Source organism: Lycium barbarum, chromosome 5 (genome assembly GCF_019175385.1).
Source record: "Lycium barbarum isolate Lr01 chromosome 5, ASM1917538v2, whole genome shotgun sequence".
Classification (NCBI taxonomy): domain Eukaryota; kingdom Viridiplantae; phylum Streptophyta; class Magnoliopsida; order Solanales; family Solanaceae; genus Lycium; species Lycium barbarum.
The window spans coordinates 5,203,344-5,260,787 of record NC_083341.1 but is presented as its reverse complement, the minus strand read 5'-3'; the positions used below and the strand labels follow the sequence as shown (position 1 = coordinate 5,260,787).

General features: G+C 34.7%; 4 protein-coding genes and 1 long non-coding RNA gene across 5 annotated transcripts; 4 read left to right on the top strand and 1 right to left on the bottom strand.

Moving 5' to 3' along the window:
* Positions 1 to 12,905: 12,905 nt before the first annotated feature.
* LOC132640237 (rho GDP-dissociation inhibitor 1-like) lies at positions 12,906 to 18,388 on the top strand. Its single transcript, XM_060356747.1, has 5 exons — positions 12,906 to 13,540; positions 15,076 to 15,142; positions 16,625 to 16,843; positions 16,944 to 17,068; positions 18,077 to 18,388. Exons 1-5 carry the CDS (start codon positions 13,325 to 13,327, stop codon positions 18,152 to 18,154), a joined length of 705 nt encoding a protein of 234 aa, XP_060212730.1. The 5' UTR covers positions 12,906 to 13,324; the 3' UTR covers positions 18,155 to 18,388.
* Positions 18,389 to 21,702: 3,314 nt separating this feature from the next.
* LOC132642138 (uncharacterized) lies at positions 21,703 to 26,468 on the top strand. The gene is made up of 10 exons (XM_060359404.1): positions 21,703 to 21,734; positions 21,934 to 22,063; positions 22,597 to 22,841; positions 23,138 to 23,222; positions 23,357 to 23,545; positions 23,623 to 23,790; positions 23,877 to 24,053; positions 25,170 to 25,341; positions 25,684 to 25,855; positions 25,972 to 26,468. Exons 1-10 carry the CDS (start codon positions 21,703 to 21,705, stop codon positions 26,063 to 26,065), a joined length of 1,464 nt encoding a protein of 487 aa, XP_060215387.1. The 3' UTR covers positions 26,066 to 26,468.
* Positions 26,469 to 28,438: 1,970 nt separating this feature from the next.
* LOC132640235 (cysteine proteinase inhibitor 1-like) lies at positions 28,439 to 29,110 on the top strand. Its single transcript, XM_060356746.1, has one exon. The coding sequence runs from the start codon at positions 28,557 to 28,559 to the stop codon at positions 28,917 to 28,919; it is 363 nt and encodes a 120-aa protein (XP_060212729.1). The 5' UTR covers positions 28,439 to 28,556; the 3' UTR covers positions 28,920 to 29,110.
* Positions 29,111 to 32,758: 3,648 nt separating this feature from the next.
* Positions 32,759 to 36,240, top strand: LOC132640234 (uncharacterized). The gene is made up of 3 exons (XR_009582182.1): positions 32,759 to 33,397; positions 34,944 to 35,040; positions 35,942 to 36,240. It is a non-coding gene; the product is annotated as an uncharacterized LOC132640234 (long non-coding RNA).
* A 16,523-nt stretch (positions 36,241 to 52,763) lies between these two features.
* LOC132642219 (uncharacterized) lies at positions 52,764 to 53,355 on the bottom strand. Its single transcript, XM_060359477.1, has 2 exons — positions 53,209 to 53,355; positions 52,764 to 53,111 (listed from the first exon to the last, which is right to left on the bottom strand). The coding sequence occupies exons 1-2, from the start codon at positions 53,332 to 53,334 to the stop codon at positions 52,857 to 52,859; spliced, it is 381 nt and encodes a 126-aa protein (XP_060215460.1). The 5' UTR covers positions 53,335 to 53,355; the 3' UTR covers positions 52,764 to 52,856.
* Between the last annotated feature and the right edge of the window lie 4,089 nt (positions 53,356 to 57,444).

Below are 57,444 nucleotides of genomic sequence, written 5' to 3'. Positions count from 1 at the left end.
TTCTCTTTACCCTATTTGTCCTTTAGCTAAACAACCAAAGTTGTCTTTTCCTATCAGTACTCATATCTCACAATCTGTGTTTGAACTAGTGCATTGTGACATTTGGGGACCTTATAGAGTTCCTACCCATAATAATAAAAGGTACTTTGTAACAATTGTGGATGATTTCTCTAGATATACTTGGATCTTTCTGATAACCTCTAAAGCTGACACTATTGTAGTTCTCGGACAATTCTTAACTCAAGTTAAAAATATGTTTTCCACTTCTGTGAAAACACTCAGAACGGATAATGGGGGAGAATTCTTCAGTTCTGAGTGCCAAACTATGCTTAATGACTATGGGATAATTCATCAGTCATCATGTGTGTACACACCTCAGCAAAATGGTATTGCTGAGAGGAAACACAGAACCATTCTTGACATGGCTAGAGCTATCAGATTTCAGGCCTCTATTCCTTTGAGATTTTGGGGAGAGTGTGTTTCAACTGTTGTCTATATTATTAATAGACTCCCTCTAAATTACTGAAGTTCAAATCACCTTTTGAGCTGTTGTACTCACACCCTCCATCACTCAGCCACCTCAGAGTTTTTGGATGTTTATGTTATGCCTCTTGTCCCAAAATTTCTGACAAGTTCTCTCCAAAAGCTATACCAGCAGCTCTTCTTGGCTACTTATCCACTCAGAAGGGATATATCCTATATGACCTGCACAATAAATCCTTGTTTGTTAATAGACATGTAATATTCCATGAAGAACTATTTCCCTTTAAACACATGCAAACCTCATCCAACCCAGTTTTTCCTGTCTTAAACCTCCTATCTCCCACTCTGTCTGAGTCTGTTAATTCTTTATCACATCATAATGAGCCCCCTCCTTCTACTGTTGAGTCCCTTGAACAAGGTCCCCTCCCACACCTACACCACTATCACCTCCACAAGATGAACATACTCCTGTCTCCCCACTTGTACCAATAGCCACCAGGAATCCATCCAAAGCTGTCAAACCACCACTATGGATGCAAGACTATATCACCACATCCACAAGCAATTCCTGTCTATACTCCTTATCCAATCATGTGTCATATAATCATCTCTCACCCTTTTATAAACATATCTTGACTGCCTATTCAGCTTATGTTGAACCTTCCTCCTTTAAGGAAGCCTCTGCTGATCCTCAATGGGTGCAAGCAATGCAGTTAGAGATTGATGCCTTAGAGGCCAACAAAACTTGGAGTTTGGTTGACTTACCTTTTGGCAAAAAGCCTATTGGATGCAGATGGGTTTATAAAATCAAATACAAGTCTAATGGTGAAGTGGAGAGGTTCAAATCTAGACTTGTTGCCAAAGGATACAGCCAACAAGAGGGTCTGGATTATGGAGAAACATTTAGTCCTGTTGCCAAAATGGTTACAGTTAGATCAGTTGTTGCTTTAGCTGCTACCAAGCACTGGTTCATTTACCAAATGGATGTTCATAATGCTTTCTTGAATGGTGATCTCCTAGAAGAGGTGTACATGAAGATTCCTGAAGGGTTTGCCAGACAGGGGGAGTCTCATAAGGTCTGCAAACTACATAAGTCACTGTATGGGCTTAAGCAGGCCCCTAGACAGTGGAACTTGAAGTTAACTGAATCTTTGTTGCATATGGGGTTCCAACAGAGTCACTATGATTACTCTTTGTTTACAAGGAAGTCTGGTAGTGACACTGTGATCATTCTAGTCTATGTAGATGATCTCTTGATAACTAGTGTTATACCCTATTTTTACCGGAGTCAAAATAGTTTACAACATCCCGATAATTCCGGGGTTATTTAAAGTTAGGGAGTCGCCACCTAATTATTTATGGTGAATTAGAACACCTAAAGTTCATTAATGTTATTTTCTAAAGTTAACTCCGTTTAAGGTCTATGAAATTTAAGATCCTAGGTAAGGGTTCAACTAATCTAGAGGGAAGGTATTAGGCATCCTCTAAAATCCATTAATAATGGTTAACCGACGGACTTGTGTTAATTAATTAAGGCTAAAGAATGCAAATACAACGATTAAATTTTAAGAAGATGGTTTGTAAATGTTGCTAAGGAAAATGTAATAATGCTATTGAAAATAAGATTTATGGAAAATATAATAATTTGTATATAAGTAATAACTTTTAAGAGAAGACTTAGCAAATTGGAACTTTGGATAAAATTATGTAAGCATGGCAATGTAGAAAAATCTAGATTTACTCCATAATACGATGCAAAGGGGGGCGTGAGTTTCTTTCTCTTTTTATTACTCTTTATTAACTATATTCGACTAAAAATATGCATAGTTGGATAAATCTTAAAAACAATGTTTATAAAATATACTTGAGTTCATATTTGCGTATTAGTGACGTTTTTAATTTTCTAAGATAGTAATAATAAATCATGACTCCTTTAGCTCAAAATATGTAGTCATGCTCTTTTGAAAATCAATTATTTTAATGAAAATAAATATTGTAGATACTATGAATAATTTAACAAAAAAAAAAAAAAAAAAAAAAGAGAGAATGAAATCTTATGGAATTAACTGTTGGTTTTCTTTAAATTAACTACCCATTATTAAAACTAAACCCCACTAATTTCGCTAAGGTTCATCTAAATTAACAAACAAAGTGTTAGTCATACAATACAAATTAAATACACAAAAATAAAATAGAGGAGCAAATAAGTTGTGCCCATTTTTAAGACTGCTATGATCATGCTGTTGTTGGGCTTCGGCCCAGTAATTTTCATTGTATTGCTGCGGACTGTTGCTGCTGTTATGGGCCTCGGCCCAGAATCATTTTACACAACTGATGGGGGGCTGACTCGATAGAGAAATCATGTTGGGCTTTAGCCCAACACCGAATGCGGAAGAAGACGAGTCCCTCGGATTCTTACGCGAAGGTCATGCATAAAAATGAAAGAAAAGGATTAGTAAAGTGAAGATATGCAAGACACGTTCTTCAAATATATATATAAAAAAAAAAGCGAGCAGCCGAAACAAATATGAAATATTACGTAAATAATGCCAACTTAATAGAGTAATCTCAACAAACAAGTGATTTATATATATACATTATGTATATTTAAGTATGCTTCGTGTACACATACATATATCTCATAAACAAAACAGCACATGGTGCGCACGTATACATTATTGGGCCTTGATAGTATCTATTCAAATCAGCAAAATAACTGAAGTATGGGATTTATTATACCATGATGTAGGATCTGCCAAACCAAAGTGCAGAGTTGCAAACTTAAAATTGCAACAGCGATTTTCGTCAACTGTATCAAAACATCAATATACAACAGCATTGCAGCAAGTAGACGCAGCTGCTCACTAAACTTGCAGTAGTGGATCAAGTGTAGCAATGTTCTTTCCCTTTTTACTCAATAAATCTTCCTCGTTGTTTAAATCACTTTAGTCAATATAATGGAGAGTTTTCCAATTCAAAATAGACTTTCAGGCAGTTACGACTTGATTGAATAAGTCCATTGAGCTTTCCACAGAATTAAATTATAACAGCAATGAAAACTTTAAGTAAGACCACTGGCTGCTATCATATGAGGATACACAGAGGTTGACATCAGAAATTATAAACATGCAAGGCACCACTGGCTGCTATCATAGATGAAATATACTTATTTCCAAATGTGTTATGGACTACCTTAATAGACTAAAAGTGAGTTGATCAACACATAAGAACAGCCTAAACATTTTAGACCATCACTAATGCACCACAGATCCCAAAAACTTCAGATTAGCGAGAGAAAACAGAGTAGAGAATATTCATTAAAGGATAAGACTCTCTTCACTCAGTGTTAGGTAAACTCCCAGCAGTTTTTATGTTAAACTAGATGAAGACAAGTTTAAAAGGTTATGTTGCAGTCTTAAAATAGTATTTCGAGTTAGGTGTCATGTTCAAACTGAATCATTTGTCAAGGGATTGGGGTCGACACAGGGCAACACATAACATTCGTTAAAGTCGACTATCCTACGGACAAATCACATATTCACATTAATAACTAAACTAACAAACAGAACGTGAAAACCAAGCTAAACAGGACATAAATGCCACACTAAACACAGATGACTCAATTAAACTATACTAAATATGATAACTGAACTAAGCAGAGGATAAACATTACCCTAAAAGATGAAAATTAAACTAGACAGGCAACAGACATAGTAAGACCAAATTAAACACACATAAAACGCTAAAACATACAGAGGAATGTACACTGCAATAAGAAAAAAAAAGAATAAAGGATTGCCAACCTGTTTTGGGTACAGTGAACTGGGTGTCGATGGCCTCGAATCTACTCGAAACGCCGAACTCAAAAAAAGTCTTTCGAATCGAAAATTTCGATATCAGCTGAAACAGTACACTCTTGTTAAAATAAGAAACTCCGTTTATCTCCAACAATTTTCAACTGTCAGTGATCGTTTTCTTTTTTTTAGAGTGAGCTATGGCTGTTCTTTGTTTTTTTTTTTTTAGAGTGAGGCTATATTTCGATGATAATTCCTAGTGAATAATGACGGCTGAAGACTATTATCGTATTTATAGTAGACGAAACTAGGGTTTGTCACTCGTTTTTGGGCGGGATTCGAATTTTGGTTTTTGAAAACGAATCAAAAGCGAACCGTTGAAATCTGAGCAATGTTCACATGATTTGATTCGGTGTTACCAAAAATGTTTCGACTATTCTCTGATTTTGAGGATCAACGGGTCTTGAAGCAAAAAGGGGAAAAAATTTCTCTGTTAACGACAGAAGACTCAGGCGTAGCGACAATTTCGGTATGGAAATGGCATAGGCAAAACTGTCATGGCTAAAGGGAAGTAGGGTTTTGCTAAATGGGGGCGGAGAGAGATGAAGATGAGGAGAAAGGAGAGAGAGAGAGAGCAGGGTGCGACGCGTGTTGTTTCTCTTTTGATTAGGGTTGAGAGGATGATCGTGTATTTGTTTCATTGGGCCGGGTCGGGTAATGGAGTAATGGGCTGATCGTTTCGGGTAGTTTAGAGGTAATGGGCTGATCATTTGGGCCATTTATTTGGCTGAAAATATAGATCCTTCCTCCTTTATTTAATCATTTTTGAGCTTCTAATTTAATAACTAGTACAATATATACTATGATAATTAGTGATTAATATGTAGAAAATAAAGGACTTGATAAAGTATAATTAGTTTAACGAGCACAAAATCCAAAAATAAAATGATGACGAACCATTTTGAAATGCTAGTAATGTTGATAGTAAAATAGTGAAAATGACAGTAACAATATTAATAGTAGTAGCAATAAAAATAATAGTGAAAATAAAGCGTTTAGCTCGTCAATAAATTTAGAAGCCTAAAGAAATAAATAAGAATAAATGAGGGACGAAATTGGGTGTCAACAACTGGTTACAGTCAACAACTATTGTGTGACACTAGAAGAGATTCAAGATGAAAGACTTGGGTGAGCTCAAGTTCTTTCTTGGCATTGAATGTGCAAGATCAAATAAAGGGATCATACTATCTCAAAGAAAGTATGCTCTAGAGCTAATAGCAGAATCTGGTTTAGGAGGAGCCAAAACAACTGGTACTCCTCTTGAACTTAATCAGAAATTGACCTCATTCCAGTATGATCAATGCACCTCAAGCAACAATACTGAGAATGATCAAACAACAGATAACACAAGAGCCTGAGGATAGTAGTCAGGCCTCTCCAAGTAAAAACAATAAGAAGAGTCAGACTGTAAATGATGAGTTGCTTCAGGACCCTAGCAAGTACCAAAGGCTGGTAGGAAGACTACTATATCTTACCATGACCACACCAGACTTGGCTTTCTCAGTTCAGGTACTAAGTCAATATAAGCATTGTCCAAAAACTTCACATATGGAAGCAACACTTAGAGTAATCAGATATGTAAAAGAGGAACCTGGATTAGGCTTGTTCATGCCTGCTGAAGATGCTACTAAGTTGATAGCCTATTGTGACTCAGACTGGGGTGCATGTTTGGAGACTAGGAGGTCAGTTACAGGCTATCTAGTCAAGTTTGGAGGAGCTTTAGTGTCATGGAAGTCAAAGAAACAGGAAACTGTGTCTAGAAGCTCAGCTGAGGCCGAGTTTAGAAGCATGGCTACATGTGCAGCTGAGGTAACTTGGTTAATTGGACTATTCAGAGGATTTGGAGTAGAAGTTGAAGTACCAGTGAAGATGATATGTGACAGCAAGGCTGCTATCCAAATTGCTGCCAATCCTATATTCCATGAGAGAACCAAGCATATAGACATTGATTGCCATTTTGTGAGAAAGAATCTGTCAAGGGCTACTTAAAACTGAGTATGTGCACACTGATGATCAACTAGCAGACTTGCTAACAAAGGGACTAGGCAAGGCACAACACCAGTACCTACTCAAACAACTTGGAGTAATGAACCTGTTTAAACCATGAGCTTGAGGAGGAGTGTTAACATGAGCATACATCATGTAAAAATTATGCAAGCTGTCATGGTTAGGTAGTTATAACTAACTACTCTAGATGGTTAGGTAGTTAGAGTTAGTTTAGGTAGTTAGAGTTGACTAACTCAAGGTAGTTCAACTAAGTGTGAGGTGTATATATACAAGCAAGTAGAGTATATTTCACATGATGGAATCATTTCTATATCATTGAAGATTCTAGAAATCATCTCTCTATAACTGAATTCTCTCCTCTCTTCTTCTCATTCATGCTCCATACGTTAGCTTCTTATTCAAGTTTCCTTATTCCTTAAGCTTTCTCTTTATTCTATCTTAGTAATTCAAGCTCCTATCAATGGAGTTATCAACAACCAATACTGCCGGTGGAAGATGAAGGTTGGAAGTCATCAGCATCCTTGCCGGAGAGAAGGCAAGCTTTCTTGACAGCTTCATGTCTTCTTAGAGACTTCATCAGAGTTGCTATCGGAGAAATCTTCATTGTCGTCGAAGACCATTAAGAATCCTGGATTTAGTTAATCTACGGTTTTTGAGGAGAATGAGAGGCGGAAGAAATTTTTGGGTTTAAAGGGATTAGAATTTTCCGCACATAATATAGGAAAAAGGATGAGCTTTTAATTTTTTCAGATCTGATATATTTTGTAATTAAGTTGGTATTTTTGTAAATAAGGAAAAATATTCTTATGTTTTGTAATATAGTGTCTTAAGTAGTATTATTAAGTCATTTTCACAAACCTTAATGGGCCATACTTGCATATATAGTGGGCCATACTTGCATATATGGGGCTGATTTATGTAAATGTCACTTTTCTATGCCACCATTTAGATTTTGTTCATATTTTTAAAGAATGTGTAGATATAGCCCTCGAAATATTATCCTTCTGAACAATATTAGATTCCGATTTAGTTTTTTCTCATATATTTCTCAAACATATAAATAAAATATTAGATTTTGGTCTAACATTTGTTATTCTTACAAAATGTTAGACCATCGTCGAACGCTTTCTCAAAAGATTTTCAATTTGCTGAAAGAGATCTTTAAACTACTATTGAAAAGATACATAAATTATAACAGAAATAAAAAAAGGGAATCATATACTAAACAATTGTCCCTTTGAAACCACCACTGAAAATTACACAATATATAGCATCTGAAGCCCGGTAAGCACGTAGAAATAGGCCAATGGCACAAAGCATCTGATTTTAGACATACTGTTTAAACTAGAGCCAATTTTATAATATTCTTAAAAGTTTAGCGATGTCGAGGAAACATTAGACCCTTCTTATTGGCGTTGCTTATTCTTCTTTGAAGAATGTATTGAGTCTGAAATTTTGAACTTTCATAGTCTAACTTCTGCCCTCGGTTATGTTACTTCAGACGTGAAGGTTTAAAGTTTGAACTTCAAATATGAGGGGTTTAAAACTTCAAACTTGAGATCTAAAGTTTGATTATGAGACGATTAAACTTTAATATTATTTAAATTCGGCTATATTAAATATCGATCAGAAAGTAGCTACTTATGGACTTCCCCTTCTAAACGTAGCATGACTTTGAAGTTCACAAAGAATATAGATTGTTAACATATTACTTTTTGGGTTCTAAATGTATCTTTTGAGTTGTTTTGTGTAAGAGCAGTCTTTTTAGATTTTTCAAACTGGATGCTTTAAATCTTAAAGCTTAAGAAGTCGTGATAACACCAAAATAGGAGATTCAATCAAATTGAAGATAAAATTATAACTACAACTAATAATATCAATCTGGATTTGAGAAGAAAGAAAGGATCAAATCCACTAAGAATCAGTTAGCTAACCACAATTAGCAAATTAATTTAAGTTTTTTTGGTTACTAGGAGTTAAGGTTCACTGGTAGTTAGGTTGAGTAGGTCTCTGATGTCATCTTTGAGAGGGGTGCAGTTGGTTTCGTGCCCTTGGGTTTGTATTTCTCATTTGATGATCAGTGAAAATGATTTTAATTGCCAAAAAAAAAAAGTAGCAAATTCAATTAACATTCAAGAAATAGATATAATATAACGGATAAATGAGTTGAACTTATACAAAAATATCTAACTAGAAGCAACCCAAGAAAGGTTCAATTGGGATATTACCTAACTCACAAAGAGCACTCTTCATAATTCATAATAAAAAAGAATCTAACTGAACTAAATTCTTAAATCATATGAGTGCCACTTTGGAAGTTATCAAGTTGTGCCGAGTACCACTATGCTTTATTATCATGCCTTACAAAGGGGAAAGATAAAGTAGGCGTTTGGACAATATCTAAGATGCAGAAAAGAGTGCTTTTGTATATCAACTCATTCAATATTGAGCTATTAGTAATATCAACTCATTCACAGAAGGAATTATGTTATACCCCGTATATTTATACATCGAATCATTTGCAAAGCAAACTGACTCAAGTTAAAGGCGGAATTATTTTCGGACACGAAATAGGAACCTTTTAATTTTCAATTTTAATTATTACATAAATTGTTTATAAATATTATTCAGTGTAGAAATATTATTAGAGATTAGGATTAAAATAATTGTTATTAGATTATTAAGTGAGGATTAATGAATTATGAAAATTAATTAATTTAATTATTCAAAGTGGGCCCCACCCGAAAATTAAAAAAAAAAACAAGTTAAGAAAATAGTTTGGTGAGTCATAAAGGAGGGGGGGAGGGGGGGGGGGGACGTGTCCATGGTAGGGAAACCATATATATATGGTTTAAGGATGAACAAACAAATCATTTTTTTCATTTCACAAGATTAACTTAAAAAAAAAAAAAAAAAAAACAAGAACATTTCCATGGCTGCTCTCGGCCAGCCATGGATGGAGGAGAAAAAATAATTTTTGGTGCTTGTTTGATCAATTTCCAAGTGAATTACAAGTTCAAGGAGGTGATAGCAACATTGGATATTAAGTTGGAGAAGAAGAAATTGCAAAAATTGGAGCAATTGAGCGTACAAATTTCTCCGAGGAAATTGTGGTAAGATTTTCCTATTTTATGGTGTAGTTGTGTTAATAATGTTGTAATGAAATTGTTAAAATTGAATTGGACGAAGTAGGAAGTAAGAAAATACATGAAATTGTTATTATGTGAAATCGTGGGTTGAAATGGATTTAGAATTGTTATGGGCTGAGTTGTGAGAATTTTATGTGTATATCGTTGTTTTTGGTATTTCTGTGTTGACAGAAGGATAGTTGGAAATTCGGGTTAGGCGAATATATAGGGGGAATGCTGCTCGATTTCCGTTAAGTCCTTGAATAATGAACAACCCTAAATGAGAAATATAAGTTAGAGAATGAGTTCTATAAGTGACGGCCTACGGATTTACGAACTAGAAAGTATAGTTACAAACGATAACGTTACTCTTATATTAAATAGGCTAAAAGAGCGACGAGGCGAACGGGTTTACGAATAGTCGTTAACAGGTATGTAAAGTTGTCCCTTCTTTCTTTTGGCATGTCTTAGATTTAAGTGATGAATGATATGCGCTTTGGGGTAATTCTATTCATAAGTTTTGAGTGTGATTCATGATTCTTATTCACTTCTTGATATTAGAACTCTTAAAATGATTGAGCTTCCCTCTTCAGTTCCCTATACGTTGGATAATGATCTATATATATATATATATATAAGCTCTTATTCTTAGAAACTCTACGATAACTGATGTCCTTGACTTCTATAAGCTGTTTCATTTTATATTGACATATGTCTATGGTTCTTAAGGCTCTTTTGATATTATTTATGATGACGTTCGAGGGATATTTGGTATGATTGTCGCTATTGATACTCAGGTGTAAATCCCTTCTTCTTATTCTATTTGAGTCTTGATAATGATTTAAATTGCATATGGTTGCTCACTACTTTGCTCGTGCATGCCTCAATATGTCTTTCACCGAGTCCCGGGCCGGGTATGTTATCGTGCACAGTTTCACTGCATTGTTCACCGAGTCCCTCACTAGAGGGCCGGGTACGGTATATATATATATATATATATGATGATATGATGATATAATGATATGTTATGGCGGCCAGGAGGGCATATGATGACTTTATTCACCGAGTCCCTCACTAGAGGGCCGGGTACGGTATATATGTATATGATGATGATATGATTATGTCACCGAGTCCCATAATGAGCCGGGTATGATATATGAAATTGACATGCATGATTTATGTTTCAAAGGCAAGTGTTTTGGTATTCTGGACACTGTACTTGTTTTCTGTACTCCTTATTTCAGTTATGATCCTTTTTACTGTATTTCATGCTTTATATACTCAGTACATATTCCGTACTAACCCCCTTTCTTCGGGGGGCTGCGTTTCATGCCCGTAGGTACAGATAGTCGGTTTGGTGACCCTTCAGCATAGGACTTCTACTCAGCTATCTTGGAGAGCTCCGTTGTTCCGGGGTTTAGACTTTTAGTACAGATCTTCTGATATATATATGTATATGTTATCCAGGGGTACGACGGGGCCCTGTCCCGTCATATTTCGCTATTCGTACTCTTAGAGGTCTGTAGACATACGTGTGGGTTGTGTATAAGTTCTGTTCAGCTGTGTCTATCCGATGTGCTATGATATGATGTCCGTCTGTAGTGGCAGCCTTGTCGGCTTGCATATGACATGATGTCGATGTGTAGTGGCAGCCTTGTCTGCTTGCGTATCATTTTATGATTTGATCAGTTGTGACTCCTCAGGAGGCAGTTTATTTGAATATACATATATGATGACGTTATGAACCGTTGGAGTTCTTTTGCAAGTTTCCATATTGTTCATAGATTCAGTTTGATTATATTTTAACAGGTTCGTATACGAGTGTCCAGTTCGGGCACTAGTCATGGCCCACGGGGTTGGGTCATGACAAATTATAATTAAAAATCTATTTTTTTCTAAATGTGATGTAGTACTGCATATATGAATCTAAAAGAAATCCGTTTTGAACTTCAATTAATTCGAATTCGTACGTCAAAATCTCACTTTGACAGACATTTCACATGTAAGATTGAATAGAGATTGTGACAACTTTGACGTTCTAGTGCTTTCTAATCCAGACTAATATCCATTTTTTATCATATGCAAACTTGTTAACTTAGGAGTCGATTGGTATAGGAGATAAGGCGGGACAAGATAAAATTTATATCTTGTTTGGTTGACTGTGATAAATTTATATCGTCAATCAAATAAGGTATAAATTTTATCTCAAGTTTAATCCTGGATATTCCACCTTATTCCGTTAAACTTGATACGGAAAAGGTCCAAAAATACCCCTGAACTATTGAAAAAGGCTCATAAATACCCTCCTTCCACCTTTTGGTCTAAAAATACCCTTCCATCCACCTTTTAGGTCTAAAAATACCCTTAAGGTTTGTTTTTGACTCAAATATACCCCTCAAACTAACAAGTTAAAATTAACTCTTTTAAAAAGCCAAATGACAATTTGTAATTGGTCAATAATAAAATTCCGTAATTTAAAAAAAAAAATCCAATTTTTTAAAAAAAATTGCCAATAATAAATTTTCAGTAATTTAAAATTCCAAATTTAAAAAAAAATTGCCAATAATAAAATTCCATAATTTACATATTTGTTTTAAAAAAAATTGTGTGGAAACTTAAAAATTAAAAACTAAAAATTTTAAAAATATGAACGAAACTGTTTTTATTTTATTTTTGCATTTCGTGAATTAATCAACGAAATATGTTTTTTTTTGCATTTCGTGAATAAAAAAACGAAATAGGAAATTATAATTTTTTTTGCATTTCGTGTATTAAAAAACGAAATAGGATAATTTTTTTTTTTCGTTCATATAAAAACAAAATAGGATAATTTTTTTTTCGTTCATATAAAAACGAAATTGGAAAATTGGACAAAATATATTTTCCAATTTTGTTTTTATATGAACAAAATTAATTTTTTTTATCCTATTTCATTTTTCAATACACGAAATGCAAAAAAAAATTATAATTTCCTATTTCATTTTTTTATTCACGAAATGCAAAAAAAAAAAAATTCGTTGATTAATTCACGAAATGCAAAAAAAAAAAACCAGTTTTGTTCATATTTTTTAATTTTTAAATTAAATAATATATGTGTCCAATCACAAAATGTCATTTGGCTTTTTAAAAGAGTTAACTTTAACTTTGTTAGTTTGAGGGGTATATTTGAGCCAAAAACAAACCTTAAGGGTATTTTTAGACCAAAAGATGGAAGAAGGGTATTTATGAGCCTTTTTCAATAGTTCAAGGGTATTTTTGGACCTTTTTATTTTATCGCATTTTCCTAATGAGATAAATTAGTCCAGAATTATATCTCGGAAAGTTTTAGTCCGCGTACTAAACACCACTTATTATATTACATATTATTTTAATTCTTCAATATGAAGAAGTCAAAGTGGGGCCACCAAATCCTAAACTGTCTCATCTAACAATTTTCCTTCATGGAATCAACCCTTCACATGAACTCACCACCATTCCCTTTTCCTTCTTTTTCTCTCCCTTAATTTTTTTCATTATCTCATTTTAATCCTCACAATTATCGGATCACCACATTATAACCCAATTATTTCTCCATATTTCTCTCTTTCATCCATTCTTTTTTTCTTCTTCCTACCATCATTATCATTTCTTGGTATTTGTTTTCTTGGTATTCTTTAATTCATTTTCACTCATCCTAAAACACATTTTTACATGACCCCATTTTCTTGTTTTTTTTCAATAAAGATAGATTCTTGTTTTTTTTTTTTGGGGTGTGGCTTTTCTTGTTATTCTTGATTGAGCAAGACTAGTTAGCCCTTTTGTTTTTTTGGCTGTTTGGGGTAATTTGTTTTGAAATTACAAAAAGTAGCAGATATGGAGTCTGATAAGGAGGGTAATAAAGGGGGAAGTGCAACACCAATTGTTGAATCTGATTCTGAGGTTGAACATGAACCAGGTGAGAAAAATGTTAGTAGACAAATGAGTGAGAGTTCTCTTTATACTACTGAGGATGAGGAAGAAGATGAAACTAATAACAAGATTGAGTTGGGTCCACAATGCACTCTCAAAGAACAATTTGAGAAAGATAAGGTGCTTTTTTTTTTTTTTTTTTTTTTATGAATTTCCCATTTAAAGATTTGCATATTTGCTTATTTAGTATGATGATGATATGAAATGAGCTTAAATAATTACATTCGCTAGCCAAATATACAATATTCTGTATCGAAAATGTAATTTGTTATAAAAAGGGCAAGCATTTGCAGGTGCCGCACCCCAAGAAGTGTGATGTAGATATTGCAGTAGTGATTGCTTCTACGCATCTGCTGGCTATTATTTATGTGGACGGCTAATTATGTCAATTTCTCTTTAAAGATTTGCATATTTACTTATTTAGTATGATGATGACATGAAATGAGCTTAAATAATTACATTCGCTAGCTAAATATACACTATTTTGATATATAAAAAATATATACATTTGCTGGCTATTATATTTTGGTGGGCGGCTATTTATATCAATTGTTATTTAGCATGACAATGCACTCTCAAAGAACAGTTTGAGAAAGATAAGGTGCTATTCAGTTTGAGAAAGATAAGGTGCTATTTTTATGAATTTCCCTTTTTTTGTCCATCTAAAGATTGCATATTTAGTATGATGGTGATATGAAATGACCTCACAACTCCACTTGTATGATTACACTGGGTATGTTGTTGTTGTTATGATAGGAAATGAGCTTAAATAATTACATTATGAGCTTAAATAATTACATTTTCTAGCCAAATATACTCTATTTTGTATCAAAGATGTATATTTTGTGTATATTATACATTAATATACGAAAAATATACATTTGCTGGCTATTATTTTGGTGGGCGCCTATTTGTGTCTTCTCTTTAAAGATTGCATATTTACTATGGTGATGATATGAAATGAGCTTAAATAACTGCATTCACTAGCGAAATATACACTATTTTGTATAAAAATGTATATTTTATGTATATTATACATCAATAGACACAAAATATATATTTGTTAGCTATTATTTTGGTGGGTGGCTATTTATATCAATCTCTCTTTAAAGATTGCAAATCTAGTATGATGATGACATGAAATGAACTTAAATAATTGCATTTGCTAGCCAAATATATGCACTATTTTGTATCAAGAATGTATATTATACATTTAATATACAAAAAGTATACATTTGCTGCCTATTATTTTGGTGGGTGGCTATTTATGTCAATTTCAAAGATTGCATATTTAGTATGATGATGATATGAAATGAGCTTAAATGAAGATGGGGATTCATATAGGCGACCCCAACTTGTTGAGACTGAGGCATAGTTGTTGGTGTTGTAAAGATTGCATCTTTCTGTCTTTCCCTTTTTCTCATTTAAAGATGGGAAATTACCTTGAATAGCCGCACATCAAAAAAGTAGCAGACAAATGTATAATTAGTGTATAATATATGTATATCGGCTAGCCTTTGTAAATAATTTTTTGGCCGCGCAGCTGAATTTGTAACTTCCCCTTTAAGATTGCATCTTTCTGTCTAACCAAATGTTGTTTTTCTTTTTGTGCTAAATGTGTGGTTATGTTATTCGATTTCTTTTTGGCATTTTAGGATGATGAGAGTTTGAGAAGGTGGAAGGAGCAGCTTCTTGGAAGTGTGGATATCAATTCTGTTGGAGGTAGCCATTTTTTCTGTTTTAAGATTTGCTGCATGAACTTTGTAGCATTTCCTATAACAAAAAAGAGTAATCCACATGTAGAATTTAAGTGTTTTTTTTTCCCTTCTTTATTTATCATTAACATTCTTAATAATATATCCTGAACTAGCCTGTGAAATCTGAGACTCTTTTGCTTTTCCTTGTTATGATGTGGATGAATATCCCTCATAATAATTTATAGCTTGAAAGAACAAATTGTATGATACAAGGTTTGCTTAAGTCCAGAAAGTAGATGGAAGTTTAAGTTTGATAACATGATCCACGGGACAATAGCTTCTATTAGTGGTCCTCTTTTATCCCCTGCATTCGTGGTTTATCGCATATATGCATACAAAAACAACAACAACAACAACAATATGCCCTGTATAATCCCACAAGTGGAGTCTGGGGAGAGTAGTGTGTACACAGACCTTAACCCCCTACTTTGGGAGGTGGAGAGGCACGCGTATAATGCATGATAATATATAATCGTTCGATTTCTCTTGACTGATTTTTTTTGGAATATGTGTAGTATTAGAATGAAATGACTCTAAATAGAGCGAAATGGTTATAGATTATCTGTATCCGACCCCAACACATGTATTGGGGCATAGCTGATTAATTGATTGATTTGATTGCCTTTTCGAATATCATAATAAATAGCAATTGTATGAACTTCCAATCTGTCACATTCCTAACCAGTTCTTCCGGGACAAAAGCTCAAAATTAAGATCCTTCTGGTGGAATGTGTCCTAGTCTTTAACTAGTTTTAATGTGAGGTATTGCCTTCACCTATTCCTATGAGGTACATGCACATGTAAAGAAAATAAAAGGATTTCTTGGATTCAGTTCTTGGAATATTTTCAGCTGGACTAATCAGCTGGTAAATGCTATGGTTAGGACCTTACTAATAGATTTATTTGCATCAAGGATTTCCATCTTGGTAATATTTAGTGTCAGATAATAAGATGGGACTACTTGATAGGTTCCAAACCATGTTGTCTGAGTCTTCGAGTTGGAGAAATAATTTAGTAAACAATTCCCGTGTGATATTCAAGTGAGAAAAGCATTTTCTCTTTTCATTTTGGACTTCATCTTCATGAATTTCAGTAGCGAAAAATAGAAGCTACTGGACCACTTGTTTTGAAGCATAGGTATGTGGCTTAGATGACTGAATATTTATACAAGTGTCGATACTGTTCCTATCAACTCGCAGCACCAATTTTGGAAGTGATTCGAGCTACTTCTTCTGAGTGCCTCTCAATTGCAATATGTGGTGCAGAAAAGGTCTAAAATTCATTATATCTATCAACAAATTATCTCTTGTTAGTACACAAATTTCTTCAGTGAAACCTGAGAGCTTTTTAGTGGCATTTTTATATTACTAAAATCTTGATCAGCCTTCATGTAAGAAGCATTTCAACAGAAAATTTTGACATCTTTTGCACTGCTTTAAAATTATAGAATCCCTGGATCCAGACGTGAAGATCTTGAGCCTTGAAATCAAGTCCCCTGGTAGACCTGATATTGTTCTCCCAATCCCCGAGGATGGGAATCCAAAGAGCCCATGGTTTACTCTGAAAGAAGGGAGCAAATACAGCCTAAAATTCTCGTTTCAGGTCAGCAACAATATAGTGACAGGGCTCAAATACACGAATACAGTTTGGAAAACTGGTATCAGAGGTACTAACTATACTTTGCTGTCTCTATCTCACGTGAAAGACACATATTTATGATGTTTTTGATCAAATGTTTTTTCCCTTTTTCTCGTATCTTATTTCAGTGGACAGCACGAAACAAATGATTGGGGCCTTCAGTCCTCAGTCGGAGCCTTATACACATGAAATGCCGGAGGAGACTACCCCTTCTGGTATGTTTGCAAGAGGATCTTACTCAGCAAGAACAAAGGTATAATTTTCTTTCTTACATGCTCTCGACATATTCTGTATCTGCTATTTTCACTTGGTCCTCATACCATGTAGGTGTTTGGACATAAAAAATGTGATATTTGACAAAAAGTAGTATTTGAAATAAAGTTGGAAAAAGGTGTTTGGAAATTGATATTGTGTTAACTTGAGAAAAAGATTAATTTTTGTGAGTGAAAAAGATTTTTCACTTGAAAAACTGGTTCATCTTCAGAAAATTAATTGAATGTGTAATTAACCAAACATTGTTTTTGAGAAAAGGAAAAAGTTTCTGTGGACAAACAGTTCCTATATATGCCAGATTGAAACTCTTCTGTTATTGTCCATGACCTTAGTTACTGGACAATCAGAACGAATATCACTATTTGAATTTGGTGAATATCATGTGCTTCAATACCATGGACTGACTGAAACTGCAGTTGTTTGCATATGGTTCTCTAATTTTAGAGTTTAACTTCTTTGCACTCACAATGTACATGAAATCTAAATGATAACTACGGATAACCATCTATAAGAAGTGGAATTAGTAATTTTCATAAGGCAAGTTACCTGCTGCAATACGTTAAAATTTTAGTGTGTATAGGTTAAATTCTTAATTTATCCCATATCGGGGAATCAGTTGTTGTTTCCTTTCATCTTTGTGGTTACGACAAAAGTTTATTGTTCTAGAAGGTTCAATCATCGAGTCGAGCCACTAGATGATAATGATCTATTAGGTTGGTCATAAGCAACATTTGGATCCAAGCACCTAAAGCTAGTGTTGCTCGGACTCTCCAAAAATGTTGCTGCACCTGTATCGGATCCTCAAAAAATGCACTACGTGAGGATCCGACAAGTATTCTAGTGACATTTTTTTAAGAGTCTGAACAGCATAGCCTAAAACTGAAGGCATTTTAGATATTTTCATGTTAAGCTTGTGCATCTGATAGGCGTCATTCTAGAGGTTTTTCTATGCCTATCGATTAAAGAATTTCCTCTTTTCTTGTTTCAGTTCCTTGATGATGATAACAAATGCTATTTGGAGATCAACTACACATTTGATATCAAGAAAGAGTGGCTGGCAACATAAATAAAAATGTTGCTTGAATCGCAACCTCAGACTATTCTTGTTTTCATTCTTCATAATTTTTGTCCGTCTTGTCCGATAGTTTTTTGAGAAGAGGAAAAATGAGAGTAAGAAAAAAAAAATCTGCTGCAATTGATTATTCAATGATGTGGAGGAGTTAACTTAGAGGTTAGGTTCTTACTTATTGAGTATCATTGAATAAAGTTGAGCTTTGCCTATGACTGATTGGTTTTCTAATTGAATGTCCAGAAAACTGAGATCTCTTGAGAATCCAAAAATTTTGTTCATCAAATTTACACTTTTCTTATAATGGTTTTGCATCCTTTTACTTACCTTCCAACTAAAAGATTTTCAAAGTTGCTTTTACTTTTCTCAATAGACTTTACTTCTTTGTATCTTTATGCTCTCAAGCACCCCTATTCTACCTTTAACATTTTATTTTAATAAGGGACAGTGGCGCACAGTTTAGAACTTGATGGATACTGGGCCCACCCTCTATCATTCTTCACTCTTTAAATGTGACGTGCGCCTAACTCACACATCACATATTGCGCTCTTATCACTGGACCAAAGGCTTGACGGCCTTTTTCTTTTGCATTATTGAAACTTGACATTTATCCAATGGCACAATTGTTTATGATTTCAACCAAACGCCATTAGAGAAGTTTTTCAGTTTTTACCATTTTCTTTAAGAGAAATTCACCTGCTTTTTGCACAAACTACCCTCTTCTCTTTTCCACCATGCTTTCTCACACTGAAAGCATTTCATTAACATGGAATAAATGCAATGCTCAATATCCATTTTTATTTTTATTTTGGCCTAAAATGAATCTAAATGGTAATATGATTAGTGAAGATTCATATAGTCGATCATAACTTGTTTGGAACAGATGCATAGTTATTGTTATTGTTGTTATACCATACTAAGTACCATTAGTATGTTGCATGCCATAACCTCAACCCTATAAAAAAAAGATGTACAATATAATCTCCTACTTTATATTTTGTTTCAGCTCATGTTAAAGCACATGGGTGAATATTTGCATTTACGCATAAGCAAATTTAAGACGAGTTTTGTGAGTTCAACTGAATTGTTTTCGATTCAGAACTACGCATATATGCAAAGAAAATGTATATATGATTATAGGCGGATCTAGATTGTAATTTATGGATTCACGCAAATTTAATAGCTTTTGTCGAGTTTGTACATACTTATATATTACTTGTGTTTGTCTGTAAACTCTATTATTTGATAAATTAGCTTGGTGTCGCTAAAGGAATTCATAAACTTCAAATTTTGAATCCTTTCTCTATATAATAATTTGAGAGCCATAATATTACCTTGTCATCAATAATCAATAATACATCGATGCTTATAATAGAGTTAAGTGCCTTTGAGTACTTATTGTTGAATATACATATAGCATAAAGTCAATTTTTAGATGAGAAAGTAAATATTAAATATAATTAATGTGATTAAATTATGCGCACACTACACCTTAAGTTAAGTTGATGTGCAACAACATATAGTTCTTCATGACAAGTCAATTAGTAGAATATGGTAACTTGAAGAATACAATTAACCTTCAATAGCCAATTAAATTACACAAATAATTTGAATTTTTTAATTCTATCAATATGTTATAAATAATATTATCTATAAATATTCATTCTTTGTATAATTAGGTTTAGCAAAAGAAAGTTTCCTGCAAGGAATGAAATTATATGATCTAACTTGAGTTCTCACTCTAAAAATTACTCCATATCTCTCAAGTTATGTGGCGCGGTTATGAATACTATATGGTAGCGGCAGAAAATTCTTTAGCTTTAAATCGGGATATTCAGGAAGAATAGACTGTTCCAGCTCGATGTTGTCAAGAATTCTTGATATTGCATCGGAACATGTTCAACTTTGAAGCATTTTTCTTTTTCAATATTTTTCTACTGGAGTTTCCCTCATTCTTTTTATTGAACATAATGATGCAAATCGAGTTTTAATGAGTTCTAATATGCAAGAAAAATCGTTCTTTGCTTTGATTTTGATGAAAAACTTTCAGTCAAAATGGATTGGTCGTACCAATCCAATATGTAATATGAATTATGACTGATTCGTTATTCATTCGGTTTTGATGTCATAATCATAATGTAGTCGAAGAATTTCGAGACTCAAACTTGTTATTTTGACCGCAAATTCGGACACAAAATCTTTAAGTTTTTTTTTTTTTTTTAAATAAAATTATATATTCAGAAACCACGCCGAAAATATTACTTTTAAATAACAGTAATTAACATCTCAAAGTATACTTAAAAGAGAGATGAAAAACTTAGTCAAAGCCTTGTTTGAGAAGGAGAGAGTAACATAATTCTCTTGGGTAACAAATTTACTTTCCATATAAATAGGACTAGGAGTCTTGAGGCCCGAAAACCAATTGATTGCAATTTGCGCTCCAATTCCAAGCTTGTAAGTTTCATCTTTGTCTTTTGCATTCTCTCTCTCCAATCCTAGTTTTTGTAATGCAAAATTACGAATTTCGTTATTTATAGTTGTTACATGTTGATATATGTTATGCATTGCGAATACAGGATTTTAAGAGGATGGTTCTCCATTACTGTTAAGATTTTTTTTTTAAAAGACGCAAAAGTGCATTTAATTGGGTTTATAATTCCAATACCTTAAGTATTAAACCCAACACTTAACCAGTGTTCCACTCAATCTTGTTTGACCATGTATTCCTTCAGTCAAAATTAGATATATTTTAAGAATTATATACATAATATACCGACTTTAGTCGAGCGACCATGTGTTCACGTGACCCATTTTTCCTACCTAAATTTGTCTCTGATCATATGCATGCATAAAATATGCACATTATTTGCTTCCCTTGATAATGGGAATGGCTTATGAATTGGTGACGTGTGTTAGGCTTTCCATCTCAATTTTTGAGAGCTTAAGTGGATTATATATAGGAATTTTTACGCTCTATGCCAATTAGGGCAAAATAATTATCCGTTTTAGCCCATGTTTATTTTATTACCCGAGCTAGCGCCCCATATCAAACTCCCAGACGCTAATTTTTGCTAGAGTTCATTGGTGTTGCTTCTTTATGCTCGAGTATGCCATTGCTTCTTTATTAGGCATAATGTTCATGCATTATGTGATTCATGGTTTTATTCCTCTGGCTTGTGTTGCATCTTCCCGAATTGTTTGTCATTAATGAAGGATCGATCATGAATCTTTTACTAATTGTTCATGCCACCTTTTCTTCTCCTCGATTATTCTATCGAGTACTGCTACGTACCACGAGAACAATACTGGGTAACTTTTGCCTAGAAAAGCTTAAACAATTGGATAAAAATCACCTAGTGTTCCTGTCTCTGCTGAGGATTTGAATCCTGGTCCACTTCATTGATCACTAGGTTGACCTTTGTGTGTGAATGATTAATCATGACTTGCTCCTTTTTTGGTTTAAGTTTACTTATTTCCATGCATGCTATGAGTAATTTATATGAAGTGAATGGATGGACATGCTTGATCCTTGTAATAGTAAAACATGGAGATAGTTTTCAAAAGACTCCTACTGATGTTAGATTGATGTACTTAGTGCTAGTTTCAGTTTCTCCTTTGGTTTAGTTCTAGTTCTTTGCAATTTTAGTGGTGAATGGTGATAGAGATAGTAGCATTTATTAATAAAGTGATTTCTTAGATGCAGTCAATACTTGTCATTTGCACATAATGACACAAAGGAGAGAAATAGAAGATAGTATTGTGGATGAGGAGGCAGGTGGAAAGAGGCAGAAGATTGTGGAGCAGCTTCTGATCAAGATCATGGCAGAACCGTCAGCCATGGAAAGCAAAGTCTTACAATTGATGTAAGAAGGGGCTGCCCTTTTCTTGATACAGTTAATAGACAGGTAATTTCATTGCTCATCACTGTTTAAATCGGTTTTGTTTGCTCTGATCTATTTTGCTTGGCTAGCCAGTCAAAATTGAAATGTTGCTCCTTAGAACCAATAGTTTATTACAGATTTAAATAAATGAATCAGTAATTAGTGATATTTCCTTTATGTTATTAGCCTGCTAATAGGTGCTTAAATTCTACTTTGAGAGCTATGCTTTGGTTTGTGGGTGTACATTCAATTGATTGGTAAAACTGGTTAAGATGATATTTTCATATTAGGAGTGAATATCTTGTCATTCTTCCACTTTTTCCCTTTAGATTTACACGTGTCCTTTTTTTTATTTTTTCTTGACAAGTTAAAAAAAGGATCTTTTGTCTCTTGAGAAGAAAGATATTTTGGGCTTTTCGGGTTTTTTTAACAAGTATTGTGTGTTATGGAATGAGCTCTTATTTTGAACTGTTGATTCTAGTAAATTTTGTGTTGACCTATTGACATGGTGGCTAATACTTTCTATTTGTCTGTTTCTGTTTTGTTTATCATTGCAGGTTTTAGATTTTGACTTTGAGAAAAAATGCTCGGTCTCCAGCAGAACCTTGAATGTCTATGCATGTTTGATTTGTGGGAAGTACTATCAAGGAAAGGGTAAAAATTCCTATGCATATAGACACAGTAACGAAGCAGGGCACAACATATATATCAATCTGCAGACTGAGAAAATTTATTGCCTTCCTGATGGATATGAAGTAAAAGACCCATCACTTGATGACATTCGCCTCGTTCTGAATCCAAGGTTTGATAGGACTTCTGTTTGGAATTCTGCCATTGCTTCTTCCCCCCACCCCCTTTCCAGTACTATCTTCTCCCATTGTCAAAATATTTTAAGTTTCTAAGAACTTGATCATGTATTTGAAAATGTGTCTTTTGTCATTTTTCTATAGACAATCCAAAGATCCTTTTAGATCCCACAATCAGTATACAGAAGTACTTAAAATGCTACAATTTGCTTTTTGTCGAGTTTCCAACCTTGCTCGATTTGATTGATTCATGCCAAAAATTAACTGTGGGCTTTGTTATATTATTTTGCAGATTTATGCTGGAGCAAGTTAAACAGCTTGACAAAAACAGGCAATGGTCCAGGGCACTTGATGGATCTGATTATCTTCCAGGAACGGTTTCTTCAACCTGCTTATACTCCACATATTTTTTTTTGTTTTTCTTATTATTGATGTCAGATGTGTAAATGCTTATTATTTCTTAATTGTGTATTTAAGTTGTGATTCTAACCTGCTGGACTGTTTATGTTAGGTTGGGCTTAATAACATCAAGGAGAAGACTGATTTTGTTAATGTGGCAATTCAGTCTTTGATGAGAGTAACTCCTCTTAGAAACTTCTTTTTAATCCCCGAAAACTATCAGCATACGAGATCTCCTCTGGTTCATCGATTTGGAGAGCTCACACGAAAGATTTGGCATGCAAGAAATTTCAAGGGACAGGTGCTCGCCCTGCATTATCACATATAAATTTCATCTTTTTTTCATGACTTCATATCCTAATGACTCTGTATCTGCAGGTGAATCCACATTTGTTCTTGGAGGCTGTTATAGAATCAAGTGAAAAACGATTTCTGATAGACATGCAGTCTGATCCCGCTGAATTTATGTCATGGCTTCTTAAAACCTTGGATGCTGATCTTCGAGGTTCAAAAAAAGGGAACACCATAATTCAGCAGTGCTTTCAGGTATTGGTTGATTAAATATATCTATCTTTTAGCAACTCAAAATGTTTTTCTTTTTGGAGTTGAAGGTTTTTCCTTTTTCCTGCTAGGGTGAGATGGAGGTTGTGAAAGAGATACACAGTAGATCTATTGCTGAGAGGGGAGAAAATGGGGACACAGACAATATTATTATGAAGACCAGCAGAATGCCTTTCTTAATGCTTGACCTTGATTTGCCACCTGCTCCTCTTTTTAAGGATGTTATGGAGGAAAACATTATCCCACAGGTTTGTGTCCTTACTGGTAAACTTTTATAGTTATTTTGCCTCAGGGGTCATTTATCCCTTTTTTTGGTACTTCTAATATCAATAAAACCTGCAAGGGTGGCTCAGTTGATTAAGCATGGGGCTTTCATAACGGAGGTCTTAGGTTCGAAACCCCTTGCCTACGACAACAGGGTAGCCTCTGGGTCGAGCTCGTCGCACAGGGCTTGCCTAGTGCGGGTTATCTCTCTTGTGTGGTTTACGGACTATTGCACCGGAGCGGGGTTTACCCTGTGCGCACCCAAAGGATAGCGGCTCCGGATTCCCTTGTCATCAAAAAGAAAATACTATTAATAGACCTCCTTCTCTTCCTGTGCCCATTCATGTCGGTGTAGGCATGTTTATGCATGAATGAGAAATGAGCAATTTTATTGATGGGCCTTGTCATTGAGAACATATTAAAATGGGACTGAGAATAGATGCAAACATGAAAGCGCCAGAGGTGCACTAATTTTTAGACCCGAAAATTGTCCTTTAATTGTAGGCTTCAAGAAAATGGTTTACACTCTGTTGGTTCAGTGTATTGCCTTTGTTAGTTGTCATAGTTGGTGTTGCTTCTTAGTAATCTAAGTGTAAGATGAATAGAAAGGACATGTCAATTATTTTTCGAGTAGTATTCCGGAGAAGCCAGCTCATACAGAGGAAGTAGAAGTTAAAGAACCAAAAAGGCTTCAATGATTTGTGGGCTGGGGTGTGAGTGCTTTGATGAGTATCCTGATGATTACGAGAAATAGTTTTTCAAAGACTTGGCTTCTTGAATTCCCGTATACAAGACGTTGGTTGGATAGGTTAATGTAATAATTACAGTGTGAAACTGGTGCAATTTACTAGTACTATTTTTGTAAGCATTGAGGATGCCAAGTTCTGTCGTCTTGTTTTTTTAATTTTCTCAGATATTCTTCTACTCAGCTATGCCGTCCTAGAGCATTGTGTATCATATATTCATATTAGTGGTTACTAAATCAACGGAGCATTTCAATACTAGTGGTTATTGTAAATTGAGTTATTTTAGGGCGCTTGTTTGATGATTCTGAAAATGGTTCATGCATCCACTTATTGCTGATATTGAAAATTTTCTAGGTTCCGCTGTTCAACATATTAAAGAAGTTTGACGGTGAGACTGTGACTGAAGTTGCGCACCCCCATATAGCTAGGATGAGATATCGCATCACAAAACTTCCACAACATCTAATTCTTCACATGCGTCGGTTTACCAAGAACAACTTCTTTGAGGAGAAGAACCCCACCCTTGGTAAGTGCTTAGCTTATTGATATTATCTTAGAGTTGGACCTTTTACTAATGCAATCGTATGTTGAAACCTCATTCTATATATCATCATTATTAGATGACGATTATTGCGTCCTTGGTTCGATCAAGTGTGCACTTAAGAAGAGACCTTCGTTAACTGTATAAAGAAAGAACATTAAATGCCCCTAGCCAAACCCTGCAGGAGGAGTGGCGACCAAAAATGAAAAAGTAAAACATGAAAATTTCGAGCTTGAATGTTCATAATTGCTGGAATATGGACGCACAATAGTATCTATGCACGCGTGTTTTCTTTGTAATCCTTAAAGTTCTATATATCTTATGCAGTTAACTTCCCTGTGAAGAATTTGGAGCTGAAGGATTATATTCCTCTCCCTGCACCCCAGCAGAACAGAAAACTGCGCTCGAAGTATGATCTGATTGCCAATACCGTTCATGATGGCAGGCCAGGAGAAGGATCATACGGAGTATTTGTGCAGCGAAAATCCGAAGACCTTTGGTAATGTTCGCCTTCTAACATGATAATGTTGATTTACTTGTCAAAAGATAATAATAATAATAATAATAATAATAATAATAATAATAATAATAACCCAATGTGTATACTCCACACAGGTATCAAGTGCAGGACCTACATGTTTCAGAAACTCTTCCTCAGATGGTTGCACTCTCTGAGGCTTATATGCAGATCTATGAACAACAACGGTGATGGAAATCGACGAAGCATTGTCACCAAAATTCTCTTCTTAGAGAATTATTGTTTTGAGTGCCTGAGTATAGATGAAAGAACTCATTGATAACGCAAAAAATTTGAGGATAACTAGAGGTGCCCCAAAATATACACAAATTTGTGTATTTTTTCACTATAGATGAAGAATACAGCCATACAAATATACAACTATATTTGTTCTTTATAATTTGCAATCACGTCTTGCTGACACTTCACAGCAACACTTGCAAGACGAAATCTATCAGCTTATGTTAGATTTATTCTTATTATTATGTCTGCCCAAATATTATATCAGGCTCATAACTTATATACAGTTTTTAGTGGTAGAATAATCTGGCTTATTTATTCTGTTACTTGATAGATGTGTCTAATTTAAAAATCCTATAAAGTGGTCTTCTTCTTACCTACAGTATTAGAATTACTACCTCTATACACCTTTCATCTTATCAATAAGCCTGCTTGTTCTTCCTTATCGTGGTAATGTTTTTAATATCAGGTACTTCCTCCGGTTCAAAATAAGTATCGCTTGTTTTTCACATCAATTAAGAAAATACTAAACTCTTAATAAAAAATTATATTTTGACTAAACTACCCTAATTAATTAGACTCTTGCATATTTACTGTCTTGAGTAAATAGAGATAAATCTGAAAAAATAAAGTTAATTCCTTCTTGATTATGCACATGGACACTTATTTTGATTCAACATAAAAAGGCTAAGTAAAAAACCAAAGGGAGTAGTATGTATTATGTATTTTTATATGTGACATTAGTTTGTCTAGGTCTTAATATTATTGCTATTTTACCATTTACATGTATGTGTATACTGAAGTTCTTTTTATAGGTGTGACCGTGTGAGTAACGGAGAGAACATGGGGATTAGGGGTAAAAGTATATATTAAATCAAAGAATGGTTAATGAAGTGAGTTGAGATTTAAAAATTCTAAGATTTCAGGTTTAAAATCTAGTGAAAACATAAGTACCAGGTAATTTTTTTTCCTTAACCTTGACAGAAACGGTTATCCGGTTTATGCTAGTGAAAAATAGCAGATACTTTTTGAAATTTATTAAGGTGTGTGTGCAAGATAGCTGGAATATCACGTTATATGAAAAAATTAAATCTATATTAAGCCAAATACAAAAATTCCACCCTTGATCCTGAACCTGACCATGACATGTACCCATGTGACCCCTTGACTTTAGGAACTAAATAATAGAAAATTAGAAACTTCTATGACGGGGCAAATGCATGAAACAAGTCACCTGACCACTGTTGGCTCTCCACGTGGCCAGATCTCATTAAATAAGTGCACTACTTTCCACTATATTCATAACTACCGACACCAACATTTCCTTCCCCCAATTTGCATTAAATTCTCAAAACCCCTCTCTCTCTCTCTCACGCACACACACAAATGGCACTCAAATTCAACTCTATCCTCTCCGGAACTCTCACTGCCATGTTAATTGCCTCATTCTTCCTCCATGCCTCCGCCGCACTCGGCAGCAAAGAACGCGGTTTACTCGATGGTTGGAGCCCTATAACCGATTGACGCAAATGATCGTGGATTTTTGAAAAATAATTTACATATTTCGTAACTACATAAAATATCATAATAAGTGACAATAATTTACAATTTAAATTATTTAAAAGGCACAACAATAAAAAGAAATTGTGTTTTCTTCTCGAAAAGCGAAAGTGTTATACTCCCTCCGTCTTAATTTATAGTACACTCTTTTTTTTTTATTCAGTACAAAAAAAAATGTCACATTTTATATTTAGAGTAACAATTTAACTTCAAATTTATTATTTTACCTTTATTGAAATGATTTATAACCAGACAAATATTTATAACTCATTTTAAATTAGAAATTTCAAAAGTCTTTTTTATAGCCTGTTTGGCCAAGCTTATTTTCCCCCCAAAAGTATTTATTTTTCAATAAGTACTTATTTGAAAAAAAATGAAGTGTTTGGTCAAGCTTTTGGAAGAAAATAAGTGTTTCTGGGAAGTAGCAGAAGCAATTTTTTAGAAGCTAAAAAAACCATTTTTGCCCAAAAACACTTCTTTTAAAAGTGCTTTTGAGAAACATACAAATAGAAATACTTTTTAAAAGCTTGATCAAACACTAATTGCTATTCAAAAATACTTTTATAATTAATTAGTTAAATACAAACTGATTTTTACCAAAAATACTTTTTTAGAAAAGTACTTTAAAAAAAAAAAAACTAATTTTAAAAGTTTGGCCAAACATCAACGCCCACACATAAAATGCCAAGGAGAGAATATATAAATTGAAACAGAGATACTAGAAACTTGTGTGACGGAGCAAATAGGAAGCAAGTCACGTGACCACCACGTTCAAAGATCTCATTAAATAAGTGCACCACGACACTATCTTCTCTAACTTCTCACACCAATATTATTTTTCTTCCCCAAAATTTGCATTGGATTCTCAAAACCCCTCAAAAAAATGGCCCTCAAATTCAACTGTATCCTCGCCGGAGTGGTGATCGCTTCTTTATTCCTCCACATCTCCGCCGCGTTAGGCGGCGGAAAAGGCGGTTTACCAGGCGGTTGGAGTCCTATAACCGATACAAATGACCGTCTAGTAGTGGAGATAGGAAAATTTGCAGTGGATGAGCACAACAAAGAGGCAGAATCAAAGCTCCTGTTTAAAAGAGTGGTGAAAGGAGAAACACAAGTCGTTGCAGGCACAAATTACCGTTTAGTCATCGCCGCTAAAGACGGCAGTCATAGCGGTAAGTACTTGGCGACAGTTTGGGATAAGCCATGGGAAAATTATCGGAATCTTACTTCCTTCAAAAAATTATAAACCAGCTTTGTTAATTAGTAGAATTTTTATGTTTGTGTTGTGTTCCTATTACTGTCTTTTTTGTTGTTCTGTTTATGTATTTTCTTTCTTCCCCAATATTTGTAATAAAAAAGCTGGAATTAACGTCAGACATGTTTTGTAGCTAACTAATGAAATTCGGGCTACTCATATTTAGAGTCCGTTTGGATTGACTTATAAGTTGTTTTTAGCTTTTTTGAGCGTTTGGCTGGTGAGCTTAAAGTCATTTTGTGCTTAAAATAAGCTCAAAAAATTAATTGGGCCTATTTGACTTAGTTTATCTAAAACAGCTTATAAGTCAAAAAAATAAGTTGGCTTACCTCAATTTATTTTTTTTGATTTATAAACTGTTTTTTTGAAGCCCATGCAAACAAGCTCTTAGGGGTCGTTTGGTAGAACGTTTAAGCTGAAATATTCCAGCACTAATTTTTATACCATGTTTGGTAGAAGGTATAAATTTATTCTGGGATAAATTTATACCTTATACCAAATATGGTACAAAAATTAGTGCTGGGATATCCAGCTTATACCTTCTTATCCCACTTATACTGGGATTATTTTATACCATTTTTTAGATGGTATAAAATAATCTCAATAGATGAGATAAATTAGTCCTACGATTATAATTTTGAGATAATTTTGACTATCTACCAAACGACCCCTTAGTGATAAATTAATAGAACGGCATTTCGGTGCTTAAACTCTTGTTATGTGTGGGACCACAAAAGGACGGATCACAAGGAATGCATTTTTGTAAGAGACTATTTTCAAGGCTCAAACTCGTGATTTTCTAGTCAAATGATAGCAATTTTATCATCGACAAAATTAATAACAGATTATTAAGAATTTTTGTTAGCTACGAGCGATATAAGGCGGTTTTAAATGAGGGATAAAAGGAGAAACACAAGTCGTTGCCGGCACAAATTACCGCCTAGTCATCGCCGCCAAAGATGGCAGTGATAGCAGCAATATGTACTTGGCTGTAGTTTGGGATAAGTCATGGGAGAATTAAGAGCCTCACTTCCTTTAATAAATTATAAAATGTTTTTCGATTATTTTTATAGCAGAAATGTGTTGTTATTGTTATGGTTCTATTTCTGTTGATTAGTGATTTTCTTCTTTGTCCTCTATACACAGTGTTAATTTATCTGTTTTTGGTTTTATGTTAACTACTGTATTTCTATGGGATGGTTTTGGTCATTTTTTGGCTTACACCTTAATACTTTTCATGTTTGAAGTTATTATTTCTTATAAGTCGCTTTCTCTTATCTTTACAAAAATCATGTCCATTAAAAAATCAATAAAAGTAATCTATCTATATATAATATAAAATTAGATATAGACAAAGTGATGTGATAGCTCTCTGTGGCCACCATTTCTATTTTTTTTTAATTTTTTTTTGTCATTTTATCTTAACAAAATCTACTAATTATATAAAGTAAATGATCAAGTAAATATTGTGTTGCCAGAGTCAGCCCACGTAAACTTTGCAATAAAGCTAAATTAACTCTCATTTAACCCACGTAGAAGCAATAGGTTAGTCATACATTGAATCTGTTTTCAATAGTCTAAAACCGTTTTTGTTTCAATATTAATTATATCTAATTATACTTGTAATTGTTTTCCACCAGTTCCTCCGTGATTAGTTATCAATTTATGTGGAAACATGGATTGGGGTAAGAAACCGTAAAACGCAAGAGTTCCTTAGCACATTTATAGCCCTCTTAATTCTCACCAACCAATTACTCTACATATGTTTGGCAAACGACCCCCTCAACTATACCCTAAAAATTGATATCACACTTAAACCTTATTAGTAACATATTACACACCTAATATATGAAAAAGTGGAACTAATAACACCTTCTGAGCTGATATGGCATAAAATGTAAAAATAATTAAAAAATAGGCGCATTTTGATTAAAATTAATTCATTTTTTCTTTTTTTTAATTGCAAAATTAATATTTTTGTAATCCCACCCCCATTCTTCTTTCATTTTTGTAATCTCACTTCCACCCCCACTTCTTCTTCATTTTTCCGCCATTGATGGAGCTCCATCCGCCACAAATCATTTCACCACCACATCTCACAGGAAAACACCATAGCCACCACCACCACCGCCATCAATCCATCAATTTCACCCATTTCTCTTCCTTTCTTGAAAAAGTTTTCAAAATACTACAAGAAAAGATTCAGATTTTAGAGCCATTAAAACTGGGAATTTTTTAGCCATGAAACCTAGGTTACTACTAAATCTCTGCAAACTCCGTTGGATTGTGATATTTTTTTTAACAATTAAATTAGAAAGTAAAAATTAATTGCCCGATTAAACAATGTGATGAGAAAAATGGAGGAAAAGGGCAGGAGGCGTGAAGATAGAGGAGGAGGAGGAGAAGGGGCAGGGGAAAGGCAGTAGTGGGGGTGGGGATGAGATTAAAAAAATATGAATTTGGAGGATGGGAATGAAGAAGAAATGGGGTGGTAGTGAAATGTGAATATGAGTTGGTGGATGCCAATCTTGCTAACTCGAATTGGTGGTGGTGAAAGCGGGCTGGTACTACTACTGCTGATGTAATAGCAGCAGTAGTAAAATTACTAAATACTCCCTCTGTTCAAATTCATTTGTCCATAATTATTGGAGGATTGGTTGTGGTGAAACTGATGGCGGATTGGTGGTGATGAAATTGATGGCGATGGTGGTAGCACATTGGTGGTTCCAGTGAGATGAGGTGGTGGTGATGAAAAAGATATAATTATTGGAGGATTTTAATGGTTAATTAGGGATCAATTACTGTAAATATAATTAATAAAAAAATCAAATGAATAAAGAAAAGGAAATAAATATAAAATTAAAATTTAGGAAATTTCCAAGGTGGCGCTGACGTGGTGCTAGTGTGGCGCTGATGTGGCAAGAGAGTGGGTTACACTTCCAATTGTGTAACTGTCATCAGTTTGCAGGGGTAAATAAATTCACTTTTAAAATGTTTAGGTGTGTAATGGGTCACTAGTAAAGTTTAAATGTGATATCGACTTTTGGGGTATAGATTAGGGGTCAATCTATGTCTTTTGCCTATATGTTTCCCTATAAATTTACACACACATAACGTGAATTCATAACAAAACTCAAAAGATATGTATCTGCCCATGAGCTCAAAAAATTTAGGAGGCAGCTGAGAGTCACCGAAAGGTGGAGACAACCAATTAGAGGACACACGCCAGCATCTTTAAGGGGGTGTCCTGCAGTTAACGTTGTCTTTTTTGTTACTAAAAATTCCTAAAAGCATGTAAATGAAGTAGAGAAAAATCTCAAAAATAAGCTTACTGGCACAGGTAATGGCAAGAGAGAAATGCACGGCAAGGAAGAATGCTTAATAGATGGACTAAACAATTAGAAAAGGGGGTGGAACAATGGCTATGCTCTTTGATAGTGCATCTAACTTAAAAAAAAAAAAAAAAAAAAAAAAAAAAGAGAATACAAAAAGTACAACCGGCAATGCATCTTTTTCAGTCTTCTTCTCTTTACCTTTCAGCACTCGTTATTTAAAATTTGGGAAAAGGGCCTGATTTACCCCCTCTATTTTCGGAAATAGTTCATATTTATCCCCGTGATACTATCAGCCCACTTAAGCCCCCTACCGTTACAATAATTACAATATTTGCCCCTGTTTTTAATGCCTGTCCATCATGGCCAATGGCTTGGGTCAGGCTTGTCCACTGTGTCCCATTGAAATGCTATATAAAAGGCCACGTCAGCAATTCCTAAAATTAAAAGACCAAACGATGTCTTCTTCTTCACCATCAAAAATAAAAATTTGTTCTCATAAATAACCCATTGTTTGAGTTCATCAGGTGTTGTAAGATGAAATAGTTGGTTATAAAGATATAAGCATACACTCTGTGATCTTAGTTACAAAGATATAGGCATGCTACTTCAATGGTTCAACTTTAATGGTGGAGTGTCACGTGTGTTAATTGATAATTGAATCAATGGAACTATTAATCTGGGGAACTATGCTAAACAAGAGATTTAAGTGGTATTACTAGAATTCTCTGTGTTAAGTTGCACAAGAATAATCCGCTGGTATATTACTGTTGGCCCATGTGCCTCCTTATTAATTGGTTTTCTAAATTTGGAATTGGAAGGGTATAATTCAAAAGCCAACTTCAGCATCTTTATTTTATACTCATTCATTCATTTTCTGCCACCCATTTTCTTCTTGTTGTTATACTTCACAAAAACCATGAGTTGATGTATATGTTTCTCTTCTTGAAAACTCAGAAAAATCATAGCTTTTGATGGTGAAGAAGAAGGTATTGTTTGGTCTTTTAATTTTAGGAATTGGTGATGTGGCATCTTATGTGGCATTTTAATGGGACACGGTGGACAAGCTTGGCCCAAGCCATTGGCCACGGTGGACAAGCGTTAAAAATAGGAGCGAATATTGCAACTATTGTAACGGTAGGGGCTTAAGTGGGCTGACAGTATAACGAGGGGTAAATATAAACTATTTTTCAAAGTAGAGGGGTAAATCAGGCCCTTTTCCCTTAAAATTTTGTATGATTTGATGGGTTGTATTTATTTGCTTTAATTTCTTTTAGTTTTCATTGCTTTTGCACATTTTTGTTGGTTAGTTTTGATAAATCTTCAGATGCTACTTAAAGGTTTTTAAAAGTGTGTAGCAAACAACATATTACCTCTCAATTGTTCTTCTTATATTTATTTTTTCTTTTGATTTCAAAGACTTTAATTTGAATCGTTTACTTGAATAAATACTTTGATACACAATATCAGTTTTGTGGTTTCCGATAGAATTTGTTTATCTTTATATCTTTTTGTATTTTTGTTTTTCTTCTTTTAAATTTATATTATGTCTAAAAGCCTCTCGAAATATTGCTCCAACTTTTTTTTCCCGGCAAGGTAACAAACATGGGTTTTCAAATTAAATTGCAAATGACTTGTAGAAATCAATTTATTATTATCTATTTTTCTATTGCTTTTTAAGAATATGAAAGCTTTTGTAAGTTTTATTTTTCAAGAGTGCATGTGCGCGCGCGCGCATGTATGTAGTGAGATTTGAATAGAACCTCTGTTAAAGGGCCTTACAATTAGTTTCCTACTAAAAGGAAATTTAGCTAAGCATACATTAAGATTTTCTAACATTTAGGTGTTCAGTTTTATAAATTTCACTAAAATTTGTATTGACGTTGATAAAAAATTCAAGCAAGATATTTATTCCTCTAAAATAAGAGTTAATTTAAGGTGAGATATTCCAAGGAAACCATAAAGGAAAGATGCTAAAACAAAATTTTATTCACGAAAATGTTCTACAAGAATAGAAGATGAGAGGATTTGTAATACCCCGTACCTTTAACGTAAGCTTTGACCATGATCCAAGACTTAGAAAATCAGATGAAGAATGTGGGAATTGAAATTTCCCTGTTCCGTTGTAGGATGGGAGTTTACGCCCATGAACAGTGACCGTATTTCAGTTTACGGTCCGTATTTCAAGTCGTAAACTAAAACCAAGGATTTCTGAGCATTCTGGAATTTGGCATTTGGATGTCAAATGGTTAAATACGGACCGTATTTCAAAATACGGCCCGTATTTCAAAACGTATTTGGAATTTGGGAAAACTTCCTTTATGAAAGTTGTAGAGATTTGAAATACCTTTCCAACGGTATATTATGGGGGTCAAACGGACATCTGTGCAAAGAGTTATGGCCATTTTACTGAAGAGAGGCAGTGTTATCTGTATTTCAAAATACGGCCCGTATTTTGAAATACGGCCAGTATTTAACTGGGCCGAAAAATTAATTTTTCCAGAACAGTATATATTCGTCCATATCAGTTCAAATCATTATTTTTCATTCCTTCAAGCCCTAGAACGACTTTCTACCCTCTTCCATCATCAAGAACACCAAGGTAAGCCTACTCTAATTATTCCAACTCAATTCTAATACCCATCCTTGTAATCTAAACAAGAAATTATCATTCTAAAACTAGGGTTTTCAAGAAAACTCATCTCAAGGTTCAAGAATTCAAGATTTTGGAAATCTTCTTCAAAGCTCAAGTCTTTAATTCAAGTTTTGGAGCGACTAAGGTATGTAGAGTTACTATCTACGTGTGGGAACATCATTGTTCTTCCCCACGCCTCCTAATCCATAAATTATGATTTCTTTACGAAAACTAGGGTTTCTATTCTATACTATGCTCATGATAACCCTAGGTCCATGTCTATGACTATATTATGGTTGAATTGATATTATTCTATCATTGTGTTCTTGATTCTCATTATGATTATTAAGAATCTGTTCGTAATCTATGAAAAACCCATATATCTCATTCCATGGGTTCATGCATGCTAGTTTATGATATATTATGCTATTTTCAAGAAAATAATACATGTTTTACAAGTTCATGCAAGCAAGCTATAATTCATGATATCCATGTACAAGCAAGTTATATTCATGAAAACCATGGGCAGCAAGTGCCACTTATTTTACAAGTTATTTCGTGAAATCATGATTACAAGACAAGTACAAGTTAATTCACGAAAATCATGGGCTTCTTAGCCAACTATATTATGTTCATGTTTTTTAGAGTTGCTTTAATTACCGAGGAGGGCTTCAGATAGCCTGAAACTACGTAGCCACCGTAGGATGAGGATCGCTCCACCCATGTCCCGGACGATCTCTCATAATGACTGGATCCTTTCATATTTTATTAAATCTCATGTTTCCTGGCAAGGACTGAGTGTTCTGCTGGCGGGACGCAAGCACCAGACCATGGATCGGTTATAAGTTATTGCTCTCCTTACTTATGATATTTTTACCATGTTATATATATGTATGTACTCATGTTCATGTCCAGGTTTTCAGTTCCAGTTCTTATCATGTTATTTCATGTCCCATGTTATTTCATTCAGTTGCTTTACATACCAGTACATTCAAAGTACTGACGTCCCCTTTCTATTGCCCGGGGGCCTGCATTTCACGATGCAGGTACTGATATACAGGACGACACATCTGCTCAGTAGGACAGCATTCGTATCAGCTTATTGGTGAGCCCCATCTCATTCGGGGTTTAGTCAACTTTTGTTTTATGATTAGTTATGCACCTAAGGTATGCTGGGGGCCTTGTCCCAACGAGTATGTTTTCCATGTTCAGACTTATGTTAAAGGTTTCATAGACTAGACAAGTCAATTATGTTATGTCAAACATTCGGAGTCGTATAGCCATTTTGGCTCATTCATGTTATTTCTGCACTCATGTTTAAATAGGTATTTTTATTAAGTATTATTACTTACTACGTTTTGTAAAGGCTCATCATGCATTCACGTTATATTCCGCTCATGTTATGCCTCATGATGATTCAGCAAGCCATGTGGTTCGCTCGGTCACATGCAGTCAGGCACCGAGTGTCTTGTTACGCCCAGGCCATGGTTCGGAGCGTGACAGGATTAACTCAGTTAACTCTTCTTTCTAATTGAGAGAATTGTGAGTTTTCATTTTTTAGTTAGTTCTATAAGAATTTTTTATCATCCATATTGATTAAATTTATATTTTAAGAAAAGGTTAGTGTATGAACTGCGCAATGCAATCAAATTTCTGCACACTACAACATAATGCATGTATAGCTATGAATTTTTAGCTATGAATTCAAAAATTGTGGCTAATAGCTAGTAATAGCTACAAAAAATTTAAATTTCATGGCTATCTACAAATTCGTAAAATTTCTTAGCCACGAAAATTAAATTGACAAAGCTAATTCCTCTTTTTTGTTATAATTGCTAACAATCGTGGCAATAATTACCTAAATTGCTACAATAAAGTTTTGTAGCTCATCATAAGTTTTTGCCACACGATAGAAGCTAGCGTAGCAATAGTAACCTTTTAGCCACAATAAATTATTTGAAACTAAATGTCGTAGCTAAATAAATATTTTTGCTTCAAATTATAAACAAGTGTGGCAATAGTTAAATGATATAGCTACAAAGTTTTTGGTATAATAAAATTTCGTAGCTAATCATTAGTTTTTGCCACAAATTGAAATTTGTTATAGCAACAGTAACTTTTTAGCCACAGAAAGTTATTTTAAACAAAATATTGTAGCTAAATAAATATTGTTTGCTTCGAGTACTAACATCTGTGGCAATAGTCTGCTAATAGCTACAATAGTTTGTCATGAAGAAATTAAATAGCCACAGGGTCATTGTTGTGCTAAAATTTTCGTAGCTAATCATTATTTTTTTACCATGAGTTAAAGTTTATTATAGCAGTAATAATCTTTTAGCCACACTAAAATATTCAAACAAAATCTAGTGGCTAAATGAATATTTTTTCTTCAAGTTATATTTGAGATAAAAGTGAAAATAGGTTTGCTTAATAATTACAATTATTAGTCATGACAAAATGAATAACCATAAATTTAGAGTGTTAGCGACAATAAACTTTCATAGTTAACCATAGGTTTTATATACACATGAGGCTATCATTGAAATACTAGTATTTTAACCAAAATTTTGTAGCTACAAACGATAAATATTTTTGCATCGGTTACGAAAATCATGATAAGAATTGGTCTAAAAATATTACTTTTATTTTATTTTATTATTTTCATATAAGAGCTTAGAGTAATTTCTTATATTAATCACTTATTGTGAAAAAAAAGTATTCATATTGAAGACTTTAATAGTTGCAGAGATGTTATGTTAAGTATTTATAGCAATTTCGCATATCTAATTTAATTTTTTATAAGTGCTCATATATTGAAGAACTTTGCGGTAGTTTTGGTATATCAAATTTTGATAAATATAATAATAATTTTATCGATAATAACCGTTCATAGCTACAAAGCCACAAAACAATGATAAATTTATGATTGCGCCACTAACTTAAACAACTATGTGGATGTATTTGTCTACATTAATCGATAATTATATTGATTTTAAATTAGTATAAAAGTTATCCATGCTATGATCTAATGTTGTTTTAATAATTTTCATCAATTTAACTAAACAACATAAAATAAGAATTCAATAAAATTAAAATAAGGGAGTATATAACAAAATCAACAATACAGAGGATGAAAAAAGCTATAAAGGAATTCATATGTTTGAATAATACGGTTGATATCTAAGTAATAGTAAAACTAACAATATTATAAGTCTTATTAATTAAGTATTAGTTGTAAGCTCCACTTTGGAAAAAAATAAATTATATCTAATTCGTAACAATAATCTGTTACCAGTTACACTATGATGATCATCGATCTTATTAATTATCATAAATTAAATCTGAATATCTGACTATAAAACAGACTTAAACAACTATGTGCATGTATTTATCTACGTAGATTGGTAATTATATTCATTTTAAATTAGTATAAAAGTTATTCATGATTGATCTAATGCTATCTTAAAAATTATCAGAAATTTAACAAAACACTATAAATTAAGAATTTAATAAAATTAAAATAGGAAAATATATAACAAAATCAACAACTTCATAGAGGATGAAAAAAGCTATAAAGGAATTCAAAATTTAGAATAATATTTATGTCATGCGTATAATCGACTTTTTCTATTTACTTAGAGTAAAGTCTATAATATTTATCATTATTTCCACTAGGTAATTTTCTTTGTTATATACGTTAGTTTTATTATAGAATTTGTATATAAAGAAGTAATTAAAGAAAGATAAAAAAATATACATATAATAATATGTGAAGAAAACATAAATTAATAATTTAATATGGTTGATATCTAAGTCCATAGGAAAACTAATTATAATATAATTCTTATTAAATAAGTATTAGATGAAAGTTCCAATTAATTTTACAAAGATAATAAAATTATATCTAATTAATAACAACTAGAGTCGTTTACCAATTACATTGTGATGGTCATGTATTATCTTATTAATTTCATAAATAAAATTATATACTGAATCTAACAAAGTTATAACACTTTTTTGATATTATTATGATTTACTTTTAAAAAAGTAAATAATTTAATATGATTAATCTATGAGCGTTTAAGAAAACTAACTAGTATATCGTAATTTATATGAAATAGTTGTTTTAAATTTCAAATACAATTTACATAAACTTGTAAAATATTTAATTAAATTTGAATATCGGACTAAAAAATAATTTTAAAAGAATACATATTTTGGAATAATATTTATTCCAAATAAAAAGTTGAATTTTTTCATGTATTTAAAGTAAATCAAATATCAATTATTATTACTTTGCATTAGGTAATTTTCTATGTTATATACTGCCGTTACTTTATAGTAGTAGCAGCAACGCAAATTAAAGGCCAATTGGCCGAATAGAAAACTCAAACCTAAATCCCTTCATAGCCGCATGCATACCCTTTCCCACTTTTCCATACCCTTCTTCAACAATTGGCTTCTCTTTTCACTTGATAAAAGCATATCAATCGAAGCCCTAGATCTCCAATGGCCGCTAGTTCGTGAGAATTTATGGGTTTAAGTCCCGAAAAGTGAACAATGAAAAGGATAAAAATGGAGCAAGAGAGAATCCATGGCTTTTATATTCAAAGTATGCTCATATTTTTATATTTTAAGATTTTTGGATCTCAATTTACACCTATTTGACTTGATTTTTGAGTTCTGACTTATTCCAACAATTTTGTTAATATTGTGCCTTATTTTTATTAGTAGTGAGTGAGATTTTGAAGATTTTAAAGATCGACATTTTTTGGCTTACACCTTAATACCTTTCATGTTTGAAGTTATTATTTCTTATAAGTCGCCTTCTCTTATCTTTACAAAAATCATGTCCATTAAGAAATCAATAAAAGTAATCTATCTATATATAATATAAAATTAGGCATAGACAAAGTGATGTGATAGCTCTTTGTGGCCATCATTCCTATATTTTTTTTTATTTTTTTTTTGTCATTTTATCTTAACAAAATCTACTAATTATATAAAGTAAATGATCAAGTAAATATTGTGTTGCCAGAGTCAGCCCACGTAAACTTTGCAATAAAGCTAAATTAACTCTCATTTTACCCACGTAGAAGCAACAGGTTAGTCATACATTGAATCTTTTTTCAATAGTCTAAAACCGTTTTTGTTTCAATATTAATTATATCTAATTATACTTGTAATTGTTTTCCACCACTTCCTCCGTGATTAGTTATCAATTTATGTGGAAACATGGATTGGGGTATGAAACCGTAAAACGCAAGAGGTCCTTAGCACATTTATAGCCCTCATAATTCTCACCTAGGGCTGGCCAGTGGGACGGGATGGGACGGGACGGGACGGGATTAAGGGGACGGGGATTTGGGGGGATGGTGGAGTGGGTCGGGATCGGGATTAGGGGGACGGGATTTGGGGGGACGGGAAGGGGGATTTGGGGGGATTTTTTTCAACTTTTTCTTGGACGTTTAATTTTTTTTTTTTGAATGTCTAAACACTTAAATAATTGAACAAGACAGTGAAAAAACATCCCAAAGGCTAATAGCCTTTTCTATTATTTATCAGAAATATGATTTTTTTTTTCTAATACAATTTCAAAATTGCAACTTTGTTTTGTAGTTCAAAAGTTGCAAATCACAAAGTAGAATTGGCATTAAAAAAAGTTACATATGCAACCACACGTTTTCTAATTTTCTGACAATCTCTTGAGGATCTTCAGTCAGAATTGAGATTTGTTGGTTAAAGTCTTCAACGTCACTTCCTGCTCCCTCGGATAAGATTGCGTTGTAATTGTAGTCATCTTCTTCATTGATCTCTAGTTGACCGCACCTTCTACGCTCCGCTCTAAAAGGTAATTCACAATCCACACATGTTTTTTTAAACTCTTTACGTCTTTGTATTTTATTACCTTTAAAAACAAAGTTGATAGCAAATTGTACTTTATCAAGAATAGAGCTAAAAAGTTTTAAGCCATCTTTTACAACTAAGTTATAAATATGACATGCACATCTATCATGAAAAAGATGGAGTCCATCGAGTTTTTAAAGCGTCTATAGCTTTAGAATTACTAGAAGCATTATCTAATGAAATAGTCATAATTTTATCATTAATTGCATAGTATTCACTAACTTTATGAATATTTCTTGAAATAAAATTTCCAGTGTTCCTTTCATCAATATATCTATATGCTATAACACATTTTTGCATGAACCAATTATGATAAATCAAATGACATGTAACAGTTAAATAATCGTTACCATTAGTACTACGACCTATGTTAGAGGTGATAGCCACTTTACCCTCTAAATGATACAATGCATAACGTAAATATTGTTGATATTCATGCGCAAATTTTAAAACATCTCTTCTAACAGTTGATCTAGGAAAACCATTAAAAGCAGGGTCATATGCTTCTCGAATATAATGAATAAAATGTATATGTTTATAGTTGGAAATTGGGTTAAAATGTATTAAATATACTAACTTAGGGGTTAAAATTAAATATTAAGGGGTAGGGGGATTTTGGGGAGTGTTTGGGGGGCCAAAGTGACGGATTATAGCCGTTGCCAACGGCTATAATTGCAAATGGCCGTTTGTGCAATGGCTATTTTGAAATAGATTTTTTTTTAAAAAAAAAAATTGTGTTAACTACTTTATTGTTGTATGTAGTTTGCTTAACATAAGGCATTGTAGCCCAGCTGGTTAAAGCGCAGGTGAGGGCTTTAAGGTCATGTGTTCGAACCTCCCTCACCCCATAATTAATTTTACCCTTTAAAAATGTAAAGGGCCGGGGCGGGATGGGCCGGGGTCGGGGCGGGTCCAGACTGGAGCGGGCCTAGCGGGATCGGGTCACACGGGACAAGCTCTAGGCCCATCTCGAGTTCGAGCCCGCCAAGCTCCAATCCCCATCCCTTATTTCCCCAACGAAACGGGGTGGGCCGGGTCGGGATTCGGGATGGGCCGGGGCGGGGCGGGATCGGGCTGTCCCGGCCCACTGGCCAGCCTTATTCTCACCAAACAATTACTCTATATATGTTTGGCAAACGACATAGTTTACCCCTCAACTATACCCAAAAGTCGATATCACACTTAAACTTTATTAGTAACCTATTACACACCTAATATATGAAAAAAGTGGAACTAATAACACCCTCTGAGCTGATGTGGTATAAAATGTAAAAATAATTAAAAAATAGGCGCATTTTGATTAAAATTAATTCATTTTTTCTTTTTCTTTTTTTTTAATTGCAAAGTTAATATTTTTGTAATCCCACCCCCATTCTTCTTTCATTTTTGTAATCTCACTTCCACCCCCACTTCTTCTTCATTTTTCCGCCATTGATGGAGCTCCATCCGCCACAAATCATTTCACCACCACATCTCACCGGAAAACACCATAGCCACCACCACCACCGCCATAAATTTCACCCATTTCTCTTCCTTTCTTGAAAAAGTTATCAAAATACTACAAGAAAAGGTTCAAATTTTGGAGCCATTAAAACTGGGAATTTTGTAGCCATGAAACCTAGGTTACTACTAAATCTCTGCAAACTCAATTGGATTGTGGATTTTTTTTTTAAATAATGAAATTGGAAAGTAACAATTAATTGCCGGATTAAACAATGTGATGAGAAAAATGGAGGAAAGGGGCAGGGGGCGTGAAGATAGAGGAGGAGGAGGAGAAGGGGCGGGGGAAAGGCAGCAGTGGGGGTGGGGATGAGATTAAAAAATATGAATTTGGAGGATGGGAATGAAGAAGAAATAGGGTGGTAGTGAAATGTGAATATGTGTCACGACCCAACCGGAGGGCCGCGACGGGCACCCGGTGCTAACCCACCCGGGCACCTCTTATCGTACTTTCACATTTACATCTAGGTGGGCCACATAGCTAAATCATACTTTCCATCCATTATTCATACTAATCTCATTTGGCAACAATACATATATATCATCGTCAATAACAACGCCCATATAGATGTACATAAGCCGACGAGGCTAACAAAATGATATCCAAAATATAGGCCGACAAGGACAAACACATCTAACCATATACACATGTCTACGAGCCTCGAATGAGAGTATGTCATATCATATAGGCGGGACAGGACCCCGCTATGCCCATAAATATGTACACAAAAAAATAAATACCAAAAGCTGTAGCTCCGAATGAAATGGAGCTCCGCTATGTAGTCCCTGAGTAATAAAGCTATGGATCAAGCCTGTCTCCCTGACCACCTGCGGGCATAACGCAGCGTCCACAAACAAAAGGACGTCAGTACGAAGAATGTACTGAGTATGTAAAGCATGGTCAACATCATTATGAAAGCACAATAGACAACATAAGAAATAGCATAGGATGGGAGATAGTAGTATCATCGTCACAAACACTTACTTGCTTTTCATAGGGACTTTCCATTTCTAATGTGTGATTGTGTACATACATCTGTATCCGTATCCGTATTTATATCCGTACTCATTTACATTTCGTATCCATTTTCGTATTCATATACATATTCATATTCATATACATATCATTTACATAGCATACCCGACCATAAAAGTTCGGTGTTTCACATATCTGGCCCTACCAAGGCTCAGGGTTGTCCGTACCCAACTGCAGTGGTGCGCACGCAATATATATATATATATATTCTACCCGGCCATATAAGCTCGGGGTTTCATAATACTCATACATAGGCACATATACATAAAAGCCCATAAGCGTCTTTAGCATCATTACTATCGTCGTTCATTACATCTATCCCTAGAGGATTACTCATCATAGGAGGAATTTAGTACAATCGTAACATATCGAGAATCATGAGCTTAGTAGCTTTTAAAGATAGAATCATTTGGAGGACATCATAGGCTTATAGAAGATTAGATATTTGGCCAAGGAACCATGCCTTTTGAAAGAAGGGTTAGCCTTACATACCTTTCCGTTCAACTATTCTATCACTTGCACGTTCTTCTTCAATGCTCACGTTTCTACCTTCATTAGAGTTATACTATCATTAGAAAATGGCAAAAGTCATAGATAGCCCCCTAAACTTTACCACATTTTCCACATGGCTACCTAAACCGGGAGTTGTACCTATTGACTACCTAAACTACCCTGAATTTATACCACATAAGCACCTTTTGGCCTTTTTTTAATTACACTTGGGCGCGTGTATATACGCCCAGATGACGTGTATTTTAGCTCCATTTAACGCCTCCCACGTGGAAAATAAAATCCACGTGGTTTTAAAAAAAAAAAAAAACGGTTTCCTAATGTAAATGGGCTACCGTTAACCTAATTCCCATTTTTGCTCTTTCTCTCTCCCCGAGCTGTCTCTCTCTCACCGCGACCACATCGACGGTGAGTATCACCGTCGATTAAAGGTGTTTCGAGGATAATATCTTACGTGTAAGTATCTTAAACCTTTGTATCTCTCTAGATTAGTTGTTAATCGTGTTCATAATGGTTGTTTAAGGTTGCTAGGGTTTTACTTTTTGAGATTAGTTTAGTTTTTTTTTTTGTTTGTTTAGTATTCTGTCCCTTTTCGTTACTATATTTGTAGTGTAGTAGTCGTTTCCTGGTGGTGAGTGGGATTAGAAAGTTAGTATATTCCGTCCCTTTCCGTTCCCTTTCCGTTACTATATTTGTAGAAAGTTAGGTTTTTAATTTCCAGATTTGGGGTTATGTGTTTGAGAATATTCCCTGCTCCATTTCTGTAAAATATGCCTTAAAAGTGTGCCCTTTTGGTAATTTTGCTGAAATTAAATCATTTTGTGATTTTTTTTTTCAGGTTTACCTTACTAATTGACCATGGAGGAGGTCATATTTACACACATTCACTACGGTGGGACCTTTGTAGAAAATCCTGACCCTAATTACCATTCCTTTTTAGTGCCAATCATCAGGTATATCGAGAAAGACTACTTTTCCCTAATGGAATTGCTTTATTATACTAGAGAATTAGACTATTTATCAGTTGGTGGTTTTTTTTACCAAGATGCAAATACTAGAGAATTCAATGTTATTGAGTCTGACAGACATCTACTGGACTTAATAAAAAACCTAAAAAATGAGTACCCCTTTCATGTATATGTCCTTCATTCATTGGATACTGCCTTGGCTGAAACTGATGGGCCTGTTGGTCTTTTAAAAGGCCCAGAAGTTTCTTCTAGTCCAACTAGGTCATCAAAAGGGGTTGGGGCCGTTGATAACTTAGATAAAGAGGGTGTTGGGGCTGCTGCTGATAACCTAAATCATGAGGGTGTTTAGTCTGCTTATGATAGCCTAGATCAGGAGGGTGTTGGGGTTACTCCTGAGTTTGTATATGGGGCTGAAGCATCTAATATATCTGATTGTGTGAGTAGTGATTCAGATTTAGGAGAAATACCACCAGAAGATGGGTCAGATATAGATGAGGAGTTGAGAGCTATTAGACAAGAAAGAAGAAGGAAGCAAATAAAGAAAAAAAAGGTTGTTGCAACTCAAGAAATTCCAGTTAGAGAGGCTGGTGGTATAGATAGAGGGTTTGAGGATATTGGAAAAAATAAGTCTAACAAATATGCTGGGAAATTGGGTGGAGATGAGGAATATATTGATAGCTCTGACTGTTGGAGTGAAAACAGTGAAGAACAGCTTGATATAGATGCTGTAAGGCAGGTAGATTTACCTTCTAGAAGGAAAAGCAAAAAAGTTAAGTATGATGAAGATTGTGAGGTGACTGTTTTTGAGCTTGGAATGGTCTTTGATGGTGTAACACAATTTAGAAAGGCTTTAGCAGACTATGCTGTAGAATATAGGAGGCAGTTGAAGGTAAGACCAAATGATAGCCATAGGGTGAGGGCTAAGTGTAAAAATATCAAGTGTAAATGGGTGTTGGCAGCTAAGCTTGATAGGGACACAGGTGATTTTAAGGTGATTACCTATCATCCCATTCACAAGTGTATTCCTTTGAACAAAAACAAGATGTGCACTTCTAAGCTAATAGAAAGGAAGTTCAAGGACAGAATTGTTTCTCAACCTTACATAAGGATATGGGAAATTCAGGAATTGGTAAGAGACAAGCTTGGTCTTTATGTTGGTAGGACTGTTTGCCACAGGGCAAAACAGAGGGTTATGATAGAAAATATGGGTGACTGAAATCTGGAATTTTCCAGATTATGTGACTATGCTGACATGATCAAGCAAACCAATCCAGGAAGTAGTTGCTGGGTTAAAATTGATAAGGAGACTGAACCTGGGAAAAACGTTTTTGTGTACTTCTATGTGTGCTTCCAGGCATTTAAGCAAGGCTGGTTGGATGGGTGCAGAAAAATAATATGATTCGATGGTTGTTTTCTGAAAGGAGCTTGTAAGGGTGAGCTATTGGTAGCTGTGGGCAAGAATGGGAACAACCAAATGTATCCTATTGCCTGGGCAGTGGTGAAAACAGAGACTAAACATAGCTGGAATTGGTTCATAAAGTACTTGATTGCTGATATGAATTTGGGAAATGGTGAAGGGTTGACTGTAATGTCAGACATGCAAAAGGTACCATTTTTGTTCCATTTAATTAAAATTTAGTTTAGTAGAGGACATTTCAGTATGTTTAACTATTTTTTTTTGGGTACTTTGCAGACTTTTGGAAGGGACTTATGTTACACCTCGGAAATTTCTCCGTACTTGTGGGACGAGTAGAACTATGAAGGGCTTGAGTGAATGATGTGTTGTTAAGTCGGGAATGGTTAATTAAGAATTTTTGGAAATAAGAAAGTCGCGAAAAATTTTCAGTCCAGTGGTCGTATATGGCACTATACGGCCCGTAAAGTGATTTACGGACCGTATAGTGCAATCGTCCTTCAGCTTGCCAAAAATCTCAAGTTCTGCCCAGTGTTGAATATGGTTAAATACGACCCAGTTTACAGCCCGTAAACTGGTTTACGGCCCGTAAACTGGTTTACGGTCCGTAAACCAGGTCGTAAACTGCCATGTTCCTCAGCCAAAACTTTCTGTTTTTGAAATGATTAAATATGGCCATGGAGGACGAACCGTAAATTAAAATACGGTCCGTATATGGTGGTTTACCACCACTGTTCATCCCGACAAGAATTCATTAAAGATCATATTTTGTGATTTTTAAAAGGGACTTAAGCTCATTTCATTTCATTTTCCATCAAGACAACTCAAGAGACTTCTAGAACTCTCCAAATATTTCCTCCACAAGAATTCAAGAGAATTAAAGGGGATATCAAGACCAACAACACTAATTTCATGGAATCAAGTGTAAGAACACAATAAAGGATCATCTAAGTGAAGAAATTTCAAAGAAGGTGGAACTAGGGTTTTGGCTAATTGAAGTATTTCAACTTAAGGATTGTTCAACCATCATCTAAGGTAAGTTTCATGATTATTCCATGTTGTTTGAAGTATTGGAAAGCTTAGACACTTGCAATGTAGAATAACATAGAAATGGGTCATTGTTGAGTGAATAGTGACATAAATGAATGATAGTGGAATTGAACTATGAATATTGAAGTGTTGTGAGTACAAATACGTTATAAATGATGTTTATATGATGAAACAAGCATTAAATGCATGAAAATGCAAGGATGAGCTAGAAGTAGAAATAAGGGAAAATTGGAGGGAAATGGTGGATTTTGCCAAATGTACGTAAACGACGATTGTCGATTGCGGTATTGTAAGTAATATTATGAATGTTGGGAGTTAATATAAAACATGAGAAAAGTAGTATGAGCGAAGGAAGCGTTGTCCGACTTCTCCTAGAATTAGCGATGCGTTCTTATAGTTAGTTTACTAATGTTGATACGAATTCTCTTATGAAGGTAACGACATGATATCGACGGAGAACAAGTGAGCGATATCTTAGATAAACGACCAAGGTATGTGAGGCTAGTCCTTCTTTCTAATGGCATGAATCTTTTAGCTTGAATCCCTATTCCTTCCATGAGTTCTTACATTCTAAGAAGTTAAAAGTTTATACCTATGAATGTCTATATGAGATAAGTTATACGATATGATGACACTAGAATGATGATGATGTTATTCCTTGCCTACACTCACCTTATGTACTAGTCCTTAAGGTGAGGCAGAATGTCCATAATGGTTCCATAATGTAACTGGGGGATCACGACCGTACGTCACCCCGATAGAGTAAAGTTGATCATGAGCCTTATACACGCATTATGATAAGATAAGAATTTTATGATAAGCATATTACTATGAGTATTTACATTAAGTATGTCATGAGCATTTTACACCGTGCCTAGTTGGCCGGGCAGACACCGCTTCGGCGGGCGGCGATACGGATACACCACGACCTTCGGGCGTGGGCAGACGCCACTAGTGGGCGGCATGAGATGGTACCCCGGACGCGGGAGGCCTGCACGCGGGCTAATATTATTGATTATCACACCGTTCCGACATGGACGGGCAGCTTGCATATGATGCATACATGTTATGATGATGAGTATGAGTAAGATAGCATGCATTACTTCATTTATGATTATCAGTCAGATCCAGATGTCTCATGTTGATGTTATCCCCATATTATTGATGTCTCCTTTCATTATGTATGCCTCTCATACTCGGTACAATATTCGTACTGACGTCCTTTCTTTGGACGCTGTGTTCATGCCCACAGGTAGACAGGGAGGAGAGCTTGGCCCAGGTCCTCAGTAGCTGTCAGCTGATAGATAGCACTCCATTGTTCGGAGGTGCTTATGGCTATTCTTTTGATGTACATTCATATATGCATATTTTTTTGGCATGACGGAGTCTTGTTCCGCCTATGTATTCATTATGTTAGTAGAGGCTCGTAGATACGCAGTGTGGGTTAGATGGTCTCACAAGATGTTTTCATATGTATGTATATTATTTGGATGGCCGAGAGGCAAATGTATATAAAGTATTTATGTTTTGATTAAATATGATTTTCCTACAATTGGTATGAAAAATTGATAAAAGAGTAGTAAACGGGCAAGACAAGTAGTAGAGTGAGCGGTGCTCGGTAATTTGCTCCGGGTACCCGTCGCGGCCCCTAGTTGGGTCGTGACAACTTATTCCTGTCTTATTCGAGCTGCTGCCAAATGCTGAGACAAGGAGATGTGCTAGACATGTTTGGAGTAATTGGCACAAAGAGTGGAGAGGAGAAGAAAGAAGGAAACAGTTTTGGAGATGCTCTAAGGCTAGCTTTGAAGTCAAGTTTAAAGCAGTGTTTAAAAAGGCAGGGGCGTAAGGCGGGGCGTTTTACATATGCCTCGGTGAGGCGTAAGCCCCATGGGTATTTAATTTTTTGTATTTCATAAAATAATATAATTATAATAAATATTTTTAAATGGGTAAAATTACATAAAAAATGAAAGAAAAGTGTGTATATATATATATAACCTTACAAGTATAAACAATACAATGAAATAAAAGTTATTATGAAATGCAAATCAACTCTAACATCTTAACTTTCAAACAATGAAAAATCACAATTTGTTAAAACAATATTACTATCATTCTATTCATTGTATCTCCCTATAAACAACTTTATCAGTATTATAATTGAAATGTAACTCCTTCATGAATAAAACTAAAATTACTTTCAAATAGAGAAATAATAAAATATGATAATTTGATACATAGGACAAAAGACCAATGACAAGTGAAAATTCACAATTCGGTTATGTATTCTTAAAAGAAATATTAAGTGATATTCACCCTCACGATGTTCTCATATAGTAAATATGCAATACTACCACTTGTTATTTGAGTTATACCCAATCTTCTTATTTCGGTAAATGAAAAATTATTAAGTATCAATCATTTGTTAAAGAATTATGAGGGTCAACGATTTTAATTAAGGAATTTAACATATAATTGTGTAAGAACTATTAGGCGAGCCCCGAGCGTTAGGCGTGTTTAGGGCGTACAATCGGGCGCTTAGGGCGTAAGCCTCGCAAGAATTAAGCCCCGCACGTGAGCCCTGGGGCATTTTGCTAGTGCCCCGCCTCGGGGCGAGTCCCAGAACTGCCTTTTAAAACACTGGTTTAAAGAGGAGATGGATAAAATGTCCAAATTGGGTAAGCCCACGATAATGGAGGATTTTATGCATTATGAGCCTTTTACTTTTTGTAGGGCATATTTCAAGTTTCATTCCAAGTGTGATGTTGTGGAAAATAACATGTGTGAGACTTTTAATTCTTGGATCTTAGCTGCTAGACATAAATCTATTATCACCATGTTAGAGGAAATTAGGCATAAAATGATGAATAGGCATGTAGACATGATCAAATTTGCTGAAACTTGGATTGATGATATTGCCCCTATGGCAAGAAGAATATTGGAAGAAAACAAGGAGTTGTCTAATAGGTGTCATGTTCAATGGAATGGGGTTCATGGTTTTGAAATTAGAGATGGTGGGTTCACATTTGTTGTCCACTTGGATAAGAAATATTGTGACTGTAGGCTGTGGATGTTAAGGGGTGTTTCTTGCCCTCATGCTGTTTGTGCTTATTATTACTTGAATCAAGATCCTGATGCACATGTAGAGCATTGGTATAGGAAGGAAACATTTCTTAAGGCTTATAGCCACTTCATCCAACCTATTACCAATATGAGGATGTGGCCTAAGACTACAAACCCATCAATAGAGCCTCCAGTGCCAAGAAAAATGCCTGGGGACCAAAGAAGAAAAGAATGAAGGATAAAAATGAGCCAAAGAAATATGGAAAGCTGTCAAAGAAGGGTGTGAAGATGACTTGTTCATTGTGCAAACAAGTTGGCCATAACAAGACTGCCTGTGGAAGAAGAGTAAGTACAATTGAATTTGTCATATTCTTACCTTTAGTTTGTTACATATAAGTCTCTAATTTTCATCCCATTGTTTCTGTTTGGTAGCATGGAATGGGTGATCCTTCTCAACCAATACCCTCAACTGAAAGGCAAGGTGGTCAATCTCAACCAACTCCACCAACTCAATCCAGCTCTGTTTGTAGTGACACAAGTTCTGTGCCAAGAGATTCCCAAACTGTTGCTCTAACACCAGCAGTAAGTATATCTTGTAAAAGTTATTTACATCTTCATTTAAATTATACAATTTATACACTTTGGATCATTTATATTTTTAATTGGGTAATATAGTCTAGAACGAAGAGTTCTGCACATCCAACTGCTAGTTCACAATCAAGCTCAATTTGTGGTGACACAAGGGCTGTGCCAGTAGCTCCACAAAAGAGGGCTCAAGTTGGAGCTGGCAGGGGAAGGGGCAGAAAAAAATTCACAAATGCAAGAGGGGTACCATTTGTGAGTGCAAGAGAAGACTTTTCTTCAGGTCAATTGCCACCATTATCAGGCCACAAAAGGGTATATACTACTGCTGGTTTTGCTGCAGCTACTGGAAATAAAAGTAGGCCTACAACTGGTTTTGGTGTATACTCTAATCCTATTACTGGAGCACAAGTCTTTAATGTAAGTTCACTTTATGATTTGCCTTTATATTTGTTCAACACAATTTACTAATGTTTCACATTTTAATTGAAGCCTGGTACAACAAGTGAGAGGGTTCTACATGGTGCAACAAAGTTGAAGAGTGTTTCACCAACAAATATTGATATTAGTTATAAAGCTCGTGGACTGAAATGGCAAGGAAAAGATGCAATGACCACATCACAACTATCCCGATTGAGAGCCAACAAGAGAAACCAAAAAGTTGCATCAGAAGCAACCATATTTTCAGCAGAAGGAAGCTCCAACAAGTAGTTAATGTAGGAAATTTGTCACATTTAAGTCTCTAAAACAATGTCTTTAGTATATGTAAACTGCAGCAGTGTTGTCTAGCTAGACTTATTATTATGCATTACTATTGTGCCAATGACATTAGCAATGGTACTTTTCGATTAGTGCTAATCAAATTTGTGCCAATACTACTCTTCAATTTATGCCAATGAGTCAAACATGCACGGGGCAGATCAATAGGATTGGAATAGGTGCCATTGGAATATAGGCAGCAACCGTGGCAGTTGTGCCATTTGAAGACAATAAATTTCCTCAAAATACTGAACAACCAAATAAATGGGACGATTGGAGTCAAATACAACTGATTAGCCCATAAATCAAACACCACATCGGGTGAATTCAATTCACTTCATTGAATTCACCCCATCCAACTTTATCTAATCCACTTAATCTTCCATTTCAGCTATCTATAAAACCCACTAACTTCATCCCCATTCTCTTCATCCCATTCAAATTATCCCATTCACTTGTTAAAACAAGTTCATTCAACCTCAAAAATGTTGGCATATTTCGAGAAGAAATTAACACGGTCATACGTAGAAAGTGACGATTTCGTACGTTTAATTTAGCATCCATGTTTCATTTGCTATTTTTATTGCAATAGTTTAGTAATTTTTCATGTTTTTTTGCAGGTGCTTCCTACTAATATTCTTGATGTTCTACCAACCACAAAAACTCATGTCGTTGTTGCTTATGGAGAAAAACGTTACACTATGACCTACAAAATTGAAAAACACGCGCGCTTCTGTCTCGGGTGGAAAGACTTTCTGGAATTCGAGCAATTGACAGAGGGAGATACACTCTGTATTTGAGTCTGCGAGTGTAAGTGCCGGGAGGGCATAGGATTGGAATCCGAGCAATTGACAAAGGGAGATACACTCTGTATTTGGGTCTGCGAGTGTAAGTGCCGGGAGGGCATAGGATTCGATGTTCAAAAGACGGAAGAGGAAGAGGTCATAGTTGTTGACTAGGTCTCTATTTTATTTTCTATGTATGATGCTAGCATTTTAATGAACAATTGCTATGTTTCTTTGCTGATTTATATTCATGTCATATTTGCGACTACTTTACAACGCCAAACACAAGCCAAGTAATTTACAAAATCTAATAACCAAAACATTACTACAAACATAGAAGAAAATCTTTGTAGGAACATTACAAACAGTAACTAGGAAACAATTAGACTACCCAACGATAATTTTTGCAAGTAAAAAACATAGAACAACAACGACAAGCCTGTTGAATTTGGCTTTTGCACAGTCCCTCTCTTCCTTAATTTCCTTCAATTTTTGTTTCAATGAATCATACTTGCCTCCAAGTTCCTTCATTTTATATTTCAATGTATCCCTCTCTTCTTCAACCTCTTTAAGCTTCTCCTTCAAAAGCTCAACCTCTGGAGATGGATCAATCCATTTAAAATAGCCACATCCACCCTTATCCTACATAAAAGTAAAAGAAAATTATGAACACAAAAAATCCAAAAAAATGGCCGAAAATGAAATTTCCAAAAATCAAAATTTTAAAATAGGCACTTACTTTTGGCATCTTGCAACCAAAGAATCTACGACCTGGGTTGTTAACTGTTCTTGAAGTTCTTACATTACAAGAATTACCACAATTACAAATAACATTTTCATCTACAATCCCTGAATTTTGTGACATTGCTATGAAGAAGAGAGAACCAAGACAGAAATAAGAGACAATACAGCCAGCAACAACTTCAAATCGAGAAACAAGGACGAAAAAAATGAACTGAAACAAGAGAGGGAAACGGGGGAGAAAGGAGGAGAAAGGGGAGAGAGAAACGGCTGAAAATGGAGGAGAAAGGAGAGATTTTGGGGTTATTAAAAAAAAGGGTGCCATATCAGCAACAACACAACCCTTCACGCGCCCATTTTGCGTGCAGCACACACGAGCTGCCATGTAGGCAAAAGGTGCTTATGTGGTATAAATTCAGGGTAGTTTAGGTAGTCAATAGGTACAACTCCCAGTTTAGGTAGCCATGAGGAAAATGTGGTAAAGTTTAGGGGGCTATCTATAACTTTTTGTAACAACCCGATATTTTTCCAAGTGTCTTGAATTACTTCCTTATTCATAGTTTATTTAATTTTAGTGGTCTTGTACCAAAGTAGATAATTATGAACTATATTCATATAATATGTATGTAGATATATTTAGTTGTATATATAATTTATAGGATACTTTTTATGAAAAGGCAGTTAAGTGAATAAGTGGGTTAGGCCCATTACTCTAGTTCTGGCCACGTTATATTTCCTAAGGGGAAGAGGGAAATAGAAGGAAAGTATTAACTTGCCTCTAACCTAGAGAGGACAAAAACGATAAAAAAAAAAAGGGAGAACGAGCAGAGCATTTAACAGTTGCTAGCGTAACGTGAAGTTTCCACAATTGCGAGGAAATCAGGTACACAGTACTTCAACTTTAGTATTTAAGAATTTTGTTGCTGGATGTTGTACTATTATGCTAATGGTGGCAAGATTTCATTAGGGACTAGTGATACCTAATATCTAGAGGGGACCACATTGCAAGGATGAAGAATTGTAAAATTTGACTACAAAATTGATTTCAAAAGGGTCAAAGAAAAGTTTGTTTTTTCTGCACATCACGTGCACAGTGCATTGTTTAGTGCAATTTCTTTTTTTTGTTGGTTTCTTTATTTCTTACTTTCTTTCTTTCTATTCTTTAATATTAAATTTTCAATGCAATTGTCTTTGGCAATACCTGTGTTATCCTTTCATAAAGAAACTATATATTTTATGTAAACTATGGTAAACTTCAAAGACCAGTAAGAATGTTTGAATGTTTTTTTTTTCTTCAGCATGTAAAATAATGTGAAGGAAAACAAAAGTTTTCAAGCCTGAAGTTTCACTTTACAATCACTATATTTATTTTGAGACTACAACATGTATATATATTTACAAAATTGTTTATTAATGGTATTGAGATACAATTTCCACTTTTTAAAAGAATCATGGAATCAAGGTATAGAATGTTAAGATTTAGTTCTAAACCCCAAAATTATAGGATTAGTTTTCCTAGGCTAATTTGGACTATTTATTTATGGTATTGAATAGATTGAGGCTATTGGAGTTTGTTTGAAGGAAATTTGGCACTTTCGGAGAGGTTGCGTTCCGGTTATAAGGCAAGTGAGGCTTAAACTCTTAGTTTACTTGCTTTTCATAAAAAGAATATGGTTTGTGTTGTATGTATGCATTTAAACTGTTTAGTTCGTGTGAGTGGGCAAGCATGATCTAAATTGGATAATTTCCAAGTTTCTAAAGTAATGACCGTATGAGTCCTTTAGCGTAATTTCGCTTAAATAGATACTATTTATGTAAATGTAAAGTTTAGAAGTGGTATTGAATGGATGTATGTTCCACTTATCATATCTTCAGAGGGGCGTATTTCCACAGGTCCCATTGATGTTCGGTGAGAGATAGATGCTAGAATTTTAAGTAACCCGGGTAAGATGGGGGTAAATAATGTCCTCTCCGGAAGACGGGGTAAGACATAGACAAATACGTACTATGTCCCATGAGCATACATTCAGAGTCAGTGTATTTCATGTATTGCTCGTCCGGGTAAGATGGGGGTAAATAATGCCCTCTCCGGAAAACGGGGTAAGACATAGATAAATACGTACTATGTCCCGTGAGCATAGATTCAGATTTAGAGTATTTCATGTTTTGCTTGGTTGTGCTTCATGATTTTAGCTTTAGCTTCAGTGTTTGTATATATTTAATATACTTGTACTGTGTAATTGCTTTTATGCATTATCAGGGATTTCAAAGACTTGCCCCAGGGGTAAGCTGAGAGTGTCGATGATCTTGCGGGGTCTTTTAGACTCACACTTGTTGATGTTGTATGTGTGCAGGTGTGGTTAACGGTGACCAGGTAGCCGATACTTGATTCATTCCAGCTTTGTTCAGTCCAGTTCAGTGGAGGTGAGCCACCATTAGATCATGGCGGCCTCTTCTTCTTTAGTTAACTTAGTAGTATTCCGAGCTTCGTCTCGTACTTTTCTATTCAGACTAGTAGTTCCATGACTTAGACATTTTATGGGGTTTATGGGCAAGACTCAGTATTTGTAATTCGCTTCCGCACTTTTCGTTATATTATGAGACTTTGCGTATTATTCATTTTATTCGTTAATTTTCGCATGATTTGCTTAGAGGGTTCGCCTTATGGGTAGAAGCTCGTCAGGTGCCCGATCACGGCCTGAGTGTTAGCTTTGGGTCATGACACTTTTGCCTTAGAAAATCGATAGCTTAGCATACATGACTTAAGCTAGAGAAAATTGGACAGCATCTCCTTTATTTACACGACTTCCTCCATATCATATATCGACTCCCAAACATCAATAATAACATTCACAACATCATAACAATGGTCTTTATTCACCTACATTATCCATATTCCTCAATTCACTTCGAGTCATCCATATCCATGGTCATAACACACTATTACATTCATTCATATACAATGTTTATACCATGTTCTCAATATCATTTATAACATGATTATAATCATAACATATCAAGAATAATTACTCAACCCAAGCTACTACTCACAAACATCACTATTCTCACATTCAAGACCCATTTTCTATCTTCTTCTACAATCCAAGTGTTTCAACTTCTCAATACCTTAAATAACATGGAAAGACCATAAAAATTACCTTGGATGGTGTAGGAATAAGCCTTGGGTGGAAATACTTTAATTGAGCCAAAATCCTAGTTCACCTCCAATGAAATTTCTTGACTTGGATGATCTCTAATGAGTTTCTTACACTTGGTTTTCTTAGTTTGATGAAGTTGATCATAAATTTCTCTTGAGTTCTTATGGATGAATAGTGGAGAGGGTTCTAGAGAGTTCTTGAAGTGTTGGATGAAAATGAAATGAAATGAAATAATGAACTTGGTCCCCTTTTTAATAACTTAAAAATCTGACCCGTCGGGAAAATATACGGACACTTATACGGTCCGTATAAGTGACAGTATAATCCCATCAGTGAGGGACCTTCACTGTGACGATTCTGCGGACCATTATACGGACCGTATAATCGGCCGTGTAACCCATCTTTTCTCTGATCTTGTTCTCGTCACTTCGTTTGATCTTCAATCCTTATGGAACCTTCTTGATACTTGTTTAACACCTCATTAACGATCTAAGGGACGTTATAATTCTTCTCCAAGACACTATTAAATCCTCATTAACTTATTACTCGTAAATCCTTTTCGATACACATCGTATGCCTTGCCCTCTCTTGGCAAACTTTCTCCTCTTACTCCGAAGGTCTTTGCAAATCTCAATTAGGGTCATCAAATGTCATTTCTCACTTATTGAAATACCGTATACTTCGTACCCTTCGTTATTCTATTCACTGTGCATCAGCGGGGAATTTTCTGAGGTGTAACCTTCGTCCCTCCTTAAGAACATTCGTCCTCGAATGTTAAGATCTCGGGGGTTCTATAAAAATTTCGCCAGAGTTTCCCCTGTAATAGGGCACTACCATCCTGTCACAATAGCCTATAATAACAATGCCTCACAGGCCACAACATAATAGCAATAGAGTTTGGCCACACACGACCCAAATGCACAAAAAGGAAAACATACATACCTCATGATCTTGATGTCTCATCTTGGATCTCTCCCGGGGGTTGGAATAAGTGCGGGTACTTGGATTTCATATTTTCTTCCGCTTCCCAGGTCATTTCTTCTCGGTTATTGTTTCTCCATAAAACCTTAATTGAG

What these genes read in the sequence shown, in the direction of transcription:
- LOC132640235 (XM_060356746.1), top strand. Translation starts at nt 28,557, where the DNA reads ATGGCCCTCAAATTCAACTGTATCCTCGCCGGAGTGGTGATCGCTTCT.
- LOC132642138 (XM_060359404.1), top strand. Translation starts at nt 21,703, where the DNA reads ATGGAGATAGTTTTCAAAAGACTCCTACTGAT. An exon ending in AGGAAAACATTATCCCACAG is followed by an intron (nt 24,054 to 25,169) that starts GTTTGTGTCCTT and finishes AAAATTTTCTAG; the next exon opens with GTTCCGCTGTTCAACATATT. An exon ending in CGAAAATCCGAAGACCTTTG is followed by an intron (nt 25,856 to 25,971) that starts GTAATGTTCGCC and finishes TACTCCACACAG; the next exon opens with GTATCAAGTGCAGGACCTAC.
- LOC132640237 (XM_060356747.1), top strand. Translation starts at nt 13,325, where the DNA reads ATGGAGTCTGATAAGGAGGGTAATAAAGGGGGAAGTGCAACACCAATT. An exon ending in GGATATCAATTCTGTTGGAG is followed by an intron (nt 15,143 to 16,624) that starts GTAGCCATTTTT and finishes TTAAAATTATAG; the next exon opens with AATCCCTGGATCCAGACGTG. An exon ending in CTTACTCAGCAAGAACAAAG is followed by an intron (nt 17,069 to 18,076) that starts GTATAATTTTCT and finishes TTCTTGTTTCAG; the next exon opens with TTCCTTGATGATGATAACAA.
- LOC132642219 (XM_060359477.1), bottom strand. Translation starts at nt 53,334, where the DNA reads ATGTCACAAAATTCAGGGATTGTAGATGAAAATGTTATTTGTAATTGT. An exon ending in TTGGTTGCAAGATGCCAAAA is followed by an intron (nt 53,112 to 53,208) that starts GTAAGTGCCTAT and finishes ACTTTTATGTAG; the next exon opens with GATAAGGGTGGATGTGGCTA.